This window comes from Lactuca saligna, chromosome 2 (genome assembly GCF_052625555.1).
Source record: "Lactuca saligna cultivar CGN05327 chromosome 2, ASM5262555v1, whole genome shotgun sequence".
NCBI classification, from domain to species: domain Eukaryota; kingdom Viridiplantae; phylum Streptophyta; class Magnoliopsida; order Asterales; family Asteraceae; genus Lactuca; species Lactuca saligna.
Window position 1 is genome coordinate 92,847,033 of NC_136418.1, and position 72,089 is coordinate 92,919,121.

The window sequence follows — 72,089 nt, forward strand, 5'->3', positions numbered from 1 at the left end:
ATCGTAAACTTCCATATGTGCAAGTGAGGACTAAAACGTACTACACATATCATAGAGTGTTTCATGAACCTACTTAGTTGGTACAAGACCAAAGGACTTATCGTAACACTATTCATGGTACAATCCACAAATTTTTAGCAAGCACAGTGTAACTCATCTAGTATCAAGTCAATAAACGATTTGTTTCTCTATTTAACTAACATTCCTTGTAGTAGTATTCTGGGTGGAGATAGCTCGTAAAAATCTTTCACAATTACTTAGATGATCGATGAACTTTTGAATGAGATGATCATTATCCTATCTCATCCTATTACCCAATTGATTCTTAACTTCTCTTTATGAGATCTCTAAACACATGAAAGATTCCATACTCGCTTTCATATAAAGTTGGTCTTACTGTGTATCATGTTTAATATAAACGGTACATTAGTGCAAACTAACTCCGACATATATTCACGTCACCCAATGAGGTATTCATAATCTATCTTAATAAACAAGATTTGCATTTGTCATGAGACTCGAGGTTAAATGGGATCCGAAATTTGGTCCAACTAGATACTAGGTAATGCATTTCTCATTTATGTATCCAAGACTATGATTCCAAAAATACATTTCACCCAACCCTTATGTATGTATTTGAATAAGTATGTATTGCGGTCAATCTGAACGATCCATTAGGTAAACTAATTTCAGCAAATATTTGCACCATAATAATACACCTTATTCAAATATTCAAATTATTTTTAAACTATTGCTACAATACTAGCTTCATAGATTCATGACTTTCTTTTAACATGTTAGAATGCTCCACATCTAAATAAGTCAAAAATATCTCATGAGTCATAGTATAAACAATTTTCAATTATAATACCATATATTAAACATTTGGGAGAGTTGTCTTTTGATCCCATGAATAGTAGCAAGGACTTGACATTCATGATCAAATTATCTTCTCCATTTCTTAGTCTTCTTACTTCATTCTAGTCACTACACACTCTTTGTCATAATCTTCTTACTTCATTCTAGTCACTGCACATTCTTGTAAATGTTAGTACTTAATCCTTATTAAAATACTCAAGGTTTAGAACTAACGTTTTTATGGCATTATGAAGCCATATATTTGATTAAACACCAAGCATAGGAGAACTAGGTATCTTTTGATCCTATGCAAAGTAAGTAGCAAGGACTCGTAATCCATGATCAAATTACTTTCTCCAAATTTTAGTCCTTTCGCTTGAAATATATATTGTGCATGTACGCTTTCTTAGTCCTTGGTTGTTATTTAAGTGAATAGTTATTAGAACATGTCTCAAAATAAGCCTTCCTTTGTCCTAGTTATTTGGGCCTAGATTAGGCATACCAACACTAATCGCCTTTTAACTGGCTTTCTTCTTCTTGAAACTTCTATTCATGATAGTAAAAATAAAAATATGGGAGTGTTTTGAAGATTGAGTTTCTAAGTTGTGGACATGTTAGTTCCAAAAGGAAGCCTCAGAATACAACACAACTCATTAATGGACATTCCAAGTTATTCATATCAAAATTTGATTGAATTGCTCATATTTACATGTCAGCTATTTGACTAACCCTAGCCAACTCCTATCTCAAGGAAATTCCATTTTACTTCAATATATTAGTTTACAACGTACACTTGATAACTGCTTTTTCTGATTGATTAGAATACAGTACTTAGATGAACCTCAGGAATAGCTTAGTCCAATGCATGATCTTTTCTTTTCATTTATGAGAACAATTCCCAAACTACACATTTAACAAGATTGATCATCCTCATAGCTAATCCTTTCAAATGTTTTATAGTAGTACACTTTAGTGGATAAGGTGATAAACATCATTCATTATCAATTTCCATTATACTTTTTTCATTAATCCTTAGAAAATAATCATCCTAAATAAAATTATTTAAGAAGGCTAGGATCCATATTTGGCTCCATGATGTGTAAAAGGATGTTGTAAACACATCATAAAGTTATTTAGGTAGGCAAAGCCCTTTGCCAATTTCTATCACCAGAGAATTCCTAAATCTTTGAGATTCATTGACTATCAATGGCATGTTAATCTCAGATTATTTTCATCTCATATTCAATAACAGGGTCGCCGCGGATCACTGAACAGATGGTGAATCATCCATACAAAATTGTATGGTCTCCGGCTCAAGTTACACTTGAAATTCATGAGTTCCACATCATTCTCTACCTATACTCTCAAATTAACGTGTCGGTTAACCACACGAGCTCCATCAACAAGTTATAAAGAGAATGTGCAACTTTTATGGATAACATAAGATTGACATTAAATAGATTGTGAATTAACCATACAAAATCACATGGTCCCTGACTCAAGTTACTCTTGAGATTTGTGAATTCCATATCATTTTCAACAATACTCTAGATTGATGTGGCGGTTAACCACACGAGCTCCACCAAAAAAATATAAAGAGAATGTGTAATTTTCATAGATAATATGAACTTCACAATCTATTAATAAAACGGGATTTTGTTTTATACTTGTATTTAGAATACTTTTATATTGACCATTATCACTATCAAACCCTTTCGGTAACTCCATTCTCAAAGCGTAATAGGGGGATGAGGATGGTAATCGCGAAACATCTTAAAAAGCGACCTCATTAGAAATCATAGAGACCTCCTTAAAACCCTACAACAGAATGGGTGAACCTAGCCATGATATGACTGATAATGTCAATATTTAAACATACGAAGACACATGTTGTAACTTTCTTATACATATAATAGATACAATTCTAATATGTATAAATATAATGGGTAAACTAAAAACTCTTAGTTATTAATTATTAATTCTAATTAATAGCGATGACGCAATGTAACAATTAATAAATCAAGAGGGGTTAATATTCAAATTTATAAATATTTGTGATAAATAATATTAAAAATTTAAATTCACTATTTAAATAATAAATATCCAAATTTAAATAATCACATTCAAATAATATTTATCAATTTTCTAGATTTAAAGCATTTTAAATTTGGTATTTATCCATATTTTACAAACGCTCAAATTTGAAAACAAAAAAAAAATAGGGAAGCCCTAATCCGAGCTGCTCACATCGTGAACATAAACCCCCCATGTCATAAGTTGCGACAAAGGGTTTTATTAGATACAAAATTTCCACTTATTCTTCTTTCATTCAATTTCAAACAAACATTTATAGAAAATATGGATCTAGGGTGAATGTAAGCATAAACCAATGGCTCCGATACAATTGTTGGGTTTTCTACGCTTCAAATACACTCTACACTAAGTAGCAGAAAAATCAAAACTACGATATAATTAAGTGTACATGCAACCTATGGATCTATAGTTTCATGCTAATTACATCTATCCTAAGAATACATAAAATAACTTGGAGAATGGTCAATTTAACAAACCTTAAGAGGGTTAGAAATCATCACTAAGAGGGGGGAGGGGGAGAAGGGTTGGTGAAACTTCACGCCAATCTGCAAGGAAGAATGGAATCCCAAAGGCCCTATTTATAGCCTTGGATCCCTTCCTAGGTTTTGTACTCCTTCTCATGTACGATGAGGAGGTAACCACGAAATTCACTCCTTTTCCCATATGGGATGGAGTGATTTTTGTTCGAATTTAATCTCGTAAGGGTTCTGGAATATTCCCGATTAACCAATTATCAATTAGTGAAAATTCAGCACTTTAATTAACTAAACTATTAATTAATTCCAAAAATGTTTTCCATTGAGTTTCTGATTAATTATTATCCATAATAATTAATAAACCAATTTCTCTTTTATTTATTCTACTCAATTTGGGTCTTAAGGGCAACCCATAAGGACCTTGTTATTATTAGAAATATTACCAATAGTTAATGACCTTGGACACTATTTCCAACAATCCTCTACTGGACGGATAACATTCTCCTTGGATATTTGTCTATTTATTTCTACTTCTTTCTTAATTAACCGCTCAAACCTTTCTTTAGATTAAAGTCGAGTCATCGATATTTACATTAATACCTCTAATGAGAGTTCCTGGTCATAAGCCTTAATTAAACAATCTTATGATATTTTCTTATCCTTTCTTGGTATGTCTGGAGTAGCTTCGTTGAATTATTTGTCAAATGATTTAATACGTTCTACTTCCAATTGTCTACATCACATTATTTTGGTGTGCATGTGCATGGTATTTTCATAACTACATGAACTTGGTGAGGAATGCCTCTTCGAGTTCTTTCAAGTTAAGAATGATGTCTGGTTCTAAGATTTTCAACCAAGCTCTAGAATTTCCATTTAAGTTAATGTCAAATAGGTCAAATAGAAACATGGTCTAACTTTGAAAATTGTATATGATATTCATAGGTGTCGCTGTATTCATTTAGGGGCCAGTTGTTCCATATTATGTTTTCAAGTTTGGCAGTCTAACGATGATCATGATCTGGTAGACACTATTCACCTTTAGAAATACAGATGAAGGTAACTCATAGGAATTATCTATTGATTGTACATATGATTTAGGGTAGATTGGTAGAGGATTCAATGGTGCCTAAAAAAATTTAGGGCTCCAGTAAGAAAAAGTTATTCTTCTAGATTTATGGTTAAGTTTCATAATGAATCTAGGATTTCTTACATCCTTTAATATTTCTCTTCGAACACTCCATAATCGAAATATATATTTAGTGCTTTTCTCTTGTGACCACTACACTTTGGTTTTAGGTTTAAGTTATTTGTAGTTGTTCAGTGTTTGTTATTGTTTGTGGCTCTTACTTTATAATTCCTTTGGAATACCATGAAATTGTTGGGTGAATAGGCATACATGGAAGTTAGGAATAGTGATATATTTGGGCATCAAAAGAGGACGAGGGTTGAATAAGTTTGAAACAACTTCCTTCTCTGACATCCCTAGGTTTCCCATTCTTTAGGATCATATGGTGCGATGGTGACTATTTAATTGGTAAAATAGGTACACTTTTATCACATGTTAACATGGGTTTTAGCTTACTTTGGCATAGATTCTTTCCAAAACTGTGACAACTGTCAATTCAGGTCATTCTCGGACTCATGCATCTTTATAAAAACCATTCATGCACAACATGCCATGACCTAGTAGTATAAATTAGGTCAAAAATCTTGCATAAACTAGGATCCAACTAAGATCTAGGACTAATATACTTGATACTTACAATTCTAGTAAGTTTCTTAGCTACAATAGGAAATGCCAATACTATAATTAGAATAAAGCTTCAAGCTTTGTTATAATTGAAATAGGGTATAAAACTCTAAAAATAAATTAAAACATTCTAATTATACTTCAACATGTTGTTGAATATCAAACAATATTCCAAAAACCCTAAAGAGCCAAAAATCCAAACTTATAAATTATAAAGCTTAAAAACTTTATAAAATTTGGCTATAAACTTCCTAATATCAAATTTTTATTAATCAAATTATGAATTATAATCAATGAAATAGAAATTAAATTATCAAGTGTTAATCATAAACTATTGGTTAAATACAAATATTTTTAAATAAATCAAGAACTATATAAAGAAGAAATTTTATAAAAATTCTTGGGTTTTATATAAATTAAGGAGGGATTTTTATAAAATTTGAATTGAGGAGAGAGAAGGCCCTAATCCACTCAAAAATCTGGCCATTCTCCCCTCTCCCCATGCACTCTCTTCCCAAAACTCATGATTAAACTCAAACCCACACTCCACCTCTTCTCTCTTCACTCTTCTCACTTCACTCTCTTCACACACATCACTCTCTTCCTCTTTCTCTCTCTCTCTCTCTCTCTCTAAACTCACGAAATTTCTCTCATTTCTCTGCCAAATTTCAAGACTTTGAAGACCTTGAAGTGTTCTTACTTCTCTCAAGATCATAACCAAGGTAAACAACATCATCTTCTTCCATAGTTTCATGATTCTACTTCTTTTCCTTCTTAGTTTTTTCTTCTTTTCGGATTGTATGCCTTTCCATGGCTAGAAATATTTATTCTTCCCTTGTGGTTTGTAGATTCTCACCATAACACAATGCATGTGTTTGAAATGGTGAAAATCCGGGATCAAACCCATGCAAGGAGTGAAAAAGATGCACATATGATCATGTGACATCAAAATCTAATATTTCATGTTCTTCTCCATTTCTTTTGTGTGCATGCATGACCAAAAGCATTTAAACCATTTCTAGTACATCTTGGATGCTCATTCATTCCATGCATGTGTTAGAAATCGGATCTTACCAAAGGCATGCATGATGTTCTTGTTGAAATACCCTAATAATGCACATAAACAAACATGCACTACTAGAAAAATGATCTTTAATGACGCGCTTTTTACGACACGCACTGATTAATGATACGGAAAAGGACGTGCCCTTAAAATAGTGTCATCTCTCCAAAAAATTTAAGGATTTACGTCATGCATTATTGAGTGCCCTTAATTTAGTGTCTCAAGAAAAAAAATTAAAAACACGGAGGGCGCTTTATCTTAAATGCGCGTCGTCTATAGCTGTTGCTTTATAATTTTAATGAAACGCGCTTTTAGTAGACAAGGGGGGGGGGGGGGGGGGGGAAACGGAATCTCCAAAATTTTGAAAACCCGCCTCGTTTTTTCTTTCTTCTATCTATCTTTCATCCTTGCAATCCACTCTCCCCTCTCTGATACTCTCTCCTCTAGTTCTCCTTTCATTCTCTACCTCCCGTCTCTCTGTAAACCCTAAGCCATCGCCACCTCCTTTCTCTCTAGCACGTGCTAGGGTTTTATTTTCTTCCAAGCTTCTGCTTCTCTCGTTTTCTCTCAACCCAGTACATGCGAGGGTTATGAAATAAAGAAAAACCCTGATGCTCCACAAAGACTCCTTTCTAAAAAATATCATGTAAAGTCATAGAGACGGAGTCTGAAATCATCAAGAGGAGAACAAGAAGATAAAGAGAAGGTGAATCGTAATTGATATGCGAGGTCTCCTCATTAATGGCGTCGACCAAATCTAAAACCTCGTGTTCAAAAAAATTAGAAAAGTTGAAGACCCCGCCATTGCTGGGACCATTATCTAGGGCTTTTTCAAGGAGTGCTCTCTGTAATGTTCGCTCCCTCACCTCACCTCCTATCGACGACCTCGGTTCATCTCTTTCCACCGGCAACCTCGGCTCATCTCTTTCCACCAGCGACCTCGGGCTCACCTCACGTCACCAGAGACTACAACGACTGCTCAAATTTGCAAGCCCTAAGTACGATTAAGGTATGTTTTTGTTTACATGACCGACCTTATCTTTATCTCGACACTTCTCAACAACAGTCGTCGACTTGCTCGGCCGAACGATGTCCTCCACATCTCCAAATTCTTGCCTTCCCATGGTCTATCAGTTAGATCTAATTTGCCAAAGGTATGTTTTAGGACCTAGAGACGTGTGCTCTGCGTTATGGCCTGTTAATCACAGAGAATCAACTAATCAGAGGAGACAAAAGGGTCTCCTTTGTTATTAGCTTACCCTTGACTGTCTGTGTGTTGTTTTCCAGGTTCGTATCACAACCCTTAATCATGTTTTTTCAATCATTCCATCGATTCTTCAACTGGATTTCCATTTTGAAGTTGGTTGGATTTTGCAATCCCATTCAGATCTTTGGTTTTAATGAATTCCCTTTAGCTAGATCGTTTTCGGATATCGATTATTGGTTCGGGATTGCAAAATTGGGCTTAATCCACGAGAATATGTGAAAAGCGAATGTTTGAATATCATCGATTTTCGATTCCCATTTTAGAAAAACTATATTATCTTCTATTATTGTGGTCTACCCACTTCAATCGGGTAGACGATTCAAATGTTTTTTTGGTTTATCGTTTTACCAAAAGCGGAAATTAAATCTGTACATTTATTTGTTCAATCGATTAATTCGTACATAAAAACACTATCGTTACTGTTTAAAGCTTGACAATTCCAAAAAAAACACGACCAAAACACTACGATTTCGTACATAAAACACCATCATCACTGTTTCGATTTTGTGTGAAATTTCAAAGTCTGAAAAACTAACAAACCACTGAACAGATAATCAAGGAAGAAAGCTTTCGATTTTCATGGGTGGTTTTGACGATCATGGTGGGATAATTGGCGATTGGATGCCTCCGAGCCCTAGCCCTAGGTCTTTTATTTTAGCTGTGTTGGGGGATGATCCTGGTTCAAGATCTGTACCCGACCCTCCAAAAAACGATACCAATAACGACACCGGGTTCACTTTTGCTGGACCAAATCCCCAAATCGGGTCTGAAAATGGCGATGCGACAAAATCAAGTGAGTTTGGTGATCAAAAAACGAGCTCAAGGGCACCTCTTGTTGAAAGAATGGTAGCTGGAGCTGGTCATAATGCTCCTAGGTTGAATACAGAGATTATAAAATCTTCTGATAATTCACAAACTCAACAATCTCCATATTTATTTTCACCTGGTGTTAGCCCAACTTCTTTTCTGGAATCACCTGTTTTCCTTTCCAACTCATTGGTAAGCTCACTAGATAAACTAGGGGTATATTAGTAATTTACTATACTAAATGATCCTTTCTGTTGTAGGTTCAACCATCTCCAACTACTGGAAAGTTCCAATTTGTTCCAAATGGTAATGGTAGAAGCTCCATGATGTTCTTGGATTCCTCTAATAGGGTTAAAGAAAATTTCTTTGAGGACACTAATAACACTTGTTTTGCCTTTAACCCTCACCATCTACAATGAAATCCTAGGTCAATGATCTGTATTGATATGAAATGGGTTGTTTACAGGTATTCCTTTTCCCCAACATGAAAAATCCAAATAAAAAGATTCTAGACTTGGAGCTATGGACTACATGTATGTAGGTTTGACTGATTTGTTTCCAAATTATGTGTATATATGCTTCAACAGAAAGTGATTGGTTGTTGATTTTGAATAATTATATTTTCTTGATGCAACAGATACCTGTCTGATTGAATCGTTTTTATGCTGGTCGATCTTATGTTGCTCTGCTGGAATTTTCATCTTGAGATAAAACATCCTAGTTGAATTCATTTTGCTGCCTTTAATTTTTTGTGTTGAAATGTTTACTAATGAACTGTTGAAACAAACATACTTGCTGAAATATATTGGCTAAAATCTCATGCTGAAATCTGATGTTGGGATATGATTTGAATCTTTTTTTTTAAATCTATTTGCTTGAAATCTTTGTTTTATGTTAAATGTAAGTACTCCACCGGTAAGCTCTCTCTTTATGCTAATTGGTTTCTTTTGAATTATAAGTTATCGAATTATATGTTCACAGTAAAGAGAATCAGGGGCATTTGGGAAATCATCAAGTAAAGAGAATCAGGGGCATTTGGGAAATCATCAAGCTCTCTCTCATGCCTAAAATGCCCCTGTCCCATGCCATATAATTTTCAAGTTTTTTTTGAAACATTTTTCTCGGTCTTGTTGCTTACTTGTTTTGTAATCATTTGAAGTATAATAAAAGTTTAGTTATAGTTAAATAATTGTTATAGTTAATTAATTTTTGATTCCATTCAAGAATTCCCCTTCTGATCATGCAGGTTTGAGAAACAAGATGGGGAAAAATACTTCAAATAGCTGCAAAAGAAACCATGGACCCTGAACTCATTGACTTTGTTGACTGGCAGAAGGTATAAGAAACTCACGTTCAATGAAATCATTCTTTTTTCTTCTAATACCACACTACCTTTTGTGTTCAGGTGGCTGAAAAAATGGCTTTCTTACGTCCTGTTGAAGTCAAACTTGTTCCCGTGTCCTTGGAAGGCATTGCCTTTAGGACTAAAGTCCTTAACACAGATGAACTCATGAACTATACTAGCTTGATTGCAGTAAGAAAATATTCTAGCTTTAATCATTTATGTGCATACTTTTTCTCTTTGTGCAGACTATTTCACAGATTTTAGTGGTAGTATTCCCACATGGTTGTACTCAGAACTATCAAGCTATTTCTCTTGGGTTTGATTCTTCAAGGTATTCATATAGTGAGAGTTGGGGGAATTTCACTGCTCATTTGTGGTTTGAAGGAGCACAGAAAGGAAACCATGGAAGCACTTGATGCTTCAGGGTAAAAAAAATCTGTTATATATGCATTAGTAGATATCATAAAACAAAGTTCAGGTTGTTACCCTCTTGAAGTTGATGTTAGAACTCCAAGGGGTTTGGCTAACAGAAGTGGCATCCGTGATGGAGGTGAGGGAAACAGGCGTATTGTAGTGGAAGCTGGGGTACTTGAAGTTTTCTCAGACAAGCTAGAGAAATATACTTTAAATTCACAGGTGGGTCCCGTATGTCTCATTTTTTAAAAGCATAACCGGATTACTAGCACTTAACCACCCACTGAGATTATATGGTTGCGACAAAAATAGTTCATTCAAATACAAAAAAGGTTTAAGTACTAGAAAGGCCTTACATTTTGACATGTTTATGAAAAAGGCACAACTTTTTCTTCATTTTAGTCTGCAACTCTGAAGAAATTTGTTCTTTTAAGGATTTTTTACCCATTCAACTGCTTGAGATCTTGACGTGGATTATAAAAGGGTTAATTCCAAGAAAGCTCTTACACTTTGACATGTTTTATAAGAAATACACAAAGTTATGGGTTGTTATAACTTTGTCTTTTTCTAAATAACTTTGTCTTTGTTAAGGCCTTTCTTGGAATTAATCAGGTCAGCATCTCGGCCGGTTCAATGAGTAAAAAATCCTAAAAATTAACAAGTTTCCTCATAGTTACAGGTTTAAATTAAGAAAAAAATTGTCTTTTTAAAACAAAAAATAAATAAATAAAACATGATAAAATGCAAGGGCTTTCTTGGAAGTAACCCTATATAATCATCTTTATATTGGGTAATGAGAAATATTATTTTGTGAAAATTCTAATGAGTATATGTATTTATACATGTCAAAGACAAGCCTCTGAAAAAGTGCTAATGCATTTTTTCAGAAATTGAATGACGTGATGTTTCTTTTTGACTTAATAGACTTAATCAAGAATGGACTTAGTATGATAAGTTATATATGGGTGTTAATGTGTAAAGAACGACTTAATGGAGAATGCCAGGCTTTTTCCATGAAGACATATCCTAATCTTTTACAAGTTTGCCTTATTTATTTTTTCCTTCTTCTTCCGTAAGTGTGCTGTCATTTTTTTTTCAAATATTTTTGAACATCTTTATCCAGATAGCACTTGATGCGAAAAAAAACAGGGCTTAAGTGAATGAACTAATATTAGCTAACAGAAGTCCTGTGGATATATATATATATATATATATATATATATATATATATATATATATATATATTATTGTTCACATCCTAAGTTTTAATTATTATTTAATAATAATAATTACAGGTAAAAAGAAAGATAATAAACATAGTTAGTTAATTTCTAAGACAGTATTAACTTTTGTTTTTGGATTTACAAGTACTAAGAACATAATTGATGCTTGTACTAAACTTAATGTGAAGAGGCTTATCTATACAAGTTCTCCTAGTGTGGTTTTTGATGGGATACATGGAATACATAATGGAGAAGAATCATTACCATACAAGTCCAGATGTGAGTTTGATGATTTGTATTCCCATATTTTATTAAACTTAAAATTGCGTAGTTTTGTAAACTGGCATTTTTTATTTTTCTAAAAACTTGAAGTCTTGAAAGTGAAATGATATATATATATATATATATATATATATATATATATATATAGAGAGAGAGAGAGAGAGAATCTGAATGGAAAATAATATGATATTTTATTAGTTTTACTTTGTTTCTTTTTTTATCTTAATAGGCTTAATGGGTTAAGTACTTAATCCAGAAAGCTACATATAGTTGTTTCCTTTTGACTTAATTTGGACATAATTACTTGATGAGTTAACCAAAAAAGCTTGCCACATATTTTAGATAAGGGTATTATGGGAAAATCCTATGAATAAAGGGCTTATTAATGGGAGCGGCATTTTGGGTAATTCTTTATATATTTTGTTTGTTGCAATAGAGTATATAAGTGGGTAGAAGGATTGGGGGATGGTTATCTGTCATGATAAATGAAGATTTTCACTGTCACTGCCTTCTCTGCTATCAGGAATATACATATTTCATGGTCTTTTTTCCTTTTTTAAAGGTAAACATCCATCAATTTTGAATTAACTCTCTCTTTTATCAAATATCATGTTCTTCATTTTAGAGAACATTAATCTCTATTAGTTTTTATTTATTTACTTATCCTGTTATGTGTTGGATTACAGCAGTGAAAGGAGCATTAAAAATAAAAAACGAAAACAAAAATATAATTCTCTCCTTATTATCATATGCCTAATATATTTTGTACTTCAATTTGCAGAAAGATCATCAAGCAATAGATATCCTTTTAGCAGAGATCGATATATATGAGCTTTTTGCTTTGAAACATTGTTGGGGAAGAAGGTTGAAACTTGCTCTTTGTGAGTAATTTTTTTTCTTAATGTATTATCCTCTATATTCTTGATATTTTCCCACTTGTTAAATCTTTTATCAAATTCTCACTTTTGGATACAGAGCTTGATGAGAGAATGTGTGACCTAAATCTTTTATCAAATTCTCACTTTTGGAGGTGGCCATAAGAAAAGGTAAGCAAAGGGTAATTTGGTATTTGTTGTTGTTATTGTGTATTACAATACTTCCATGTATATATGTATAAAGTTTGTTCTTATTCAGATTTTCCTTTTACCATTGATTTCCTTATTGAGGCATTGTACTTTGAAAATGTTAATTCTTACCTTTTGTCCATGTAGGATCCACCAGGAACAGGAAAAACACAAACAATTCTTGGGCTTCTTAGTGCCATATTACATACCAACTTAGTCTCTTAACTTTGTAAGACATTGATTACTTGAGGGTATTTTTAGTAACATTGTAAGAGATTGATTACTTGAGGGTACTTATGGTATATAATGTTATATTCTTTTGTTAACATGGTCCTTAGTACAATGAATTATCTTTATTGTTTATGGTATTTTATTTTGTATTATGAGACTTTTAATGTGTTATTTAATTTGAAAATTAGTAAATCTATCAAAAAAAGTAATTTATTTCTATTATGAGAAATTAAATGCAAATTTAATTTAAAAATTAATAAATATATAATTTTTTTTAAACATTTAAATTTACGATACGCAAAAATGTGTGTCATCTTCATTTATGACATGGCCTTTCTTGACAGGGGCTTTCTTGATACGCATTGCGTGTCATTAACACGTGCGTCGTAAGGTTACGACACGCGAATGCGAGTCGTCTTCCTTTATGACAGGGCCTTCCTTGATACGCATTGCATGTCGTAAACGCGCGTCGTAATTGCGCGTCGTAAATCAGCGTCGTAAATGCGCGTCGTCTATAGACGACGCGCAAAAGTGCGTCATCTCTCTTTATGACAAGGCCTTCCTTGACGCGCATTTGTGCGTCGTTTGAGCCTTTTACGACGCGCAATGAGCGTCGTAAAAGGCTGTTTTTCTAGTAGTGATGCAATCTGCCAGATTACTTTGTTCGACTTTGAAAGGCCATAACTCAGTCATTTCTTAACCAAATCATGATATTCTTTTTGTATTGGTTAGTTCCACGAGTTAACATTCAAACCCAACTGGTCTCACTGTAGAGTATTAAATATCCAATTTTTGGCAGATTTTACAAAAAGGTTGCGCATACAGCTCTTTTTCTGTGATCACTATTTTTATCTTGCTTAAACAATGGCCTTAAACCCAACCATAAATCTGAGGAAAAATACCTTAGAAACTTAACATATCTAGTGAATGATGGTTGAAATTTCATGGCTTAAAACCTCACTAAATGGGCTACACAAATTCATGAACTTCAGCCACATCTACACTTCATGCATTATTGCATGCAACTTTTCTTAAACTGTTTGGAATCATTACCCTCATTTCTCTTCTGAATACATTCTTAACATTTTTCCTTTTGAAATCCCTTGCATGCATGAGATAATCTGGAAAATTTCAAAAGCTTTTGTTATTTCTTTGATTTATTAGAATTATTGCTAAAATATAAAATACTTCCAAGGGTCAATAAATCCTAAATAAATTCATGGATGATCCTTATGGGGAATAATGATCCCTCACTAAATTTCAGCAATTTTTGTTACTGTTTCATATGGTTTCTAATTTTATTTAGTTTAGGGCATGACAAATTACAAAACCACTTTAGAAGATGTGAAAATTGTATCTAACAATTTTCGCATACCTTACCTGTGATGGGTGACTCCAGAAAATAATTTCAAGATTTTTCATCATGTCTAGATATTTTTCCCAATTTTTGGTAATTATAATGGTCTAAAAATGGGAAAAATAGTTCTGATTATCCAAAATTCATGAAAATTTACCAGGATATCATCTTATACAGTAAGAGGTTACATAGAAATTTTGAGGATTGTTCTCTACTGTAAACTATTTTTCTCTTATTTTCTAAAGTTAATTGGACTAAAATACACTTAAATACACATAAATACCAAAAACCAGTTTATACATTATGAAAACCACTTTTGATATTTTTCCCAGGTTATTTATACTGTAAATGATGTTACAAAAATTTATGGTGATTTATTTTAACTGTTTAATATTATTTCTTTAATTAATGACTATTTAAAGGAATAAAACAAGGAAAAATAGAAATACCCACTGAAAAATATCTTTTATATTTTTCCCAGCCTAGTTATGTATAATAACAATTAAATAAAAAGTTTGGGCAATTTTGGAAACTATTTTCTATTTATTTCAATTTTTATTGGACTAAATGCCCATAAATCATAAAATATAATTAAACAGCTTGAAAATTCATTTTCATATTTTCCCCATCTTAGTATTGTGTAATAACAATTAAATAAAAAGTTTGAGAAATTTTATCCCTCGAATGCTATTTTTCGTGAATTTATGTTGTTATAGAGACTTAAAATTTGGAAAATTAACCTTCCAAAGTTGTAATTAATCGCACGACTTGTAAAATTTCAATATTTCAGAAAAGTGTAAACAATTGATATAAAATCCAATACTAAAACATAAATTGGCATTTCCCTATATGTAGAGTTTAGTATATTAGCATTAGATATCGACATGAAAACTCACTAGTATGTGTGTTTAATGTCGTAGGATCCCGACAGTAAGATGTTGGTGCATCCCGAAGTACCGCTTGTGCCTACACGAAATACCGTGAGTATTCACGCACTCTCCTATTTTCGGTTTTTATGTTTTGGGGTGGAAAAGCATGTCCAGAAAAACTACTGTTTGCATGTTGTATTTAAATTGAATTGTATCAAACATGATTGCTATTGTATTGCTATGTTTCTTTATGTATGTTTATGCAACACGGAACATGAGAACTTATCGTACTAAGGCCCTTCCCTTATCTCTAACCATTAAATCTTTGAGCCAATGGTCATTATGAATAGCGCTATTAGGAATTGACAACTCCTCACTCGCCCGAATCGTTGGAGTGCATGATACCATATTCATCTATGGAACGATAAGCATAGATCTCGATAGGGCTTCAGTCATAGGTTTGGTTGAGACTCATTGTTTGCTCATACACATACAAACTCGTTTCTCGTTATAGCAATAAACTTGTATTCATTAATATCAATCAACTTTGTTTCTCATTAAAGCAATGTACTTGTATTTACAAAAAGCTTTATTCAAGCTCGATTTATAAACTTGTGAACTCACCGACTATTTTCATAGTTGATGCTCGTTTTACATGCTTTTTCAGGAAATAATTAGTAAGTGGATGTAAAGATTCATCATCATAGAGCATGCTGCATCGTGTTGAAGCTATTATGAAGTTATATTTTGAACAATGTTATTTTGAAAAACTTGTATTTTGTTTCTTTTGAAGTTATGGGTTGTAAACTTTAAATACTGCTATGGTGATGTATCTTTATCTTTTACAATGAAACCGTTATCGCTGTCATACCTTGCGTTTCCGCTTTAGCGAGGTGTGACAAAAACATTTGTAGAACACTATGTGGAGCTTATGGTGCGATATGTATATGTATACCTCCACTTATTGATGCAAGTAAGAAAATTCAAAGGTGCAAGTGAATATTAATCTTTTACTAACTAAATTGAAGTTATATCACTCATTTTATGTAATTTTAATGATTTAATTATTTTAATTGAGGTTTGATCATGAACCCTAGATTTATTATCTCATCTTGCATGTTAGAATTAGTGTTAGATAAAGATGAAATGAGCAATAAAGTTTTGTTATTATGTTAATAAAACCGAGAATGTAACTTGGTTCATATAATTTAATGAAATCAGATATATAATATAAGTCATAGTTTGCAATGTGGTAATTAGATATAAATATTTATGTAATATGTAAACAAACATGTTATCCATGGTTATTATCCGGTTACAAGTTATATTTCATAACAATCTTTTGAATTGGAGAAGGGTAATTGATAAATCGATGTTAAACTTGAATTATGGATTATCTTAGATGCTTGCTATTGAAAATGGATTCATATGAGCTAAATTTTGTTAATCACACTAGCACCTAGAATATGAGATTATAACATTGAAAGTTGTACTTTGGAATAGATGGATAAGGACTTTGAAAGTACTACATTACAAGAATGATTTAGCATTACTGAAATAGACATGTGAATTGCGGAAACAAGTAAGTTATATCAATTTATTAGGATTGAATAAAGTTTGGGACAAAGGAATAAGGCAAATTCAAAGATAAAAGTAGTAGTTAGTTGAGACCAACACCAAAGGTGAGTACATATGGGTATTTTTACTTGAGTATATGTCATATTTACTTGTTTATGACAAATGCTTTATTACGAAATCAAATGTGTATGAATGAGGGTGCTATGAATAGTTTCATATTTTGATGTTATCTTATGTTTTGTATAATAATAATATCATTAATTTTGATATGGCATTTTATATGTATGCGGAATGAATTGCATACGAAATATGCTTATGTATGTTCATGCATTCCTATCTATGTTGTTGTATTTTGTCATGTGTATAGACACTTATCTCAATGAGGTGATGATGCATTGTGATATCAATTTTACCTTGGATTTGTGGATTTGGTAAGAACAAGGACATGAAAAATTTATAAGTCATCATATATAGTAAAGGAGTCAACAATTTCAACAACAGAGATATGGACTCCCTAAAACTTGTGTGTGCTTTAAATTCATATATTACATTAAATAAAGTTGTATATGGACTGGAAATACATTTATGGTATTATGTTTATATATATATATATATATATATATATATATATATATATATATATATATATGTGTGTGTGTGTGTTTCAATGATATAAAATTTTGGGTGTTACACTTTTCACTACAGTTCTACCGATGTCACCACTATATCAATCTAATTTGGTTGATTAGGCATTGGTGATAAAGAGGGTTCTAAATGGTGTGAAGCATGGCGTGGCGGCAAGGCCAAGCCTCAAGCTTAACGAGTCATGGCGAGTCATGGCCTTTTTCAAAATGTGATGTAACGCGGCGATTTTGTATGAATTTAAAATTATATTACCAAATAAATATAAATTTATATCAAATATAACTACTTTTTAGAACTGTTAGATCAATAACTAATAACAAAAAGTTAAAAAAAACACAATACTTATATCTCCGATTAGAAAAAAAACATAACAAAGAGCAAAAAATGTGTCTCAAACGAAAAAACACATGCCATAACACACCACAACGTGCCATAGCATGTCATATCACACCTTGCTACGCGCCACGCCTAACAACAATGTTATGAGGCTTTTTGTAACGATGAAACCATGCCTCACGCCATGTCGCACCTTTTAGAACACCAGTGATAAAAGAGTAGTAAAGGTGTTTTCCAAGACCTGAAATCATAATAAAACGCTAGGTGTATTACAAGAATGGATCCCAAAAAAATGTTATGATGGATAAGTTAATATTGGTTGTATTTTAGGGTGTAGAGTGATACTATCTCTTATGGTTGTTAATAGATATCTAAGTTTATTTATAGTATGACGGTTTATATATTATTGAGAGTTGTGATGTCGAACTTGTATCATGTGCGCATTAAGATGGAATATTTAGTTGTTGGTTTCGTGTCTCCTTTGATATAACTTTTCTTTTGGATTGAAAAGGAGATTGTGGGTCACGATGTCCTTATACCGCCTAGCTGGGCATCAAATTGGTACTAATATTGTCTTCTCTACTAGGCGTGACTGCATAGGTACTAAACTGAACGAGGGAAATTGATAATGTTTTGTTGTTTAGTGTACATCTTGGAGGGATCACAAATCCATCTAGCATGGGATGCATCATTAATGCATATATGTGAATTTTGAATGGTTGCATATTAATGCATACACAAACTCGAGAGTTTGTATTGAGTAGTTAAGCTTCAAGGGTTTACATGTATGTATATACATACGAAATTAACATCAATTCGAATAACAAAGTAATACATTGATTTTTTAAGTTATGTGAAAGATGGAACAAAAACAATAATGTTTGAGAGTTAAAAAAAATATAGTCCTTGAGAAATCCATGGATAATTTAAATAGAGTTACCCATGGATTACCTATATATTAAAAAAAATAAAGGACATATGGATACTTATTTATAATAAGTCATGGGAAATATGTATGAAAAAATTATTTATAATAATTCATGTGAAATATGTATCAAACACTTTTCATGTGAAATGTGTGGGAAATCCATTTCATGTGAAATTCATGGGTAACAATCCAATGTTATTATTCTAGTAAACTTTATTATTAATATTAGAGTAAATTAATAAATGGTACGCATGGTTTGAGATAATTGACAAACTAGTACCTAACTCTTTTTTAACATGGATTATTCATCTCGTTTGCATTTATTCAAATTTTGGTCACCAACTAGATTAAAATGACCATATTAGTCTTATTGCTAGAATTTTTTTTAATATTTTTTAGTTCCTTCTATTATTTCGGCTACTATTACAAACAAAAATTATTAATGAACCATTCCATATTTTCTCCTTTTTTTATTTCACATTATAAATCTTTAAGTTCTTAATGGATACTAACTCATTCTCAATCTCTCTCTCTCTCTCTCTCTCTCTCTCTCTATCTATCTATATATATATATATATATATATATATATATATATATATATATATATACTCACACACACATCGTTTTCTTATGGCTAAAGGCATTCCTCCGTATTACATTACGTTTTGCGGTTTTTCCATCAATGAGAATAAGTAAATGTCATCTTGTCTAAAGTTACATCTTGAGGTGCTACTAAAAGAGAGAATTTGTACTTTGGAATCTACAATTATTCTAGAAAAATCAAAAAAAAAAAGTTGATGAATCAGATAAAGGTACCAATCGATCATCTCTCTCTAGGGTTTTAGTTTTGTTTTATTAAACCATTGAACTTGTGATCCTTATGGAATATGTTTTTTTCGTTAATTTGCTTCCGTTGTGTGTTGTACGTATTTGTAGTATCTCTATAGTCCAAAATTATCAATCTTTTTTTCATTCAATATTTGTTTCCTTAAAAAAAACAGTGACCAAAAATAGACTGCATAACTAATTTAAGTATGGTTATACATTTAGTGTCAACACCAAAATATGGAGGGGATCAAGGATATCACTTTTACCATGAAGCAAAAGGAACAAGTAGCTTTGACTAAATAGACCTCTACACTAATCATGTCATACTTGATTGTTCCTTTTATGGCTTCCACTTACGGGCAATATTGGTGAATAGTGAAAAACATAACAGATTTAATGTTAGGTGTTTAATATTAAATACTTTATAGAAAACCTATAACCTAGATTCAGTCCTAATGTTATGAGATAAAATTATAAGTTGAGATTCAAGGAAGGATTTTGAGTAACATCTCAATATAGAGGACAAATATGGATCATAGAAAGATGTAGCCTAGAGACATAGTATGAGTCAGAAGGGATTTAGATGACGAAATCCTTGTAAATAGGACACAGTTGTAACATCTCATTTCAGCTTTTAAGATAAACAAATTATAAGGTTTTGTTTATAAAATATAACGTAAAATTATATTACAATTTAGCTAAAATAATCTAAAGGAAAGTTGAACGTAGAAATGGAGCTTGCATTTTTGAAAAAGTTATGATTTTTCAAAGATACAATACGTCTAATCTTGTTTATAAAAATATAACGTAAATATATATTACGATTTAACGGGTGAGATCTTTAGGAAAGTTTTAGTAGATGAAAATACGAAACCGTGGATATAAAAAAAACGTTGAAAATGGATTCCGTATGAGAAAGTAACAATTATCCGAAGATAAAAAAATAGCAATTTACAATGCAGTAGCCAACTAAATGCTACCTGCTAAATACATGGTTGTCGTAAGGCCACGTGAATTCCAAGTTTTTTTAGGTCTTTAAATAGCAATCTCAAGCTCCTTATTTCACATCCTTTTTCTCTTGAAAACTCTCTCTCCTCGAGATTTCGGTCGATCATGATTTGATTTATTTGTTCTTTATTATTGCTAGCGAAGCACTGGAGAGATGGAGAATCTTTTTAGATAAAGTTTAAGCATCGATTAAGTTACACTTACTCTTAAATATAACTGAATATATTCCTAATCTATGTTATGAACCCAATAATTATAAGATTAATCATCAAATCTAGTTATAATTTTGATTGATCTACTTATGAGAAAGGTGTATAGAATGAGCATGTTGGATTGGTTGTTGGATTTCAGAAAGGTTATGTACCGAAATGGTATGTATAACCAATCTTTACTTGATAGTCAATTAGTATTAATAGGATTAATGAAGAATCTAGTTATTAGTTACTATAATCAAATAATAAGTAAATAGTAAAAGTATTATAGGTTGATACACAATTAATGTGCCTGTTCATAAATCAATATATTTAGTTGAATCAAGACTACTTACGTGAGTTACACTAACTCATTTATTATGTTAGTTTTGCCTATTTATGTGTAATATTTTACATGAATACCCTCTCTGGTAGATTACAATATGATAGAGGGATGGACTAATTAAGGATATCCTTCGCATGAATCGGTTAGGAGGAAAACAATCATGACACGATGTGTGATTAAAAGTATCCATATATGTGTATAAGTGAAAGATATGGACTAACTAATGATATCCCTCTCAGAACCAGTTAGAGATAATACAAACATGACACTTTAGTCTTCCCTTGATCATGACATGATGTGTGATCAATCCTTCTTAGTGTGTCCAATGTATATTAGCATTCCTATGTTGCTTGAATTTATATGTCATTTGTAGGTATATGATTACTATAATAGGTGAGTATTGTGTGGTTTCTTTAAGCGTTTACGCTTACCCATTGTTATTAATATTTTTCTAAATTACTAGAAAAGAACCCAAGTTGACTGCAGCAACATCCACATTACAGTTTTGAAACTACTTTCAAAATACAAAGTCTTCCGATATTTACTCACAATGATAATGATTTATGTACCACTGGAAGGAATAATTTTATGAATAAGTGTTTTTTATCACCTTTTAATTGGGACCAACCAAAAGTTTTAATTTTTGCTATAAAAGAATCAGGGCGTTACAATAGGGTCATGAATACTAGGAATTATACTAAGGTCCTCAATGAACTTCTTCATCCATATGACCTCTTTTACATCTTTATTAATTTCAATATACTTATCTTTCGTTAAATATACAACAATATTTTACTTGGAATTTTTCCGAAGTGACCAACCCACCAATAAGCAAAAACATGACTCCCAATTGTGAGCATCAATCGTCTCGAACGGTTTGGAAGTTGGCATTTGAGTATGTTCTGCCTACTCATCATAGACCAAAAACATGTCCTTTATCCTTCTTATGTATTTGAGAATGTTCTTAACTATTATCCTATGGGTTTCACCATGGTTGACATGATATCTACTCATTATGCTCAAAGAATATTGTACACAAAAGCCTAGTACGAATCATGACATACACGATCTATCCAAAGCCTTTCTCAATGTCATGCCATGTTTCATAGTAACAAACCTTTTTTGTAATTGGAGTCTTGCATCTTAAATTTAATTAAAACCTAATATATGTAGGGATTTTTCCTTAACTTAATGAGTTGTCTCGATCTATCTCTATTGATCTCGAAGCCTAATATTTCTATCATATTTCCCATGTATTTCATGAAAAAACAATCTCATATCCAACATTGAAACGTTGTAGTGTCGGGACATCATTTCCTATAAGTAGTATGTAATCAACATACAATACAAGAATAACTATAACACTCCCACTAGTTCTAAAGTATGCACATGGTTCATCGTAACTTCTAACAAAATCAATTTCCTTATTATTTTCAGCAAAATAAAGATTCTAGCTATGAGATGATTGCTTGAGTCCATAAATGGACTTCTAAATTTTCACAGTTTATTAAGATTCTTAGGATATATAAAACTATTAAAGAGTGTCATTAACCTATCCTCAATATGCTTTCGGTTTGGGAAGGCACTTTTTACGTTGATTTTCAATATTTCATAATCATAAAATGATGATATGGCATAAATATTAGTGAAAAAGTATATGCTTAGTCTACATCATGAGTTTACATGTAACCCTTTGTCATCAATTTGACTTTATATATCTGTATATACCAACCCACCCCACCCCACACCCATCCATACTTCCAGTTCTACCCCAACCTACCTTAGATCACACACAGTCAGACCACCCAAATGTTGTAACAACCTTTTTTCTTAATTAATAGAAGTTTAAAATACAAATGAAACTATATTGCAATCCTTGTTGCATTGTATTATATATATCCTTAGGGCTTGTTTAAAGAGCTAATAAAGAAGTTTGGATTGAAACCTAAGCTAAATTGTAGGGTTACAAATAAAAATAAGTTGAAAGACTAAGGGTTTAAAACATAAATAAACCACATATATGTGTTTTCGCTCAATATAATCAATTCAAAGGGGTTTACGTATTTGGAAATGACACCAAAAGGGTGTTTTCGGTTTGCGTAGAACCAAAAACCCTTTTCACCCTAGCCTTAGATCTGAAAACACCCCTTTTAGAAGGTCCTTGGCCGAAAACACTTTTCGCTTAGACTTAAATCCGAAAACTCTTTTCCCTTTTTGACTCAAGCCGTGAACCCATGGCTTGAAAACTCATTATGGCCGTGAACCCTTCATAGGTGGGATTAAACACCTCCTTTTGGCCGTAAACCCTCCATGGTGGGGTGTAAACCCTTACAACTTAACAGTAAACATCCCTAAAATATCTTATTATCTTATCCTAATTATGCTTCCCTATGTGATTATTCCATTTATCAATGCATGTCAACTCAACCTCCTCATATTAACTTCATATATAAGTTTCATAATAGAGTTCACTCTTCACTTTTACATACTCAGCAACGAAAACCTCCCATTTCTCTCTCAAATTATCAAACTCGTTTCTTTCATTTACAAGATTCAAACAACTCCAGGAGATTATTTGCTACCATATATATAAGTTTTGCTAAGTTCCTATGGAACTCATGTGTTTTCAAAACCATCTTATCCTTATTATCATCTTAATCACACACTAATATGAGTTTAATCATTAGGATACGGCTATCGTTACATGTTCTAAATCGAAGTTCACCGTTTCCTATCCCGTTATCAACCTCGTTATCACGCTCGAGGTGAGTTCATACCCCCTACATTTTCATAACGTTTTCCATGTTTTAGGGGGGGGGGGGAATACAAGTAAAACACAAGAATCTAGTGTTAAAATACAAATTATTGTTTTATAGTTTGTTATGTAAAAATATCAAACATGTAGCATAACATTATTAACATTTAACAAACGGTTAAATGCAAAACACGTTAAAACGAAACGATTATCATTTTCAATGGAACAATATCATTTAGACCATGTTACGTATAGTTTGAGACACATTCACATTATTTACCCTTCAAGGTAAACAATCAATTATATTAAAATACGATTATTTTTATATACATATTAAATATGATGAAATAAATAACAATTTCATGCATGATTATTTTCATTACAAAAACACGTATATCGTTGGAAATTTGTGAGACATTCGTCTTCATTGTACCTACCAAAGGTATCCATGCAAGTCCATTTTTATAACCCGAGTCTCCTTCCAGAGAGTATGATACTTGTGTATAGATCTATACATGACTGATGATCCCGCACCCTAACTACAAGCTACAGTCATACTGGCAGGTTATGGGTGACAAATGTCATATATATCATTTAGATGCTTGAAGAATGCAGAGGCAGGCAATTCATTAATAGCACAGTTATGAAAATTCACATGATAAATGACAATACGTTATTTTTACGTGAAATCGTGGTTACAATTATTTTATGTAATTTCACAACTCTTCAAATGGTTTTATTTTCGAATAAAACTACATGTTACAAAACTAAGTATGGCATATATAATTGTACTTTTCAGTCTTGGAATGTATAAGACTACAGTTCAGTTTTTATGGAAAATATACGATTTTCCGAGATAGATACAATTAATTTACAAATAAACAGTTTACAGTTCCGTTTTATTGGAAAATACAGGATTTTTCGGAATAGATACGATTACTATGCAAACGGATATTTTTCAACTCATTTTATAGAAAATATCGGATTTACTGGAAATAAACGTGATTTCAACTTAGTGAATCGCATACATTTTCATATTGCCACAACTAGCAAATTTAGCTAGGAAATTCTATGTTCTCGCAAACATTAACTATGATAACAATTGTAACCCAAACTTGGTAATACGTATGATGCTCATTTAATGACAACAAACTCCCATCAAAATCCATTGTGAAGTCCAAAACTTTATACAAAACGTTTCAAATAGTCAATTAGGGGTTGAAAACCCTACGAATCCCGGTATAAGCTCACTATGAACTAGAACTTGCTTATTGGGTCTAATGGACCAATAAGTTTCCAATTTGACTATTTTGGGTTAGATCCCTTAAATGGGCTCTAATTCGACCCACATTTATAAAACTCAACATTTTGGACCATATGGGCCTAAAATGGTTCATCTTACTTCTAATGGGCCAAGTTGGACCACAACAAATTACAATAACCTTAATGGGCCTTATTAGGCCATAAATGTATTAATTAGCCCTAATGGGCCATAAACCCATTCCTTTATAACACATTGGGTTGTGATCACTTACAAGGGCCCAATGGGCCGAATACCATTATTGGGCTCCATGAATTCGAAGCAAGCTTAGAATAGGACCAAACTATCTCATTCTTATTCCTCTTAACCCAAAAATCTTAGCCCAATGCATAAATAAATATATATGAGTGTAAAAAAAGGGAGAAGAATTAACTTGCAATTGACACATCACATTTGCATGATGGTCTTCCATGCACATTAACCATTAAGTAATCCATAAATCTCATGCATCTATGTATCCATCACATCCACACCTCGCTCCTCCCTTCTCCTCTTATTTCTTCGGCCAAGAGCAAGAAACAAACACACGCACACCTTCAAACTTTTCTTTAAACTCTCTATAATCTCTCAAGAACATCCTCCTTCTTCCACCAACAAATCTCGAAAATTACTTGTGTTTCAAGGATCTTCATCAAATATTTCAACCTTTAGTAAGTTGTATATCAAACACAAGCATCTATTTCCATGTTAATATTAAGAACTCATTCTTATATAGCTTTACTTCAAGATCTAGATTCTTAGAAACCTCATAAGCTCGAGATCTAGTCAAGGAAAGCTTGCTAGAGCCGAAACCTCCCTCTTTTCTTCACCAAACCGAGAACAAACAAACAAGGTGATTTCATACCCCCTTGTTTTCGGTTTTTCCTTGTTTTTGGTGGGATAATATAAGTGTTGTGTGTTGATCTATGTATTTATGCATGTTACATGTTGTTTCTTTGATTTATGTTGTGTATATGTGTTAGATCTTGACAAATCTCGAGATCTTTAACAATAAAGGATAAAATCCATACACTAAAACACTTTATACACCATATTACGAAGATTAAAGTGTATTGCATGTTGAAGATGTGCAAAACAAAACAAAAATCTTATATAAGAATCTTTTGGCAAAAGTAAAGTATGGGGTTAAAAGTAACATTCTTGGTTTTATAAGGACCAAAGAGGTTATATTTGGATGAAACTGAAGTTTTATGATAATCACCCTTTTTAAAGGACCAAAGATGTAAATTTTAGCGTATTGGGTTTAAATTTTGGGCCTTACGGTTTTGGGCCCAAATTGCGAAAAATGTAAATTTTGGGGATTAAAAATGGTATTTGATCAAAGGCTTGAGCAAAAAATGTAAATAAACCAAAATAAGGTTTAAAAAGGACACTTATTTCTCAATTGGGCTAAAAATGCAAAGTTTTTTGAATTTAGGCCAAAAATGTAAATTTTACTGAATAGGGGCCAAAAATATAAACTTTTACCAAATATGGGCTAGAATTGTTAATCATTGCATTTTTAGCAGAAATTGTAATTTAATTTATAATTGGGCCGAAAATGCTAAGTTAAATGATTTAATGGACTAAAAAATGTCATTTTTCATCAACAAGGACTAAAAATGTCATTTTTTACCAATAAGGGCTGAAAATCTAATTCTATGTGAAAAGGGGGCTGAAATGGTCAAATATGTCAATTATTGAACAATTGGACGAAAGATATAAATTTATATAACTTAAGGGTGTCACACCCCAAAACCGGAACGGCGGAAACGTTCTGGGGTGGATGACGTCATATCAAGTATCACAACATATGCAGTATAGCAATCAAAGTACAACAATCATTGCATTAATAGTAATAGTTTTACATGGTTTACATTACATAGAACTTCAAAATAATACAAGTAATAATATAGGTGTAGCTTGGTACTAAACTGTCTTCATCAAAAGCTCTGGGGATGTACCTGTCTATTGCTGACCTGAGAATACAAGTTATTTGAAAAGCGAGTATCAGCATTTTTACAAATGTTGGTGAGTTCATAAGTATTTAGTGTCATTTTATCCAAATAACTTTATATAAGTAGTAGTTTTAAAGTATACAGTGAATTAGAGTCCTTTCCGGAAAATCCTATATTTTCAAATTAAAAGCAGTCTTCTACCAAGACTGGACAGAGTTGTGTGGCAAAAAGTAATTTTTCCTTAACACTATCATTATCAAAATGTGGTATTGATTTTGAAAGAAAGTAGGAGCATATCAGGGAAAATAACATATGCCTCAGCAGTGAAGACTGCTGACTAAGGCAAAAGAAATCATAGACTCCAGGGGAGTATCGAATGAACGGTACACCTGGCTTAGTCTAACAAAAAGGGAGACACAGACCCTAGACAGTATCAAATGAAGGATACGTCTAGCAAGGTCTAAAAACAGTGAACACAGACCCTAGACAGTATCAAATGAATGATACGTCTAGCAAGGTCTAAATATAGTGAATACAGTGTTAAAACTCGTTACCTTAAGGCCATGAATTATAAGGTAACCCCAAGATACTCGTAACGATACTGATAGACACTAGAGAACTTGATGCCCTGCAAGCATCGGTATGAATATGACATTTGTCACCCCTTGGCTTGGTAGGCCGTGGACTGTAGCTAGCAGTCAGGGTGCGGGGGTGTCAATCCCATATAGCTATACACACAATGTCCGCTCTCTATACAAGAGACTCTGGTTACTATCCTGACAACGGAGAAGGCCGTGTACTGAAGATGTATCTCGTGTAGTGAGATCTGATGTGAAATACTGGACTAATGATAGAGACTCACAACTGAACTGACTAATGTAAACCTATATGTCTATGCTTGTATACATAATATATAACTAATGATCAAACGACCTTCGGACAGACATCCGATCCCACTAGACCACATCTCAACAAAGAAAGGGAAATAGGGCGAACTAGCCTTCCTAAGTCCTTTAAACATTATTTATATAACTTATACAAGCACAGGCATACATTTAACTAAGTAGAAGCATTTAACGAAGTTTAAGTGTTTAACGAAGTAGAAGTGTTTCATAAAGTATAAGTGTTAACAAGTAAAAGCATATCGTGAAGTAGAAGCGTATCGTGAAGTATAAGCGTATCGTGAAGTATAAGCGTATCGTGAAGTATAAGCGGATCGTGAAGTATAAGTGTATCGTGAAGTATAAGCATATCGTGAAGTATAAGCGGATCGTGAAGTATAAGCGTATCCTGAAGTATAAGCGTATCGTGAAGTATAAGCGGATCGTAAAGTATAAGCGTATCGTGAAGTATAAGCGGATCGTGAAGTATAAGCGTATCGTGAAGTAAAAGCGTATCACGAAGTAAAAGTGTTAACAAAGTAGTAGCATTAACTACCAGGAAGTATAATGAAGCAGTAGTATCTAACAAAGTAGGAGTATAAAACATGGAAGAAAACTTTGATGAAATCATTGGAAAACCTTTATACTTTTAGAAAATCATTCATAAACAAGTTTTGATTATAACCTTGATAAAGTAGAGAAAACCTTTATTTAAAATGCTGTTGTAATAGAGTTTGAAATAAAACATACAGCATGAGAGACAATTTGAGAAAAGCTTTGGACACATAAAGATGTTTTAGAAAACCATTTACAGTATCATGCTTGGTAAAACAGTTGACAGTGTAATGAATCCTTGTGCATGCGGGTTATCAATCACATGTGATTGACATGATAACTGGCATGTTTAACCTGTATTCCCCCCCCCCCCCCAATAAAAGCATGTAAAAACATTTAAAAGGTTAATTCAGGGGTATGAACTCACCTGTTGTAAGTGGATCCGACGAAGGTGTCGGTTGGGTGCTCGGTGTCAAGTAAAGACTTGAACACACTTAGTGACCTATTAAACATATGATGACATATGTTTACAAACAATTAGTAAATATAATACTAATTAATTACGTATACGCATCCTAAAGTGCGGAAAACACTTTGGTTAAGTGTTTGGAGTGTCTCGGGTAACATTTAAGGGTGTGTATGGCTTAGATAGGGAGTTAACTCTTCAAGAGTAAACTCTTTATAGAGTTTACGGCCCTAGGACTAACTCCGCATGAGTTTACGGCCGTAAACTCATGGTGAGGGTGTTCTAGGATGCCAAAGTGTCTTATATCATTCAAAGAATTAGGCTAGACTCAAATGTAGGGATTATGAAGGGTTTAAGGCCTCACATGGACCATTTTTGCGAATTTACGGCAGTAAACATGGAGTTTACGGCTGTAAACTCCTAGTCACCCTTTCCTTTTGTGTTTTGAGGTCTTAAATGGTAAAGAATGAAGTTCTATGCATTTTTCCAAGTCAAATGGGGAGTTTAGGGCATCATTTGGGCACCTTTTAGGAGTTTACGGCCCATGGACCTTTCCAAGGGGGTTTACAGCCGTAAACTCCTATTTCCTTGGTTTTATTGAAGTTTAAAGCCTTTACTTCAATGGTGGTTGCTTCTAGACATTTTCCAAGGCCATAGGAGGTGTTTAGGGGCATTTCTAACACTTAAACTCGAGTTTACTCCCCATTAAGAGGAGTTTACGGCCCAAGCAAGTTCTTGGGCAGTAACCTCCAGTTTACTCCCCAAAATTATAGTTCAAGGTGTTCTAAGTCCGAATGTGTAAGTCCACAAGTCATATCTAAACCTTAGGGGCAATTTGGAGGGGTTTTGGGGCTTAAAAACCCCATTTAATGGTTTTTACGGTCCAAGAGTGTTCTTCAGCCGTAAACACATGAATTTACCCATATTTGATGTTTTAAACAAGAATTTGCATGTTAGTTAAGCTATACAACAAGTTAGGGTAGATTGCTTACTCGTTTGGGGCTCAAAACGGATGTTTTTGGCTCGAAAACAAGTTGTAGAGAGAGAGTGTAAAGAGAGAGTGTGTGAAAAAGTCTCAAATGGACTCCACTCTCCCTTATATAGGGGTTTGAGTTGGGGCTCAGTGGAAATCTACCCGATACTGCTGTTAAACGGGGCTTTTGGTCGCACCCGATTTAGTGGTCGTATTTGACTTGGTTGAAACTAAAATTTTTCAAAGGAAAAATTTGGAGTGTTTCTATTTTATTTCAACCCTCATAAATTCATTTAAAGAGTCCCAAATTAATTAACTGGTCCAAAGGTTAACGGGCAGTTAAATAAAACGAGGCTTATTAACGGAAGAAGGGGTTAAAAATGACGGAATAAATTTCGGGTTGTCACAAAGGGTTTAAAATATTATTTTTATATATAAACTAACATATACCGTTGTAAATCAAACATTGGATATTTTATAACATCACAAGTTAATGCTTCGTCTAGAAACACTATACTACAACAAATATACAAAAATAAAACAACGATACGACTATTAGGCCTAGTGCTCCCTACACATGTTTCTTGGACCTTCTGTCACACCCCGAAAACCGAAGGCGGAAACATTTTCGGGGTTGACTCCACGTTGAGTATCAAATCCAATGCACATAGTAAGTAAAGTAAAACAACCAATACATTACATAAGAAAAGTTTTACAGTTGTTTCAAAAGTAAAGTTTGTACATTTGTGATACATAGTATATATATATATATATATATATATATATATATATATATATATATATATATATATATATATGAACAAAATGAAACGGGTTTTCATGTACTCCGTCTTCTGACCAAAAAGGGATCTTCGGGTACCTGTTCTAACGCTGACCTGAGAACACAAGCGGTTTAAAAATCAGCATAACGCTGGTGAGTTCATAAGCGGTTTTTGTTTGTGAAAATGTTCAATTTCCTTTTTGTTTCTGAAATGTTACGCACACCAAGAAAATCGCATATTTTCTTAATAGTTGGTTGTTGTTTCACAAATGCAAACAATAGTAAGTTTGTACACTGAAAACATGTCTACTCATGTGAAAATGTATAGTTTGGTTATCCGGCTTGTTAAACTGTTCAGTTTACCTATCGTGAATTCCCAGGAAAGTCCCATACTTTCCTTATTGTATATTACCAATTGTAAAAGATGTAATGTTATCCGGTTTGTTACCCTTTCTAGTTATGTAGGTGTTACCCAGGAAAGCCCCATGCTTTCCTGCATGTTGGTTTCCAACGTGAGCGATGTAAAAGATCTAAACGTGGTTAGGTTCCATGTTTTCCCCAGGAAAGTCCCATACTTTCCTGAATGTTAGTCACCGTACGTGAAAGATGTAAAAGATGTATAAAGTGGTTGATTATTATATTAAGTAAATCTCTGTTATCCTAATTGCGAGTTCCATAACCATACGATGGACTAAACCTGTGGCAATAAGTAGTCCACATGTGGCAATAAGTAGTCCACATACTTATGACTTTCGTCACCCTTGAACCATTTCGGTTCGGCTGTAGCTAGCAGCCAGGCGTGGGGTAGTCAGCCCCATATAGATCTATACACTTAAGTCACGCTCTCTAAATACCAAAGATTCTGGTTACGGGTGTAGTCCTCCACTCGCGTATCTTTGTGGAGTGTTCGCCGAGGACGTGTCTCCGATCATACAGGATTAACAAATTTACTAGTAATAATATGATAGTCCTACACTCGCGTATATATGTGGAGTGTTACCGAGGACAAAACAGTGTACAAATATTATTCAAATGTCTAATGTTATGCTTTTAACTGATAAAATATGGAAAGCCATTTGTGAAATATATGTAAAACATAACAGTTTAAAGACCTATTTCACAAATATATGTTACGTGATCTGCATGTTCAAATGGTTATCAGTTGTAGTAATCAGTAATAAAAGCATATGGAATATGAAACACATATTTGAAAACATGTTTTGAGTACAAGAATTCCCTTGTACTTTGCTTGTGTTCCCCCCTGAAAACAGTGAAAACAGTGAAAAAGGGTAGGGGTATGAACTCACCAGACTCATAAATGCATCGGTTTTGGATACTAGACGTTGGTTCGGGGTTTGATTACTCGCGATGTCCCTATGTAAAATGAAATAATGCCCATATATATCTAATTCGGGATACTTTCACTAATTATATGGAACATTACACTCCAACGAGGTTAAACACCTCAAAATGAGCGTTTGGAGTGACCCGGGTGACATCTTTGGACGTGTAATGGCACTAGGGACTTGGGACTTGAGTTTACTCCCCAAGAGTAAACATTTTAAGGAGTTTACAGCCACAAAAAACACACACACATGAGTTTATGGCTGTAAACTCATGTTGGTGTCATTTGGAGGGTTTAATGGCTTGTTTGGACATGGGGATTGTTGGAATGGATTTCTAAAATGCCTTGGAATGGATTACACGGGATTATATCACTTAAAAGGGAGTTTATGGCCACACACTTGGAGTTTACGGCCGTAAACTCATCCATGGCCAAGAAAAATTGATTTAAGCTACAAAGGATAATCACATGTGATTTTAACTAATTTTCTAAGGCTTGGTATCAACTTGTGGCTTCAATTAACACCTTTGTATGAGTTTACGGCCCAAATACATACTCTCTGGCCGTAAACTCTAATTTGGTTAAGAAAAGATTAGTTTTTGATGCTAAGAACAATCACATGTGATTCTAGGAATTTATCCAAGCCTTTGGGGTGGTTTAAGGCATCATTTGACACACTTATAGGAGTTTACAGCCCAAGAGAGGTTCTATGGCCGTAAACTCACTTATGTAGGGTATTGGATGTGTTTAAGGTCCCCAAACTATTTTTAGATGGTTCTAGGATTTACCACAAGGCTATTGGTTGAGTTTCAAGGGATTTGGACATGTTTAAAGGCACTAAATCCCCATTTTAGAGTATTTTACGGCCCAAGAAGGAGCCTTGGCCGTAAACTCTCTTTTGTCCCATATGATTCATGTTTAATGTGTTCCAAGTCCAGATTGGTAAGCCTCAAGGTCATATCTAAGTCCCAACTATGATTTGGAAGGGTAATTTAGGCTTAAAAACCCCATTTTGAGGAGTTTACGGCCCAAGCTTGATCCTTGGCCGTAAACTCATGTTCTTGGTCCCAAAAATAAGTTTAAACATCAATTTGAAGGCTAAAGAGGTTGGATAACAAGTTAGGGGAGTTACCTCTTTGATTTGGAGCCTTAAATCTTTGTTTTGGACCTTTGATTATGGATGAGGAGAGAGGTTGGGAGAGTTTTATGAGAAAATGGCCAAAGGCTTCAAATGGAGTCTTAAAACACTTTATATAGTGTCTAAGTTTTGGACACGGTGGAATTCTACCCGATACCGGCGTTAGACGAGGCTTTTGGTCGTACCCGATCGAGTTGTCATAACCCGATACGGTAATTTCTAGAAATATTCCGATCACTAATGTTGGGTGTTAAAATGATTTCTAAGTGTATTAAGACACCCATTAAGTCATTTTAAATACGTACAAGTTAATGACATAATTAAACAGAAGATCAGAAATCGAATTTGAAAACGACGATTGGTTGCGTGAATTGTACTACGAAAGAGTTACAAAGGATGGTACAGAAATTTCGGGTTGTTACATTATCCCCCCCCCCCCCCCCCCCCCCCCGTTAAAGGGAATTTCGTCCCGAAATTCAAAGTTTAAAACACAAGACAAGATACAAATCATGGATCTGGAAAGAGTTGTGGATACTTCTGTTTCATTGAATCTTCCCGTTCCCAAGTGAATTCCGGTCCCCGCTTGGCATTCCAACGAACCTTCACTAACGGGTTGCGACTTTACTTTGTATGTTTGACTTCTCGATCCATGATTTCGATCGGTTCCTCCACAAATTTGAGGTTTTCATTGATCTCCATCTCATCTATGGGAATCGCTAAGCTTTCATCGGATAGGCACTTTTTGAGATTTGAGGCATGGAAGACAGGATGAATGTTACTGAGTTCATGAGGTAAACGAAGTTTATAGGCAACCGGACCGATCCTGGAGAGGATCTCGAAGGGTCCAATGTACCTTTGATTAAGTTTCCCATGCTTACCAAAGCGTACAGTGCCTTTCCAGGGCGAGACCTTCAACAGGACACGGTCTCCAACCTGGAATTCTAGTGGTTTCCGACGATTATCAGCGTAACTCTTTTGGCGATCACGTGAAGCTTTCAATCGGTTACGGATTTGAATGATCTTTTCGGTTGTCTCGCGGATGATTTCAGGACCAGTGAGAGCACTGTCGGGGACTCGACTCCTGGCTAACTGTGTATCCCCCACCTCGGCCCAGCACAGAGGGGATCTGCACTTACGACCGTATAGGGCTTCAAATGGAGCAACCCTAATGCTGGTGTGGTAACTGTTGTTGTACGAGAATTCGATCAAAGATAGATGTGTGTCCCAGGACTTTCCAAAGTCAATGACACATGCCCTAAGCATATCCTCCATGGTTTGGATTGTTCTCTCACTCTGTCCATCAGTCTGAGGATGATACGCCGTACTCATACCTAGTTTGGTTCCAAGGGCTTTCTGAAGGGACTGCCAGATTCTGGAGGTAAACCTGCTATCTCGATCAAAGATAATGGATACAGGTACACCGTGTAGACGTACTACCTCCTGGATGTAGATTCGCGCGAGCCTTTCCATCTTGTATGATTCTTTGATCGGGATGAAGTGAGTGGACTTTGTCAAACGATCGACAATTACCTAAATGGTATCGTACCCACTAGAACACTTGGGCAGTTTGGTGATGAAGTCCATGGTAATCATCTCTCATTTCCATTCAGGGATCTCGGGCTATTGGAGCAGACCCGAGGGTTTCTGGTATTCAACTTTGACTTTGGTGCAAGTCAGACACTTACCCACGAATGTAGCTATCTCAGCTTTCATGTTTGGCCACCAGTATTGCTTCTTGAGATCCAGGTACATCTTGTCCGAACCTGGGTGAACAGAGTATTTGGTTTTGTGTGCTTCCTCCATGACTATTTATCTGAATCCTCCGGACTTGGGAATCCAGATTCGATCCATGAAACAGTAAGCTCCGTCACCTCTGGTCTCAAGTTTCATTTCCATTCCCCTCAAGGCTTCATTCGACACGTTCTCGGGTTTGAGGGTTGTTAACTGGGTTTCTCGGATTTGCATGGGTAAGTTGGAATGGATAGTCATCGTCTGGTTCTTCACTTTGTGGCCTGCACTATCCTTTCGGCTAAGGGCATCTGCTACCACATTGGCCTTGCCGGGGTGGTAACGGATTTCACACTCATAATCACTGAGTAATTCTACCCATTGTCGTTGCCTCATGTTCAAGTCTTTCTGATCAAAGATGTGCTACAGGCTCTTGTGATCAGTGAAGATCGTGTACTTGGTTCCGTAGAGATAATGTCTCCAAATCGTCAATGAAAAGACTACGGCTCCTAGTTCCAAGTCATGTGTGGTATAGTTGACCTCGTGTGCTTTCAACTGTCTTGAGGCATAGGCAATCACCTTTCCTCTTTGCATAAGCACACAGCCTAAACCTTGATTAGACGCATCGCAGTAGACAACTAAGTCCTCTGTCCCTTCGGGCAAAGACAGAACAGGCGCGTTGCATAAGGCTCTCTTCAACGTTTGGAATGCAGTTTCTTGTTTATCACTCCAACAAAAGGGTACACCTTTCTGTGTTAGAGTGGTTAAAGGTTTGGCGATTTTGGAAAAATTTTGAATGAATCTCCGATAGTAGCCGGCGAGACCCAAGAATTGACGAATTTCTGTGGGTGTCTTCGGTGCCGACCAATTCTCTATCGCTTTAATCTTGGAAGGATCCACGTGAATACCCTCCTTGCTTACCACGTGACCGAGGAAAGTTACCTTCCATATCCAGAATTCACACTTGGAAAATTTCGCGTATAGCTTTTCGGATCTAAGGGTCTCCAACACTAACCTCAAGTGTTGCTTGTGGTCTTCTTCGCTTCGGGAGTAGACGAGGATGTCGTCAATGAACACGATGACGAACTTGTCTAAGAAGGGACGGCACACCCGGTTCATCAGGTCCATGAACACAGCCGGTGCATTGGTTAGACCGAAGGGCATCACTACGAACGCGTAGTGTCCATACCAAGTCCTAAAGGCTGTTTTGGAAACATCGTTCTCCTGGACTCGTAACTGATGGTACCCTGACTGTAGGTATATCTTTGAGAAACAGCTGGCTCCCTGGAGTTGATCGAAGAGGTCATCAATTCGTGGAAGAGGATATCGGTTCTTAACGGTCAACTTGTTCAGTTCACGGTAATCGATACACATTCGAAAGGATCCATCTTTCTTCTTGACAAACAATACCGGAGCTCCCCAGGGTGAGGAACTCGGTCTAATGAATCCTTTACTGAGCAACTCGTTGAGTTGACTGGATAACTCCTGCATTTCTGCTGGAGCTAATCGATACGGAGACTTTGCTACGGGGGTAGCTCAAGGAATTAGGTCAATACGGAACTCGACCTGACGTTCGGGAGGAATTCCTGGAAGCTCTTCGGGAAACACATCAGGAAAGTTATAGACTTTGGGGATGCTCGCGAGGTCTCTAACTTCTTGTTTCTCGTTGATCACATGGGCTAAGAATGCAATGCACTCCTTTCGTAGGAGCTTTCGAGCTTTGATGCAAGAAATGATATGAAGATTGGAACTGGGTTTATTGCCATAGATTACGAGAGTTTGATCTGAAGGAAGGTTGAGACAGATGGCTTTTTTGTAACAAAGAATATCAGCATGATTGGGACTCAATCAATCCATGCCAATGATAACATCAAAGCTCTTAATGGAAACTGGCATGAGATCTATAGGAAATGAGTGGTCGTTTAGGGTAAGCGTACAACCTATGAATACGTCGTTAGCGCTTTCTTTCTCACCATTAGCCATCTCGACGGTAAACGTTTCAGTTAGTGGTTGGGGATTATGTTTTAGATTACGTTTGAATGCATGACTAACAAAACTCCTTTCAGCACCCAAATCGAAAAGAATACTAGCATATGAGTTGTCGAGAAGGAACGTACCCGAAACAACAGTGGGATCGGCGACTGCTTCCTCCCATCCCATGGTTAGAACCCTTCCGGTGTTATCAGCAGTTGACTTCTTGGGACAGTTCCTTTTAAAGTGCCTAACTTCTCCACAATTGTAGCAGGCTTGGCTAACACCTGCTCCAGATGATTGGTTGGCTGATTGGGTAGGAGTTTTGCAGAATCGAATTGTGTGCCCTTTCTTACCACAGTTGGTACAGGATAGTTCTCGGCAGGGACCAGGATGATGATGGTATTTGCACTTGTCACACAGAGGAAGATTACCAGCATATTTACTGCTAGGAGTTGGAGCTGTGGATCCCACAACAGAAGCAGCAGCAACAGGGGTAGTAGCAGCATGGACTGCTACTGTCTGCTGTTTCTTGGAAGATCCTTGAGAAGATTGACCCTTCTTCTTCTTCTAGAATTTTCTCTTTTCACCAATCCTTTGAGTCGGATCAGAAGTGGTAGTGATTTCCTTAACGTCATCGTTGTGATCAATCAGAGTTTGAGCTAAAGTCTTGGCACTATCATAGGTATCCGGACGGGCAGCCAAAACGTGACTCTTTGTCAGTTGGGATAATCCCAAATGAATCTTTTGATCTTTTTGTTTTCAGGAGTGACTAATCCTGGGCAGAGAAGTGCAAGATCATTGAATCGGGAAGTGTATGCAGCAATGTCAGAACCTTTCATCTTCAGATTCCAGAGCTCCTGCTCTAGCTTCTGCATTTCACCACGGGGGTAGTATTCGGAAATGAGGAGTTCTTTCATGGCTTCGCAGCCCATGGCAATGGCTATGGGTAAGGTCAGAGATTTGACTCGGCTATTCCACCAAGTCAAGGCTTTATCAACGAAGGTACAGGCCGCGAACTTGACCTTATCAGATTCCGCGCAAGCACAGATTTCGAAAATGGATTCGATTTTCTCGAACCATCGCGATAAGGAAATGACACCTCCAGCGCCATTAAAGGATGTTGGTTTCGCGTTCATGAAATCCTTATAGGAACCCCCTCTTTGGTGTCCCTGGCTAACTTCGGGGTTCTGGGTTTGGGGACCACCTCCTGAACCACCAGGGTTCATTTGTGACATGGTTGCCACCATTGCAGCAGTCAGGACCGTCTAGAGTGATGCTAGGTCAAATTGGGGAGGAGGTGGCGGCGAAGAAGGATTGTTGTTGTTCTTTGAGCTGGGTCTCTCTCTGGGAGGCATCTTGATCTAATAAGATCAAGAAAGAGAGGATGGTAAGTCCTCTACATTGAATCGATAGATATGACAATTATATGATCCGAATAAGCGATAAAGCAGGAAAGAGTTGTCGAAACAGATAATTTATCGCTAAGAATAATCACAGAAAGCCACTCGAATAAAGATTTCTATAGAGGATTGTCTCGAGAAATACTCCCATAGTATTTCATGAATTGATTACGAAAATGGTTTGATGTTTGGGATATTAGGGTAAGTTTTAGGCATGCCACATACCATAGTCACTCCCAAGCACATGTTGGTCGTGTCTCGAATGAATATAATTGGCCACGCTATATTGACCCTAGACACAACTACATAACTGCCCAGGTTTAACCATAGCACACAACACCCAATTACTTATGTTCTGTTCTACTTGTGGTTACGGATGACGACGATTCGGTATACTTGTATACTTTTGAAAATACTTGTAGTTTGAAGATACTTTTAATTCAGAGCACTTAGGCCCTTTAGTGTTTATAGTTTTATACCATGTAAGGTTTAGTATACTTCATTCACTATAAACAAGGGCTCTGATACCAGTCTGTCACACCCCGAAAACCGAAGGCGGAAACATTTCCCGGGTTGACTCCACGTTGAGTATCAAATCCAATGCACATAGTAAGTAAAGTAAAACAACCAATACATTACATAAGAAAAGTTTTACAGTTGTTTCAAAAGTAAAGTTTGTACATTTGTGATACATAGTATATATATATATATATATATATATATATATATATATATATATATATATATATATATATATATATATATATATATGAGCAAAATGAAACGGGTCTTCATGTACTCCGTCTTCTGACCAAAAAGGGATCTTCGGGTACCTGTTCTAACGCTGACCTGAGAACACAAGCGGTTTAAAAATCAGCATAACACTAGTGAGTTCATACCCCTACCCTTTTTCACTGTTTTCAGGGGCAACACAAGCAAAGTACAAGGGAATTCTTGTACTCAAAACATGTTTTCAAATGTGTGTTTCATATTCCATATGCTTTTATTACTGATTACTACAACTGATAACCATTTGAACATGCAGATCACGTAACATATATTTGTGAAATAGGTCTTTAAACTGTTATGTTTTACATATATTTCACAAATGGCTTTCCATATTTTATCAGTTAAAAGCATAACATTAGACATTTGAATAATATTTGTACACTGTTTTGTCCTCGGTAACACTCCACATATATACGCGAGTGTAGGACTATCATATTATTACTAGTAAATTTGTTAATCCTGTATGATTGGAGACACATCCTCGGCGAACACTCCACAAAGATACGCGAGTGGAGGACTACACCCGTAACCAGAATCTCTGGTATTTAGAGAGCGTGACTTAAGTGTATAGATCTATACGGGGCTGACTACCCCACGCCTGGCTGCTAGCTACAGCCGAACCGAAATGGTTCAAGGGTGACGAAAGTCATAAGTATGTGGACTACTTATTGCCACATGTGGACTACTTATTGCCACAGGTTTAGTCCATCGTATGGTTATGGAACTCGCAATTAGGATAACAGAGATTTACTTAATATAATAATCAACCACTTTATACATCTTTTAAATCTTTCACGTATGGTGACTAACATTCAGGAAAGTATGGGACTTTCCTGGGGAAAACATGGAACCTAACCAGGTTTACATCTTTTACATCGCTCACGTTGGAAACCAACATGCAGGAAAGCATGGGGCTTTCCTGGGTAACACCTACATAACTAGAAAGGGTAACAAACTGGATAACATTACATCTTTTACAATTGATAATATACAATAAGGAAAGTATGGGACTTTCCTGGGAATTCACGATAGGTAAACTGAACAGTTTAACAAGCCGGATAACCAAACTATACATTTTCACATGAGTAGACATGTTTTCAGTGTACAAACTTACTATAGTTTACATCTGTGAAACAACAACCAACTATTAAGAAAATATAGGATTTTCTTGGTGTGCGTAACATTTCAGAAACAGAAAGGAAATTTGAACATTTTCACAAACAAAAACCACTTATGAACTCACCAGCGTTATGCTTATTTTTAAACCGCTTGTGTTCTCAGGTCAGCGTTAGAACAGGTACCCGAAGATCCCTTTTTGGTCAGAAGACGGAGTACATGAAGACCCGTTTCATTTTGTTCATATATATATATATATATATATATATATATATATATATATATATATATATATATATATATATATATATATATATATATATACTATGTATCACAAATGTACAAACTTTACTTTTGAAACAACTGTAAAACTTTTCTTATGTAATGTATTGGTTGTTTTACTTTACTTACTATGTGCATTGGATTTGATACTCAACGTGGAGTCAACCCCAGAAATGTTTCCGCCTTCGGTTTTCGGGGTGTGACACCTTCATGGCCCAATCGCATGTTTATTTGGCCCAATATAATTATTACATGTCTATTGGGCCATAGTGACCCAATTACATGCTATTGGGACTTAGTGACCCATTTCATTACTAATTTGGCCTCGAATATTCATCACATGTTTGATGGACTATAACGTGTCTGTCGCATACTTGACAACGTGGAAATAACTTACATGAATAATGGGCCACAATTGTTCTTTTTCGTGTCTGTTGGGCTTTATTCATTCATATCCATGTAATCATCGAGGTGTGTTAGAAATCAAAATACACTTAATGGTAAACATATTCATGGGGTAATAATTGGGATCTAGTGGGATATGTCGGTTGACACTAACGGGTGTTTGGCCGTAGCCTGTAGTTATAATCAGAGTCTCCTGGAGGGAGAACAAGAGTTTATGTATAGATCTATATGGGGGTGACTCCCCCACACCTGAGTTGTTCGCTACAGTTAGACTCGGCCAGTCTAGGGTGACAAAATATTGATCAAAATCGGCGTTTGGAAAAATGCCAACACAAGCGAATTAGTCACTATCATGCATGGTTATAACTTATGGTTTTTGAGTATTCTAACACTCCTATGGTGTACATGCAACCCTAAATACCTTGGATCTATGTTTTCTCTATTATACATGCAAACTTGAAGTTTCCAAGGTATTACCCTAGCTAGCGTACAATCATAAGTACTAGTATAACAAAACTAGATAGAATACATACCTTTTTGATGTAGCTTGATTCCAAGGAGCTCAAGAGCCTAATGCCCCAATTGTGACACCTTAAATGTTTTACACAAAATCACCAACAATTGGAATAACCATAAGAAGAGATACATGGACTCTAGAAATCGGCTTGCCCTCTTGTGTGTACACTAGTGCCAATTTCACCAACCAATGGGGTCTTTGTATAGTGTGGCTATTAGGGTTACACCATGTAACTCATGACTTATGTGCACTCATGAATGTTGTAGCAACTCTTGCTATGTCCAATACCTTGGACATCTACAATGAACTTCATGAAAGTCTTGCCTTAATACCTACTTCCAACATCTTATCGACAATAGATGGTTTGAATAACTTAGTCATTCAGGAAGAACGACCAAGTTATTCTGGAAGTCAAAACATGCAAAGTGAAACACAAGGAAAATCGAATCCAATATGGTTTCATAACCTATGAATATAAATAGAACACCTTTCATTTATCACCATATTGATCACACATTGTTCATTGCATACTGCTGCAAATTATCAACTTTATACTTGAATTAAAACAATAGCAGTCCCATGCTCCAAGCATGTACACTATGTTTTCTAAACACTAGTCATGCCATACACCAAGTATGTACACTATGTTTGTCTATGATCTTTACTTTGTGAAATAGATCGATTGAACATAATTCCAATGATTCTCAGTTTACAATTCCAAATCCTTACCGAAAATGCAAGAATTCCAAATTCCTGCCATTTACTGAAATCTGTTAGATTTTAAACTTATATGCACTGATCCTCTTGTAATAATTATCCACAAAGTCACAAAGTCTTGTCAGCAATCATTACAGAGTACTCCAATGGCGAACATTCCATGGAAATGAAGTCTCAAATTCAAAGTACATTGCTTTGAACATCCTTCTAGAACTAAGTTTCCTAATCTTACACAGATTTAATGAATAACTTCTACCTATGGGAATATTTCCATATTCTTATTTTGACTATCACTTCTAAACAAGGGTTGCCTCTTTTCAGAATATGTCAATATAGTCCTTCCAAAAAATTAACAATATACTTCCAACTGCCCCTGAGCAACCAATCTTTGGTAAACCTTAGATTGTCCTCGATAATTGCTTAATCATTTTACTCATATCTAATTCTAGACTTTTCCCCTCTTAATGCCCCGAGCGTTTGGAAAATTTAGAAAGGATGAATATTATAGCACATGCAATCGATCCTATATCTGAAGCATATGGGACACGATTCATGATGTCTCACATAAATACATGATGCTAGACCATTCTTTTTACTATAATACTTCTATTTCTATTTTCCATGTTCTCATAATTCAAATTATGAAAAGGGATGTCGTAATCATAATCGAATTTTAGAACACAAATAACGGACCCATATATAGAATTTCCTTATGTTGAGTGATTCCAACATAACATTCATATATATATATATATATATATATATATATATATATATATATATATATCCTTGACTAAAGATGATTAAAACCTCAATTTAAGCTTTTAGACTTGAAATGAAGTATAATTTTCTCTCCCTTCATTATAGCAAAACAACTTTTCCCAATTGAAACTTTTGTTTTCTATAATTAACATTGCTAACTTGCAACACTTATCATAATCATCATGCTCCTACTAACATGATAATTATTAGCATAAAACTTATGCTCCCACTAGATTTGACATGTGCACAGAAATCAGCTGGACTTCTAGAAATCAATGCTCTATTGACTTTCTTACCAATGTTTAGGCTTCTGATACAAGATACTTTGATAAAACTTTATCAAAATCATACACCTTTCCTTAGATAGCACACATGTGTGTCTAAACAGTTTCAGAACTATGAAAAGGGATGTTGTAATCATAGTCTCAATTGTTTAGATCTTTACCATTCCTCATAAGTCTATGTTCGTGTGTCGGTTAACCACACACGCTCCACTAACGACTTTGAGAAATGCAAATATCACAATTGCTATCTACTTATAATCTACTTAATGAGAGCGTTTCCTCACCTTCATTTTCATGAATTGGAGAAAAACCTTATGACACTTAGATTAGATGTTGTATGTGCTCCTTTCCATGTGAATTTGTCAAAACCATCATCACAAAAGAAGGTTAGTGACAAATCCAAACTCATATGGACCGAACTTGTGCACTCTTAACTTCTTGCCACCTAGCAGCATAAGGGCCTTCCATTGCTTCCAAGTTGTTATGCAACCAATTGAGAACTCTCAGAACTCATATACAAAGCGAACTTTAACTGGAATGGGCACAAAAATAGGAATATGTCAACACGATATGTTATAAACCTCAAGTTGTGTGCTAGTGATAAACTACAGGTTTTATTCTTGATTAGATCTTGAAACTCTATCAGGATCTTTAAGAATCCCACTGTCCTCTTTACATATAAGACTCTCTTGCCAAATATTCAAGAGATAGTGCAGATTCTTTATCAAGACAAACACTTCATACACTTGGCCTTAGTTGGTCTTTGTTTTATCCAAAACATCACAACTTACCAATTTCAAATGTACAAGAGTATAACACATTTTACTCTTACATTTTACAAGTGTTAATAAACCTTCTTCAAGATGTGTCACTAAAGTTACAACCTTGGAGTATGAATCTACTACTTGTTTTGGAACGAAGTATGCATCATCTTGTTGATTTAACCATTTCAGCAATTAATGACTCCTCTTCTTAGCCATAAGAATGCAATAAGATGTCCTTATAGGATGAATTGTGATATGGTCTCACAATCATTAAGATGATAATAAAAACATGATACTAAAGTACTCTCCTATCTTTTCAGATTTGAGAAACATTTATCTTTCTACCTAATTTGACTCTTCTCATTCGTTCTGACATACATCGAAACTTTTCCGATGTTTCAGAATTATACTTAAACTTGTAAGTATAACCATGTTTACTAAGCTTTTAGTAAATCATGATGAATAATCTTATCGATCTTTTGAGGTGGACTTTATCAGTACACAAGAATGTGTACTCGATCCCTTAGTCCTTCACATGACTCACATGTACATGTGCACAAGGAATTAGTCTTAATTTTCCAAAGATGAAAATTCTCACACATCATACTATACAACTTGCATGATTCCAGGTTTCGGTCCAATTGAAACTTGGGTGATGAGAATGTTTCCTTATTTGGTAAATTTAGACATTACCACAAAAGAAAGAATCAAATTCAAATTTTCATTATTGCTAGAAACATACAAATATCAATTTTCAGTAAAAGCATTGCAAGGAGATATAAACTAAAATAAAATCAAATTTTTATTTATAAAATGCGGAAAAACTATTTCCTTACAATGCAACTTTAAATGAAAACTATGTTATCACATATTTTCTAGCAATCTATCATAACTCCTAAGTAGTAGCTCAAGAAACCGATCTTTGAACCATGCGATTGAAAACCATCTTCGCGATCAGATTCAACATACTCTTCTTTTAAGCTTCCTTCCCTATGCTAGATCCTGAAGTAGAGTTAAACTTTTTGACTTGATCTTCTCTCAGATCTTTCAGGTAGTTAGGGAAGCTTCGCAACCAATGCCCCTTCCTTTTGGCAATAGAAACATATGGACTCTTTGGCAATGGTACATAGGACAATTTCAAACTTAGCCATTCTCTTTACCATTTGGTCAACCGAGTTGACTATGGTCCATCCCTTTCCACTAGGAAGAGAAAGCTTTTCTGGATTTCCAATGTTACCATTTTCAATGTCCATGGAAGTTTGGAAGTTGATCTTCCAACCAAATTTGCTTTACCAGTGCTCCAAATCATTTCTGATTCAGAAGCATCAAGCAAATTGGTAAGATCATTAAGGTTCATGTCATAGTCTGTTACATTATAGTCCTAAAGAATTCACTATGTGACTTAGAAAGTGATTGAACATCTAACTTTCTCAAGACTTTGACACCCAACTCTCCCGGCTTGTCAATATGTGGCTTCATCTCCAAAATGTGATCACACATAGACCTTGCTTGCCAATAGGGCTTGAGTGACCTTGAACTATTCAAGAACTTGTTGGTTAGGAAGAATAATCGGATGAGGTGGAGGAAGAGAAGTGTGATTTCCATTATCCAACCATGGAACATCATCTTCATTAGGAAAGCTTGTTCCAAGTGATTTGGGATGATCATAGATGTCTAAACCAGACATGTAATATGGGAGATATTCAAGTTAGTTGATTTAAATTCTTTAATATGACACCCAATATGAAATATTAAGGCTAGGACCCAACACAATATTATATATCTTGGAAGAGGAATGTCATAATCCAAGCTTTAAAATATTTGAAGGCAGGCAAATGACGATTCACCAATTTCCACCATGAAAAATGAAATATTTTTAATTGGATTTGAAACTCTTAGATATTTTGAGATTCATTGAACTATTCAATGGCATGCTTCAATCTTGATTGTGCCCTCTTAAGTTTTGTGTGGGATGCCGAGGATCACAAAACAAGGTGTGAATAACGATGAAAATTGACTTGGTACCCTTAATATTTATCACCTAATCGATGTTCCGATTACCCACACGCGCTCCACCGATCTATGATAAACATTAAGTCACCATTTTCCACTCTTACTAGTCCATGTTAGTGTGCCGGTTACACATACACGCTCCACCAACGACTTGGTAATGTACAAAGTGTAATTTCATGGGTTAGCACAAAATTCACATTTTCCTAAGTAACTAATATTGAGAATTAATGAAGTTTAGTTACTTAGTATTTATCATTAATACTTTTAATGAAGGGAGAATTAGAGTCCTGTCAAACCCTTTCGGCTAACGACCATCCACCAGTCAAGGAAGCAGTGGGTGAGAGTGGACACCCATTAAACTGCCATTTTATAGGCAGTAACCTTATACCCCCCCCCCCCTTATAGACCAACTTCGTGAATGAATCCTACTAACGGTAAAAGACTTTGTTCTTATATATATATATATATATATATATATATATATATATATATATATATATATATATATATATATATATATATATATATAACTATTAACTATTAATATTATAATAGTATAAGGGTTGAATTTTAACTTTTAAAATTCTAAGGACTTAACTTGGAATTAAAGTATTCATGGGGAAACTTTACAAATTCCAAAACTTGAGGACAAGTTTTGAACAATTCAAAATTTCTTTATTTCATAACGTATGTGTTTAAAGTAGTTTTAATGAAAAACTCTTCAAGTTCCATAAGTTGAGGACAAGTTATGGAAGACTTTAAATCATTTAAAGAATGAGACTCGTCCTTATTCATAACTTATGAACATCTTTATGAGTTTTAAAAATCTTAAATGTGACTTTTCATATAAATTGAGGACAAGTTACAAAAACACATTTTATGAACAACTTTTAGATCAATTTGGATTGAAAACACATTATCACATAACGTTTCTATTAATCTAAGCAAACTCACAAGAACAAAATAATTCATATCAAACTTTTTCATGAAATTAGCCTAACCATTAAACTAATACATGTAACGACCAAAAATTTCAACATAATTTAAACTTTTCCAAACAATTCATTTAATAACATTATTACAAAAAGGTTTTCAATACATTACTTATCAGAATATTCCCAGGTCCATTTCATAAAACATAAACGCGAGGAACGGTACGATCACGCCTTTGCCTTGCCACAGTGTAACGCCCGCAGATCCGGGCTAGTCAATTTAGAGGCAATAGGGGTCGAAAATGACTTTTCTACAAAAAGATTATTTAGAATAAATAATCCTAACCAAGTTGTAGAATATGTCACAAGGTTTCCGTACATATAAAGAACGCTATAACGAAGAAGTTATGACCCGTCGAAGTTTCGCGTCGGAACCGGCACGGCGCTGGGAAGCGTAAAATAGTAAATTTATGATAGAGAGAGATTTAGCCTTATCGCTCTAAACGAAAGTCGTAGAATATGTTAAACTAAGAACATCGATAAAAAGAACGCCCAAATCTGACTTCGTATGAAGAAGTTATTATTTTTCGAAGTTTCGGATTAGCGGTGTACAACCCGAAATTCGAATTTTAGATCGATTGATTTTTAGTCGACACAACCTAAACAAGAATCGAAGATCTCGTTATTAGTAGCTTAACGATAAAAATACAGACAAAAATGGACATCGGATAAAGAAGTTATGAGATTTTAACGGACCAATCATGTCTCGGCCTGTTAAAAATATAACTTTAAAAATAAAGTCAAAATTAGCCGACGGAGTCTAAATGAAAGTTGTAGAGTACGTCTCCACCTACGCGTGGATATAAAGAACGTCAAAAACGGAGTTCGTATGAACGAGTTACAAATTATAATAGCATATTTACGTATTAAAATAAAGTATAAATCATGTATACGTACATATATATATATATACATATGTATATATCATTAGAAAGGTATCGATGATGCAGTCATTATAAGACTAATGTTGAGTTCTTTCGACATTAGTTTAGTACAAATATCATTAAATCCATTTAAAATAGTATTATAGAGGGTGTTTAGTTGTTTATATAACTAAAAGGTCATTAAGTAATTATGGAGGGTAGTTTTTGAAAATTCAATTAGTATAAATAAGAGCCTTGGGCTCTCATATTTCTTGCACCATTCTCTTGATTCAAGAGTCTTTCTCTCCTTATCCCCCAAGCATTTCGGTCCCTCGTGATTCGACTTCTCTTTCTGTAGTTTTAGTATAGTAAGGTGAGCGCTGAAGCGCTGCACGAATCTTTCTTAGAAAGATTCAGCGACGAAGTTCTGCCCCTGCAGAGCCCGACTCCTAGCTAAAATCCCCTTGAAAGTAAGTTATGCTTACCCTATTTTAAATATAGTTTATATTTAAAATTAGTATTGTTATTATAAATTTATAATAAATATTTGAGCTATTATTATGACTTATATAAGTGTCGTTATAATATCTTTTAACTACTCGCGGTACGGGGAATCTGGTTTAAAGGGCCGCATAGGATTGTTGGATTTCAGAAGTACTATACGCCAAAATGGTCCTGCCCTCCGGTGTTTTATGTCTGGCCCCTGTCTGTACATAGTAGTTGGAAAGTATTGTTTAAACGCTTATATAATAATAATAATAAGACTAATAATTAGTCACGGTAATATTAGACTAAAATCTAGTGGTGATAATACTAGGTTTCGTCAAAGGAAATTATTTTAAAGTAAACGAAGCGTTGTCCGAGTACCGAGTCACCACTTTCTCAGGTGAGTGCATAGTCCCTTTCATCTTACACATAGATATGAAGTATTTTAATATAAATTACGTGCTATGTGTGCATATTGTCTGAATACTTGTTGTCTATGCTGAGTGAAAGATTTTATACATGTTTTAAATGATTTAAACTATATATGTATTTTATATCTACGAAAATGTTGGGGTAAAACATGGGTAGATATAATAGATGAAATATGAGTTGGATGATGAGTTGAGAGGTGATATAGACTATAAGGTGTGGGTGAGAGGTGTACGATGTGAGAAGCCTTTTTCCCAAACGATGTCCCCGTCATTCAGCAGAGTATGGATGACAACCACGGACTATCCTAGATAGTCCAGTGGAACACTATCAGGCTCGCAACCTGTAGGTGTTGTGAACGATGTGTTCACCCGGTGTACTCTAAACCTTGCTGATCATGCAGACTTGATACCTAGACCCTGGCGATCATGCAGACTTGGTGCCAAAACCTTGGCGACTATGAAGACTTAGTGCCTATTGTATAAATTCTGGCGACTATGCAAACTTAGTGCCTAAACCCCGGTGACGATGGACTTCGTGCCGATTCCTTAGGATGATCCTTAGGAATGTATGAACGAGGAATAATTGATTCTTAGGGTAGATCCTTAAGAATAAAGCAGATAATATGGATGGGTAATTGGGTTGATTGTTTGATTGTTTGAAAATAATAATTATATTATTGTGGGTTGAAAACCCTATGTACTCACCAGGTTTCCCAACCTGACCCACTCAGTTTATTTATATCACAGGTGTTGATATGAAGTCACATTACACTGAGAGATTTAAAGAGATGTAGATCACTAGTGTAAATAAATGTAAGTTCTGTTTATGCTTATGTTTCTGTATTAACGATGACATCCCAAATGTTTTAAAATGAACAAAATACGTTTCTTTGAAAATGTTTTAAAAAAGTATTTATCATGTTTTTATGGGAACAAATTCCGCAACAATTTTATTAAAAGAAGTACTCTTATTTTTATAAAACATAAACAAAAATCGGTCTTTTCTGGCTGTGAAAATGGGGATGTCACACACAGCCTCCTGAAGAACTTGAAAAACATTAAGCCACAACTGTAAGCCCGAAAGCTTAGTGAGATACCCCCAAAATACCAACCACATATACGCCCTTCCAGGTCACGACCTTCCGGTCCAAAACATATTGCCTTCCGGTCCATAACATATTGCCTTCCGGCCCATAACATATTACCTTTCGGCCCATAACATATAGCCTTCCGGCCCATAATATATTGTCTTCCGGCCCATAACATAAAAAGCATACATAACATAACAGAACATAGAACAGCCATGCATATCGGGTCAAACTCCAGTCTAAACAACCCTGTGCACATAACATTCAATCGTATAACAGTTCGCAGTCAACAAATCAATCAAGCAGATCACATAACATATCATTACCCTAACCAGGATAACGACCTAGCCGATTACGAGCATATATCACCCTACGTCTCAGTCAAGATACTACTTACACACATACGCCTTTCCAGGCCATGACCTTCCAGTCCACATAACGTAGAATGCCTTCTAGCCCATATCATAATGCCTTCCGGCCCATATCAAGCAATACCATAACAAACAACTACCCGGATTTCCATCCGGTAAAGGCTCGGCCTTGGTGCCGTAGACCCTATTGATATAGTGAGGATAACTCACCTCGAACTGCCGGCTGAAAGGATAAGATCCCGATGCTCCGAACACCGACACGAACTCCTCCACTGAACACCAAAACACTCAACTCAATATATATACTTAATTACCAAAATACCCCTGGATGACAACTGGTCAACCTTGGACAAAGTCAAAGTCAACCCCTGACTGACTCTACTCGCCGAGTCAACCCGATGACTCGCCGAGTCCCCAAGCTCAGAACTTCCCTCAACCCGCGACCTAACTCGCCGAGTCACCCCGAGACTCTTCGAGTCCAACAACTCTGAGTCCACTCCCACCCAACTCACCGAGTCATCCCTTGACTCCCCGATTCTCGACTCAACCAGAAAATATTGGGACTCTTCGACAAGACTCGCCGAGTCCAAGAACAGACTCGTCGAGTCTAAGGTTATCTTCAATCTACTCGCCGAGTTGTTCATCCAACTCGTCGAGTTCCAGCTTATCTTCAAGCAACTCGTCGAGTCCACCCTTATGACTCGCCGAGTACAACCGGTCTGAATCCAAACAGAAGTATTTCTAGGCCATGCAATTGATCCAAAGCATAGATCTAGCCTCCTACAACCCATCCATCACGTAAAGTGGCAAACTTTACGTGAATCCAAAGAGATCTAGGCCTTATTCACTTTAGAGCTAGAGTTTGGGACATGATGTCTTCACTAAGCACTCAAACACAGGAACTTTTATGCACTCTAGGCCTTCGATATTCCAGATCTGAGGTAGCAACCTCAGATCTAACCTCCAAACTCCAAAACATACCAAGATATACTCCCCACTAACCCCAAAATGATGAATCCATATGAGTGATAGCCCAAGAACAAGATATTACCTCAAAAGAATGCCCCAACTGCAATGAAACTCGAATCCAAGCAAAGCCCTTTGATCCAAGCCTCTTCTCCTTCAAGATTTCTTCAACAAACACCTCCCCAAGCTCCAAATGCACTCCAATCTTCTTCAATCACGCTTTTTAGGGTTTCTGGACTTCAAGGGGGATCAAAGAGGCTGGAGAGAGGATATAATGTTCTTTAAATAGGGCTCGTTCCCTGGATTTAGGGTTTTCTCCACTCACCACCTACTCGCCGAGTCCATCCTTGGACTCGCCGAGTAGGCCACATGACTCGCGACCAAAGTCGCGACCCTACTCGCCGAGTCCATCCATGGACTCGCCGAGTTGCCCTTCAAAATTTACACTTTTAGTCCTTCTACTCTACTCTTGCTATTCCGGGATGTTACAATTCTCCCCCACTTAAATTAGGCTTCGTCCTCGAAGCCTACGGCAACTCATCTCAAAATACTTCCACAACACGCCACCTGGCCTTAACCGGACCAGGTCCCTCAAGGCATACCCATCGAGACTCGAACTCACTTTCTCCTTCCTTGCGGTGTCCTGACCGCCATCTCAAACCGGGTACCGGCTTTACCCTCTAATAACCACACACAACAACTGAGTACCACCCATGATGCATCACAGTTCCAAATCACAACCATTACTTGACCCATGTGAGCTATAATTAACTATGCACCACCCGAATCCCCGATCCGAGTCTAACTCTATCCATCCCATGCTGACAGAAAGACACACTCTTCAGAGCAACTCCCATGAGTTTTCTTCTTGCAATCGAATGCACATGCTGAACTAGCTCTAGCACCCTCGGGTTAGGAAACCTATCACTCTGACGACCCTCAAAACATCCCTCAGGATGAACCACTGATACACAAATCCTTTACCGAAATCAAGCTGGAAATCCAAAATTCCATATCTACATCCCTTACGAGCCTCTTGTCTTTACAGCCCTGGAATTCCCTTCTACGACCCCAGCAGACATCCCCTCATGATGTCCTCCCAACCGCCGCCGCACACGCTGCTCGAAAACCACCGTCGAACCACTCCGATCATAACTCTACACTGCCGCTTTCACTTCCGCGAATTTGCACTCCCCTTCGGAATTACATTCCTCCCTCTTTCCTTACCAAGGAAAACCACTTGACCGCCTCGTCACCATGATAAGAGCCACGGTGCTCACCCAATGCTACATCGCCTCCTTATAGCATAACCGTTATCCATGCAACACATATGCCATGAATCTGCTCGCAAGGACTCTCGAGTCCATGCACCATCACCACTAATCAAGGTCAATACCCAGGGCCAGACCTTCTGATGCTAACACATCGCAGCATACTCAATTCATTACTTCGCACCGATCCGATAATACCGACAGAGTCTTCAGCATGACTGGGCCACCTCACCAGGTCTTCAGTCAAGCTGGACCACTCTCAAAACCCTTAGCCAATCTGGGCCACCCTCCAGGGCTTTCCGTCTGGCTGGACCGCTCAACTAGCATTCATCAATCCGAGTTATCCCTCCGGGGAAATCCTCCCCTGCATACTATTCTAGCTCCTCAGGGGTCCCGAACTCTATCCATATCATACATACTCGAACCCAACCTAATCCCAGGTTCTACACAATCAATTCCATAGGTCTGTAATCCGCCCCGTACGCCTGCTACTTACCTATACCAGCCTACTCTCGGCTGAAAGGAATATCGTCGAAACCCAAACAGCTAAACAATCTCTCAAGTCTATTCATCATCCGGAGAATTTCCAATTCTCCCCCACTTAGGGCACTGACTATCAACCACCGGCCGCTAACACCGACCTCCCAAAATAATCTTGCACAAAACCCAACACTTACATGCAGATTGATTTCCACTGGTACTAGCAACCTTCGCAAAACACATTTCCACACTGATCAATCCGTTCAAAAGTACTCATTCCTCAGCTAACCACTCCTCAGACTGAAGATGCTACCCGACATTCAACCAACGCCATATCTCCACTAATCACCCTCACGAATGATAACCAACGATAGCACGAAACACCAAACTATAACCTCACCAAACCTTCAGGGAACAACGGATACCAAAACGAGAACCCGAATCACAATCCATAACCATACCAAACCCTCGGGGAACACAGATACCAAACGAAAACCCGAAACACAAATCCATAACCATGCCAAACCCTCAAGGAACACGGATACCAAACGAAAACCCGAAACACAAATCCATATCCATCCATCAAGACTAGCAGATAAACGATACTCCACAATAATCATAAATAAACAAGACAACAAGGACGAAACATACTCGTAGCTGCGTCCGGCACTGCTCTAACCTCCTCCGCTACAAGCTGAAAAGCACGACCCCAAGCCCTTGGGGGCTACGCTCCACCCTGACTTCTACCAGCGATCCTCAAAATGGCCGATGCTGGAGCCTGCACCGGTCCTGCAACATGCTGTGGGCAGTTGACCCTCAAGTGCCCAACCTGATGACAATGATAACAGATCCTCAAATCCCAAACCGGCACTGACTGCCGACAATCCCTCGCATAGTGCCTCTCTTTTCCGCACTTGCGACATGCACCAACAGACCGATAAACTCCGGCGTGACCCCTCCCACACTTTCCACAAACGTGGCTACCCTAATTGCCCATCCTGGAATCAACGGTCTTAGACCGTTTCGTTGCCAGCTGCGACTGAACTGGAGCTTGCCTCAGCTCACGCAACTGCAACTCAATCTCTAACTCACGCTGCCAGGCAGCCTCCTGCAACCCCAACAAAGTCTCGCACCTCTGCGCGGACACAAACTGACTGATGTCCCCCTTTAGCATACTCATATATCGGGACATTTGAGCCTGCTCCGAAGCGAACTCAGGGCAAAACATCGCCCTCTCGGTAAACATCCTGGTGATTTCCGTCATCGACTGCGTATGACCAACTTTTAGATCAATTTGGATTGAAAACACATTATCACGTAACTTTTCTATTAATTTAAGCAAACTCACAAGAACAAAATAATTCATATCAAACTTTTTCATGAAATTAGCCTAACCATTAGACTAATACATGTAACGACCAAAATTTTCAACATAATTTAAATTTTTCCAAACAATTCATTTAATAACATTATTACAAAAAGGTTTTCAATACTTTACTTATCAGAATATTCCCAGGTCCATTTCATAAAACATAAACGCGAGGAACGGTACGATCACGCCTTTGCCTTGCCACAGCCTCCTGAAGAACCTGAAAAACATTAAGCCACAACTGTAAGCCTGAAAGCATAGTGAGCTACCCCCAAAATACCAACCACATATACGACCTTCCAGGCCACGACCTTCCGGTCCAAAACATATTGCCTTCCGGCCAATGACATATTGCCTTCCGGCCCATAACATATTGCCTTTCGGCCCATAACATATAGCCTTCCGGCCCATAATATATTGCCTTCCGGCCCATAACATAAAAAGCATACATAACATAACAGAACATAGAACAGCCATGCATATCGGGTCAAAATCCAGTCTAAACAACCCTATGCACATAACATTCAATCATATAACAGTTCGCAGTCAACAAATCGATCAAGCAGATCACATAACATATCATTACCCTAACCAGGATACCGACCTAGCCGATCACGAGCATATATCACCCTACGTCTCAGTCAAGATACTACTTACACATATATGCCTTTCCAGGCCATGACCTTCCGGTCCACATAACGTAGAATGCCTTCCGGCCCATATCATAATGCCTTCCGATCCATATCAAGTAATACCATAACAAACAACTACCCGGATTTCCATCCGGTAAAGGGTCGGCCTTGGTGTCGTAGACCCTATTGATATAGTGAGGATAACTCACCTCGAACTGCCGGCTGAAAGGATAAGATCCCGCTGCTCCGAACTCCGACACGAACTCCTCCACTGAACACCAAAACACTCAACTCAATATATATCCTTAATTACCAAAATACCCCTGGATGACAACTGGTCAACCTTAGACAAAGTCAAAGTCAACCCCTGACTGACTCTACTCGCCGAGTCAACCCGATGACTCGCCGAGTCCCCAAGCTCAGAACTTCCCTCAACCCGCGACCTAACTCGCCGAGTCACCCCGAGACTCTTCGAGTCCAACAACTCTGAGTCCACTCCCACCCAACTCACCGAGTCATCCCTTGACTCCCCGATTCTCGACTCAACCAGAAAATATTGGGACTCTTCGACAAGACTCGCCGAGTCCAAGAACAGACTCGTCGAGTCTAAGGTTATCTTCAATCTACTCGCCGAGTTGTTCATCCAACTCGTCGAGTTCCAGCTTATCTTCAAGCAACTCGTCGAGTCCACCCTTGTGACTCGCCGAGTACAACCGGTCTGAATCCAAATAGAAGTATTTCCAGGCCATGCAATTGATCCAAAGCATAGATCTAGCCTCCTACAACCCATCCATCACGTAAAGTGGCAAAGTTTACGTGAATCCAAAGAGATCTAGGCCTTATTCACTTTAGAGCTAGAGTTTGGGACATGATGTCTTCACTAAGCACTCAAACACAGGAACTTTAATGCACTCTAGGCCTTCGATATTCCAGATCTGAGGTAGCAACCTCAGATCTAACCTCCAAACTCCAAAACATACCAAGATATACTCCCCACAAACCCCAAAATGATGAATCCATATGAGTGATAGCCCAAGAACGAGATATTACCTCAAAAGAATGCCCCAACTGCAATGAAACTCGAATCCAAGCAAAGCCCTTTGATCCAAGCCTCTTCTCCTTCAAGATTTCTTCAACAAACACCTCCCCAAGCTCCAAATGCACTCCAATCTTCTTCAATCACGCTTTTTAGGGTTTCTGGACTTCAAGGGGGATCAAAGAGGCTGGGGAGAGGATCTAATGTTCTTTAAATAGGGCTCATTCCCCGGATTTAGGGTTTTCTCCACTCAGCACCTACTCGCCGAGTCCATCCTTGGACTCGCCGAGTAGGCCACCTGACTTGCGACCAAAGTCGCGACCCTACTCGCCGAGTCCATCCATGGACTCGTCGAGTTGCCTTTCAAAATTTACACTTTTAGTCTTTCTACTCTACTCTTGCTCTTCCGGGATGTTACAATACAAAACATGAATATATCGACAATTATCTTTGAAATTTGATTAGAATGAACATTACCACATCAAAAACAGGTTTCTAGGTTCAAAAACAGCTTAGGGTAATGATTCTACTCCAATTCCAGTCTTAAAAGTCGAGAATATGTTGTCAGGGGCTCCTACTCGTCGAGTGTATGAACCTACTCGACGAGTAGAATGGTTTTCTTCATGGACTCGACGAGTACATCAGTGGACTCGGGGAGTCCAATGCACAGATAGCCAGAAAATCGATTTTTTTCAAATTTTTCAAAAATTTGCATAAAGTATAATTGAAAATAAGCCTAGGCTCTGATACCACTGATGAGTTTTGAGCATTCCAACACTCCTATGGTGTACATGCAACCCTAAATACCTTGGATCTATGTTTTCTCCATTATACATTCAAACTTGAAGTTTCCAAGGTATTACCCTAACTAGCATACAATCATAAGTACTAGTATAACAAAACTAGGTAGAATACATATCTTTTTGATGTAGCTTGATTCCAAGGAGCTCAAGAGCATAGTTCCCCAAGTGTGACACCTCAAATGGTTCACACAACATCACCAACATTTGGAATAACCATGAGAAGAGATACATGGACTCTAGAGATCGGCTTGCCCTCTTGTGTGTACACTAGTGCCAATTTCACCAACCAATGGGGTCTTTATATAGTGTGGCTATTAGGGTTACACCATGTAACTCATGACTTTAGCTATTCCTTATACTCCATGGAGTATCCATGGGTCACCACATGGGTTAAACCCAACATAAGGAATCATGGATCATAAGCCCACATATATAAGAATTAATGATTTGCACAATCAATCCCGATATATTTAATTAGTCTCTTTTGATCATTAAATTAATTCCAAATTAATTTTTGATCAATACTAATTATATAATATGATTTCATATTAATATATTAGAACTTATAATATATTAATATGTCACAAATATCCTCTTCTCACAAAAGGTCTACCCAAATGTCCTGATGCCATGCAACCCAAATGGACCATGCCGAGTCGGGTCAAGTATATACCAATTATAGTTATGGACTTAGACACTAATCCAACAATAAAGACTCACATAGAGATCCATTACCATCTAAACATTCATGGGAATCAAAAATTTTACATTGTGTTAATACAAAACAATTCCTACGATAATGCAAGTACTACAATATTGCTATAAATCGGAAAATATCGGATTTTCTAGGAAAATACTATCATTCATACTTACATCAAATACAAAACGGAAAAATTTTAGGTTCATTTCTTTATGCATATTTTGAAATAGAAATCGCACATACATTTATACTTGATCATCACATCATTTCTTAGACAAATTTTTACAGAAAATATCGGATTTTCTGGGTTATACAAACGATACAAAGCTTTTAAATCAAACATGCTTATGAACTCAACAACATTTTATATGTTGATCATTTTCAAAATAACTTGTATTCTCAGGTAATCGATAAGCTAAAGACTCATCAAGAGTATTTTGGGATTTCTTTTATGCAATTGTCAATTATCATACAATTTATGTTTTGGAATGTGTATTGTAAAACAATGTACTTGATGTGAACAATACCAGTTGTACTACGCAATGTTTGGTGATGATGGTGTTATGTTTCATGTATATTCATTGTGATGATACTTCAATTTATAGTCACACGAGCCCTCGGACGTTTCCGTCGTCTGGTTCGAGGGTGTGACACATACAAATGCTTATGAACTCACCAACTTAAATGCTGAAACTTTTTCTCAAATAACTTGTATTCTCAGGAAATCAATACGACAGGTTATCAACAACTTTTGAAGATTTGACGTTAGGGCGTTAAACAAAACTTTTGACATCATATTGTAATTGACGTTTTGGAAATATGTAACGTATACGATGATGTAACTTTTCAATTATGTATATCATGGTTGTATTTACTTTCTTTACTATTCAATTGTTATGATACTGCACATGATGTCCTACGCCCCCGAATGTTTCCACCATTCAGGTTTGGGGATGTGGCAGATTAGTATAAGATCATTGTTTATAGTGAACTAAGTATATCGAACCATATGATATATAACTATAAATCCAACGGGATTAAAATACTCTGACCAATAGTTATACTTTTTAAAATATAATATTTTTATAAAAAATATACATGTATACATATGTACTAGACCAGTGTCGTAATAAAAACAAAACAAAAAGTATTAAAGATGCGTTGAGCACTACGAGTACGTCCGAGAGTATGTAATCAGGTCTAGAATGAATATAGCTCGATAAACTATATTTATTCGAGAAGTGACTAGCATACACTTAAGAATAGTCGTAATGAGCAACAAATCTAAAAACCTACCAACCCTATAAAGTCGAGAACCAAACATCAAATTTAAAATACTATAGGAGTCTTTATAATACCACAACAACCGTAATTACTATATATAGACTTCGATATTTATTTTCATAAACTTAAGTTTTTCATATATTCCTCATACCCCTATTTCTCTCACAAACACAATGATAGGATTTCAACCACATGGAAACCCCTATCCCCCAATTCAAGGAAACGGTGGTTGGATTGAAGAGAATCCGGAAGAGGATCCTGAAGAAATAATAGAAGAGGAACCGATGGAAGAATCGGAAGAGGAAGAACCAATGGAAGATGAAGATAAAGAAGATTCTGAAGACACCGACTCGGACCTAGAGGTCTACAATCCACCGCATGTACTTTAACACCCTACAGTCCGAAAAAATTTTCAAGGTCCAACGCCAAGATAGGCCGTAGACTTACGAAGATGGAGTCAAGAACAAGGCCAGCCTCCACCTTACAAGATGGAAAGAGGCTTCTATAACCTCTCCAAATGAGGTTCAGCAGACCGGGCTCTTCCCGTTATAGTACATCGTAACGCTCGTAACTGGGAACAAGTATGAGCATTGGTCAATCAAATCATGGATGTTAACGCTACTGCTCAAGTCACCACAGTCAGACTTCGTCGTCTGGACGAAGACCATGATCATACCAAGAACCTCACTGACGCTCTTCGAGAAGAGATGACTGCTGCCCGAGCCGAAATAAGAGCACTTTGGGAGCATCAAGCTACATTAGAAAGGCGTTTAAGGGAAACAGAGAAAAATGTGGCAGAGCCCAGTACTAGGGGCAAGACCAGCCACGAGTAGTGTTCACACTATTCCCCTTTTTATATAGATTAGAACTGCGGATATGCATTAAATATTAATCTTATATACATATGAACTCGACTCTGTGACCAGGTGTTTACACTATCCAGGGAAATAGGAATGTTGTCAAAATTTTCCTTTAAACTTCGATATACTATAGACCGGTGTCAAGGTTGAATTTTCCAAATCTTTATGTATCAATATATATCAAAGAAATTGACAAGCATTTTATTACATTGAGAATATAACTATCAAAATTCATAAATTTATTCTTACATAAATTTCCTTTATGAATTTAATACAAAACATATTTTGAGTCGGGACATAATGCATGTAGAAACTAATAAAATTAGTTCGTTAACAAGCAACTTACAATTATTATTGAAGACTTACCATCCTTTCACTTTTTAACTCTATGGCAGAAAGATGCCACCAAGAAAGAATCCCAGACGATTCAAAAATACTCCACCACCTCCACAATATGACTCCACTATGATCCAAGTTGCGGTAAATGTTGTTGTACCAGCCGCCATAACACAGATAAATGCAAGCGGCGCCAGTGGAGGGGATAATGGTACTAACCATTTGAACCATGGGGAAAGTGACAGACACCCCAGGGATGCTTTACAAAGATTTCACTAACGGAAAGCCTAAAACCTTGAATGGAAGTGGAGGTGTTATCACACTAATGCAATGGTTCGAAAAGACAGAATCAGTCTTCGAAATATGCGCGTGTCCAAAAACAAGTAAAGTTCAGTATGCAGCATGCACCTTCTCCGAAAGAGCTCTTACTTGGTGGAAGAGCCATGTCAAAACATTAACCCTCCTAGTGGAAAATTCCATGAGCTGGGAAGACCTGAAGATCCTGATGTTAGAAGAATATTGTCCACATGGTGAATTGGAAAACCTGGAGCATGAATTATGGACTCTTAAAATGATTGGATCTCACCTCACCATTTACACGGCTAGATTCTATGATCTCTACACTATGTCCCGAGATGGTTACCCCAGGAGCGAAGAAGTTGGAAAGATTCCTGTGGGGATTGTCACCCGAAATCCAAGGGTATGTAATAGCTTCCAAACCTACTACCTTTGACAGTGCAAAACGTTTGGCGCAACAACTTATTGATCATGGGGTTCGTCAGGGAACAACAATAGCCACTTCTGAACAACCGAAAGAAAATAGTAACTGAAAAAGGTCTTGGAACCAGAGAAATAACAAAATAATGGAGGAAACCCCCCAAAAAACAGCAACTAGTGGCAGCTCATGTTGTTACTTTCCCAGCAGCCCCAACACCAGCAAAACAATACACTAGGAATCTACCAAAATGCAATCAGTGTAACTACCACCATATTGGTGTGTGTCATGAGATGTATTTCACGGAGGGCAATAAGAAAGGACACACATTCCATTTCTGCAAATAACAAGCTCAACCAGCTACCCCAACCACTAATATAGGAGCAATCCGCACCTGCTATGGATGCGGAGAAACAAGGCACATCAACAGGGATTAACCAAAAACAAGGAATGTAGGAGGAGTAGGAAAAGTACTTAGAATATGACATGAGGAGGCAATGGTAGACCCAACTATGGTCATGGTACGTTTCTCCTAAATGACTCTTATGCATGCATACTATTTGATAGTGGAGCGGAAAGGAGTTTCATGAGCCACAAGTTTTAACATTTACTCAATCAAACCCCAAAATCATTAAATGAAACATTCACCATCGAAATGGCAAATGGAAAGACCGAAAACACTAACGACATAGACATAGAGTGTACTCTCACACTAAACAATCACTCTTTTCAAATCAACCTCATGCCAGTCTCAATAAAAAACTTCAATGTCATCATCGGCATGGATTAGCTATGTCCCCATCGTGATGATATTTTACGCTACGAAAAGGTTGATTGCCTTAATTTGCCAAATGGCGAAATCCTCTTCATTTACGGCAACAAGCCCAGTACGAACCTTCGCATCATTTCTTGCGTTAAAGCTCGGAAATACCTACGGAAGGAATACCACACATTCTTAGTGCATGTTGTGAATGAGGAGCATGAAGTAAAAGACCTCAAGAGAATTCTTTAAGTATATAATTTTCATAACATATTTCCTGAAGATCTTCCAGGAGTACCACCTGTGCGACAGGTCGAATTTTGAATCAACCTTATTCCTAGAGCTACACCGGTAGCCAAATCTTCGTATCATCTAGCCCCAGCAGAGATGTAGGAACTATCCAGCCAACTAAACGAACTACTCAACAAAGGATTCATCAAATTGATCTTCTCACTGTGGGGAGCACCAGTACTGTTCATAAGGAAGAAGGATGGATCATTCCAAATGTGCATCGACTACCGCGAGCTGAACAAACATACCATTAAAAACAAATATCCCTTACCAAGAATAGACGACTTGTTCAATCAACTCCAAGGAACGAACTAATTTTCAAACATCGACCTGAGATCCGGATATCATCAATTATGAGGCCAGGAAAGCGATGTTCCCAAAACGTCATTCCGAACACGTTATGGTCACGACGAATTTGTAGTGATTCCCTTTCAGACTAACCAATGCACCCGTAGTCTTCATGGACTTAATGAACAGGGAATGTCATCCTTTCCTAGACAAATTTGTGATTGTTTTCATAGACAATATACTCATTTACTTGCAAAGCAAGGAGGAACATAGTCAGCACCTTCGACGAGTCTTAGTAACATTACGAGCGGAAAAGCTTTATACGAAGTTCTCAAAATGTGAATTTTGGATCCAAAAAGTAGATTTCCTAGGTTACGTGTTAACCGAAGAAGGAATACACGTATACCCCTCCAAAGTTAAAGCAATCAAGAACTGGTCAGCACCAAAAATGCCAACAAAAATCCGTCAATTCTTAGTCCTAGCTAGCTATTACCACATATTCATACAGAACTTCTCAAGGATTGCTAAACAACTTACTACCCTTACTCAGAAGGGTGTAACTTTCAGCTGGGGAGAGAAACAAGACATCGCATTCCAAACTATGAAGCAAGCCTTGTACAGTGCGCCTATCTTGACACTTCCAGAAGGGACAAAAGACTTTGTAGTATATTGCGATGCATCCAATCAAGGGTTGGGACGTGTACTAATGCAGCGAGGAAAGGTTATCACCTATGCCTCACGACAACTGAAGACACATGAGGTCAACTACACTACTTATGATCTTGAACTGGGAGCAGTAATGTTTTCTCTGAAAATTTGGAGACACTATCTTTATGGTACAAAGTGCACTATCTTTACAGACCACAAAAGTCTTCAACACATATTCGATTAGAACGAGATGAATATGAGACAACGGCGATGGGTTGAACTACTCAATGATTACAAATGTGAAATTCGTTATAATCCAACAAAGCCAATGTAGTAGCAGATGCTCTTAATCATAAAGAGTACTCAGGTCACAGAGTAAAAGCACTAACCTTGACTATCCATTTCCACCTGTCAACATAGATCAAAAAGGCTCAGTTGGAGGCCTTGACACCTGAGAAAGTGAAATATGAATCACTTAGGGTAATTGATAAAAACATAAAAATCAAGGGTGTCAGAGTTTGTTATCTTATAAATCAGATCTGGACACCGAAGTTTGGTGGATTCAGAGAAGTTGTCATGAACGAAGAACACAATACTCGATACTCTATTCATCTTGGTTCAGAGAAAATGTATATGGACCTTAAGAAATTGTATCGGTGGCCGAACATGAAAGTAGAAATTGCTACTTCCGTGGGCAAGTGTCGGACTTGCGCCAAAGTAAAGGTAGAATACCAAAAGCCCTTAGGTTTACTACAACAACTAAAGATACTTGAGTGGAAGTGGGAATAGGTTACAATATATTTCATAACCAAGTTACCCAAGACAACGGGTGGCCTTGATACAATATGGGTGATCGTCGACCAGTTAACCAAGTCCGCACACTTCTTGCCAATCAAAGAAACAGACAAGATGGAAAAACTGACTAGAACCTACATCAGAGAAATAGTATGGAGTACCAATATCTATTATATCTGACAGAGATAGTCGATTTACCTCTCGGTTCTGGCAGTCGCTTCAAAAATCCTTGGGAACAAGGTTGGACATGAGTACAGCCTACCACCCACAAACAGACGGACAGAGTGAGAGAACCAGACAAACACTGGAAGCCATGATGAGAGCTTGTGTGATCGACTTTGGTAAAGCATGGGATACCCATTTACCACTTGTCGAGTTCTCATATAACAACAGTTATCACACCAGCATCAAGGCTGCTCTATTTGAAGCCCTCTATGGCTGCAGGTACAGATCACCTCTGTGTTGGGCGGAATTGGGTGATACACAGTTAGCTAAAGGACAAATTCCTGACAGCACTCTCACTGGTCCGGAAATCATCTGGGAAATGACCAAGAAGATTGCTCAAATTCGAGAACGACTAAAAGCTTCTTGAGACAGACAAAAGAGCTACGCAGACAAAAGACAAAAATCATTAGAATTTCAGGTTAGCGACCGTGTTCTGTTAAGATCTCACCTTAGAATAGCATGATATGGAAGTCAAATGAACGAAACAAAGTCGCATACCAATAATGAAGGTTTGCTGGAATGTCAAGTAGGGGCCTGAATTCACTTGGGAGCGAGAAGACCAGATGTAACAGAAGTACTCGTATCTTTTTCCTAGTCCATGATTTTACTCACTTTAAAAACAATTTCGGGACAAAATTCCCTCTAACGGGGGGACGATGTAACAACCCGTTGTTTTGAATTAATAGAAGTCTAAACTAAAAATGAAACTACATTGCAATCCTTGTTGCATTGTATTATATATATAACCTTAGGGCTTGTTTAAAGAGCTAACAAAGAAGTTTGGATTGAAATCTAAGCTAAATTAGAGGGTTACAAATAAAAATAAGTTGAAAGACTAAGGGTTTAAAACATAAATAAACCACATATATATATATATATATGTGTGTGTGTGTGTGTGTGTGTTTTAGCCCAATATAATCAATTCAAAGGGGTTTACGGATTTGGAAATGACACCAAAAGGGTGTGTTATAACGAAAAGATTATCATTTTTAATAGGACGATATCATTTAAAGTATGTTACATATAGTTTGAGAAACATTCACATTATTTTACCCTTCAATGTAAAGAATCGATTATATTAAAATACAATTATTTTTATATACATATTAAATATGATGAAATGGATAATAATTTCATGCATGATTATTTTCATTACAAAAGCATGTATATCGTTAGAAAATTGTGAGAGATTAGTATTCATTGTACCTACCAAAGGTATCCATGGAAGTCCTGTTTTATAACCGAGTCTCCTCCCGGAGAGCGTGATACTTGTGTATAGATCTATATGAGACTGATGATCCCACACCCTGACTACTAGCTACAGTCAGACCGACAAGTTATGAGTGACAAATGTCATATCATTTAGACGCCTGAAGAACATTGATGCAGGCAATTCATTAATAGCACGGTTATGAAAACTCACATGATAAACGACAATACGTTATTTTTACGTGAAATTAATATTATATTTATTTTACTTAATTTCACAACTCTTCAAATGGTTTTATTTTCGAATAAAACTACATGTTGCAAAACTAAGTATGACATATATAATTGTATTTTTCAGTCTTAGAATACATAAGACTACAGTTCAGTTTTTATGGAAAATATAGGATTTCCCGAGATAGATACGATTACTTTACAAATAAATAGTTTACATTTCAGTTTTACAGGAAAATATAGGATTTTCGGGGATAGATACCATTACTTTACAAACAGATAATGTTCAACTCATTTTGTAGAAAATATCGGATTTTCTTGAAATAAATGTGATTTCAACTCATTGAATGGAGGTAGGACAGGGACCAAGCACGCAACAAAACAAACTGTAGGGACCTTCAAAGTTAAAAAAAATAAGTTAGGGACCAAACATGCAAATTACCCCAAACCATAGGGACCATTCATGTAATTTATTCTTATTTATATATATTTATTTTTAACTATTATTGTTATAAGTTATTTTAAACTACTTATTTGAAAATTTTAAATGATTACAAAAAAATATCTTTAGTAAATATTTTAGTTAAATCGAGATTACATTTTAATTTTTGCATTTAGCACTACAATTTATCACATTTAACTATTTACGAAATATTCTTTGGATTTTTTAAGTGGAACTGAAATTTATATTTAGTTGACCATATGATGTTATACATTTAAATTAACAATTCAAGTATTTTATTCAAACTGTTCAAAAGTTGTAGCTTTAAACTCATAATGGTTTACATACAACAACATATTAAATCTAAAAATTAAGTATAATATGTTAAAAGTTAACGAAATAACTTTATAAATCAAAGTAAATATATTATTTTAATATTTAAATTTAGTTTATTTATGATTACACTTTAGATTTGATATTTATTTAACCTTATTAACCAAAATATAATCATTAATAGAAAGCCACTACAATTTATCACTTTTAACTATTTGTAAAATATTTTTTGGGTTGTTTAAGTTGAACTAAAATTTATATTAAGTTAACCCTATAATGTTATATTTAAATTCACAATTTAAGTATTTTAACCAAGTTCAAAAGTTATAGCTTTAAAATGATAATGATTTACATACAAAAGCATTTTAAAACTACTAAATTAAGTATAATATGCTAAAAGTTAAAGACATAATTTTATAAGTAAAAGTAAAGATATTATTTTCATATTGACATTTAGTTTATATATGATTACACTTTAGGTTTGGTATTTATTTAACCTTATTAACCAATTTATAATAATTATCAGAAAGAAAATTAAAATTCATGGGAGTTTCAAATGAAAGTGGTGAAAGTAAAAATATTTCCTTTATAAGTATACTAGTTGAATACCCGCGTGTTGCTCAGAAAGCTAGAAACAACTATACAGTTGAAATTTTTACAAATATATGTTTCTTAAATATAATAATAATGTTATTAAATTTGATATAATAATTCATATACTAAGTTGATATAATATATTGATTATTTTGAATTATATGATAAGACTTACAACTATAAAAACTGCATAATCTCAATCGTTTGAATGACCTCTACCCACAGGTTATTCATGAATAAAATTAAATATAATATATGGTTTAATGTTATTAATAGTTGTTGTTATTGTTAAGTAATTTTTTAAAATTTATTTGCTTAACGTTTTAATTTCTATCATTGTAATTATTTAAAATATAAAACATTGTTTTTTGTTTTTAAAGATAACAATATAATCAATTATACATAATTATCTTTAACTATTGTTATTGTAAGTTATTTTAAGCTTCTTATTTGAAAACTTTTAATGATTATATATCCAATAAATCATATGACAAGTTGGGATCCTCCCCAAAATATAACATTAACATGTTATCTATTTTGTCAAAGTCTATAATCTGAACAAATTATCCTAAGGGGAAATTTTCCTTATGAGATCTAAGACCCTTATCAGGATCCCTGACAGTAAGGATCTTCATCGACCTTCGTTGGTAAGGAACCTCATTCTCAGCAATGAACCAAAGTTCTCTCCTAAGTTGGAATTTATCCTCAATAAATCCTAAAATTCAAAGACTCATGAAGTTTGAAGACCATCAGCTTCCATAAGTTCAAAACTTTCAAATTTTAAATCAAGGATCCTAAACTTTCTAGGACCCTAAACCAATCTTTGACATATGAACTTTTGACAATTTGGATTCATTATCTATTTTGATCTCTTCACAGAAGTATTAAAAGTGTATTAGAAGCCGTTATGGGTTGCAGGTTAATCAATAAACTTTTGAAAGAAACTTTAAGATCACTTAACAAAGCCAGTTATTGTTATTTTTTAACTAGTCATTATCAATTCATTTTGTTCTAAGAATCGCTCACTTTTTTTAGGATCTTAACCATGCCAAACCCCCAGTATTATATTATGCAAGAAAAATAAAAAGACGAAAGAGATCAACCATTATATTCAAAACAAAAAGGCCTACGGCCTTACAAAAGTCATGTGTCAAAAGGTAACGCTAACCTAATCACCAAAAAGGCCTAGACTTTATCCTAGTCATCATCAGCCTTTTTCTCTTCCCCCTAGTCAGCTACAGTATAGGATCCCGACTAGTAGCAGAACGCTTGCCAGTTAGTTTGCGAGCGCCTCGCACCAACCAACCACGTCCTAGGATCCTCCATTTTTAATATCCTCAACAATACAGATCTTGGCCTCCCAAACAGCCACCGCAGCGCTGACTTTCGCATCCAAGATCACCTCATCCATCTTAAGGACGTGCTCTTCCTATATCTCGGCTTCTCATTGATGAGTAGCTTCACCCTACTCAGAAGATCCTCATTGGTCACCTTCCACATGTTCTCCTGGCCCTAAAGGGCTTGTTCAGCCCTCTCCGCCCGGATCCTAAGATCAGTGGAGACACGATCAGAGACCTATGACAAAGATATGGTGAATCAGCAAAAAACCAAAAGGAATAACGCGGGAAAAAAATCAAGACATATAGCTTGAGAGAAAGAGACCAACTTTTGGAGCGCTTCCTCAGCTCCAAGGCTCTCCAAAGATAAACCTGTGGAATCAACCGCTTTCCTTTCTAGGATCCCGGAGTCTTCACTGTCAAATCCATGGTTGATATTTTAGGAGGAAGTCTTCACCACAAGCTGATCTCTTGACATGGCCATATCGAGATCAACAAGAGTAAACCGGGCACTAGAGCGAGTGACCTTGGATCCGGTATACAAAAAAAGATTATTAAGGATCCTCACCACAAACAGGAAAAAATTAAGGATCTCTACCCGTCGACATGAGGTCAATAGTGGAGGAGCTTTCCTGCGGGATGGCTTGATCGAATCCGAAGGATCACTCGACTTCAGGCAAGGCCAAAAACTTCTCATTCTTTTCTTCAGAATCCTCAGCGACGGGAACAAGTTCTTCGAACTTGAAGGCTGCAAAGAAACAAAAAAAAATAAGAATCAGATTCCATGATCACAAGGTAAAGCATTAAAATCCAACCCTTCTTAACCCAATCTGTAGGCAAGAGATCCCCGTTGGGAACAGAGTCAAGCCTCACAAAGAGGTATATCCCTTTCCAACCCTCATCATTGTTCTTGGTTTTTAAGATTAGAGAAGATCTGAGAGTTTTGATCTTGAGAAGGAAACGAGAGTTGCCAAAGGTGGTGAGATCATATACGCAGGCGAACTCAGAAAGGCCTATATCAAGACCTTTCGATTAATTTATTTGGTCGACCCAATATAGGATCCTCTAGACAATCATAAATACAACATAAATCATAGTTTGGAATGAAATAATTAGATACAAATATTTATGTAATATGTAAATAAACATGTTATCCATGGTTATTATCGTGATACAAGTTATATTTCATGTCAATCTTTTGAATTAGATAAGGGTAATTGATAAATAGATGTTAAACTTGAATTATAAATTAACTTAGATGCTTGCTATTGAAAAGGGCTTCATATGAGCTAATTTTAGTTAATCACACTAACACTTAGAATATGAGATTATAACATTGAAAGTTTTCTTTTGGAATAGAGTGATAAAGACTCTGAAAGTACTACATTACTAGAATGATTTAGCATTATTGAAAAAGACTTGTGAATTGCTAAAACAAGTAAGTTGTACCAATTGATTATGATTGAATAAAGTTTGGGACAAAGGAACAAGGCAAATTCAAAGATAAGAGTAGTAGTTAGTTGAGACTAACACCAAAGGTGAGTACATATAGGTATTTTTACTTGAGTATATGTCATATTTTCTTGTTTGTGACAAATGTGTTTATTTCGAAATCAAATGTGTGTGAATGGGAGTTCTATGAATAGTTACATATGTTGATGTTATCTTATGTTTTGTATAATAAGAATATCATGAATTTTGATATGGCATTTTATATGTCTGCGGAATGAATTGCATACGAAATGTGCTTATATATGTTCATGCATTCATATCTATGTTGTTTTATTTTGTCATGTGTCTAGACATTTATCTCAATGAGGTAATGATGCATTGTGATATCAATTTTACCTTGGATTTGTGGATTTGGTAAGAACGAGGACAAGAAGAATTTATAAGTCATTCCATATAGTAAAGGAGTCGACAATTTCAACAACGAAGATGTGTACTCCCCAAGATTTATGTGTGCTTTAAATTCATACATTACGTTACATAAAGTTGTATATGCCTTGGAAATATATTTATGGTATTATATTTTTATGAATATAAATATATATATATATATATATATATATATATATATGTGTGTGTGTGTGTGTGTGTCTGTGTGTGTTTCAAATATATAAAATTTTGGGTGTTACACTTTTCACTACAGTTCTATCGATGTCAACATCGTATCAATCTAATTTTGGTTGATTAGGCATGGGTGATAAACAAGGTTCTAAATGGCGTGACGTGTGGTGTAGCAGCAAGGTCATGCCTCAAGCTTAACAAGCCATGGCAAGCCATGGCGTTTTTCAAGACGTGATGATATATTACCACATAAATATAAACTTATATTAAATATAACTACTTTTTAGAAGTGTTAGATCAATAAGTAATAATAAAAAGTTATCAAAAAGCACAATACTTATATCTCCGATTAGAAAAGATATAACAAAGAGCAAAAAAATGTGTCTAAAACGAAAAAACACATGCCATAACACGCCATAATGCGCCATGGCACGTCGTATCATGCCTTGCCATGTGCCACGCCTAACAACAATGTTATGAGGCTTTTCATAACAACGAAGACACGCCTCACGCCATGGCGCACCTTTAAGAACACCAGCGATAAAAGAGTAGTAAAGGTGTTTTCCAAGACTTGAAATCATATTATAACATTAGGTGTATTACAAGAATGGATCCAAACAATATGTTATGATGGATAAGTTAATATTGGTTGTATTTTAGGGTGTAGAGAGATATTATCTCTTATGATTGTTAATTGAGATCTGAGTTTATTTATAGTATGACGGTTTATATATTATTGAGAGTTGTGATGTCAACTTTGTATCATGTGTGCATTAAGATGGAATATTCATTTGTTGGTTTCGTGTCTCCTTTGATACAATTTTTCTTTTGGTTTGAAAAGGAGATTGTGGGTCACAACGTCCTTATACCGCCTAATCGGGCATCCTATGGGTACTAATATCACTTTCTCTGCTAGGCGTGACTGCATAGGTACTAAATCAAGTGAGGTAAACCGATAATGTTTTGTTATTTGGTGTACATATACGGGAATCACAAATCCATCTCGCATGGTATGCATCATCAATCCATATATGTGAATGTTGGATGGTTGCATATTAATGCATACACAAACTCGAGAGCTCTTATTGTGTAGTAAAGTTTCAACAGTTTACATGTATGTATGTATATGCGAAATTAACATAAATTGGAATAACTAAGTAATACATTGATTATGTGAAAGATGGAACAAAAACTATAATGTTTGAGAGTTGAAAAAAATATAGTCCTTGAGAAATCCATGGATAATTTAAATAAAGTTACCCATGGATTACCCTTATATTAAAAAAATAAAGGATACATGGATACATATTTATAATAATTCATGGGAAATATGTATGAAACGCATATTTATAATAATTCATGTGAAATATGTATCAAACACTTTTCATGTAAAATGTGTGGGAAATCCATTTCATGTGAAATTCATGGGAAACAATCCAATATTATTATTCTAGCTAACTTTCTTATTAATATTAGAGTAAATTAATAAATGGTGCACATGGTTTGGGATAATTGACAAACTAGTACCTAACTACTTTTTTTAACATGGATTATCCATCTGGTTTGCATTTATTCTGATTTTGGTATCCAACTAGATTAAAATGACCATATTAATCTTAATGGTAGATTTTTTTAATATTTTTTAGTTCCGTCTATTATTTATACTATTATTAAAAAATATATATATTAATGAACCATTCCATCTTTTTTCCTTTTTTTGATTTCACATTATAAATCTTTAAGTTCTTAATGGATCCTAACTCCTCAGTTTATCTATTTCTTTCTCTCTCTCTCTCCCTCTCTCTCTCTCTCTCTCTCTATATATATATATATATATATATATATATATATACACACACACACACACATCGTTTTCTTATTGCTAAAGGCATTCCTCCATATTAAACTATGCTTTGAGGTTTTTCCATCAAGGAGAATAAATAAATGTCATCTTGTCTAAATTTACATCTTGAGGTGCTACCAAAAGATAGAAGTTATACTTTGGACTCTACAATTATTCTAGACAAATCAAAAAAAAAATTGATTAATCAAATAAAGGTACCAATCAATCATCTCTCTTTAGGGTTTTAGTTTTGTTTTATTAAACTGTTAAACTTGTGATCCTTATGGAATATGTTTATGTTAATTTACTCCCGTTGTGTGTTGTATGTATTTATAGTATCTCTATAGTCCAAAATTATTAATCTTTATTTCGTTCAACATTTGTTTCTTGACAAAAAAAAAAGGTGACCCAAAATAGACCGCATGACTAATCTAAGTATGGTTATCCATTTAGTTAAACATTAGAATATGGACGGG